Raw genomic sequence first — 72,089 nt, 5'->3', positions numbered from 1 at the left:
ACAGGTACCTCTGTTGCAAAATAATAGGTATGTTGTCATATTGCATGATCATGTGCATATTAACATAACCAGTAACAGAAATAGTCATTTTTGATTAACAAACCACTCCACCTTTAGGTTCCAGCTTCATACAAAGACTAATTTGCTCATTTTATGGTCTATGGTTTCAAAGACAGTTCTATTTGGCTGTAAGATCTTTTCATGACTGCATATGTATTTTCCTCTTTAATAAGGCTCAGACAGATGTTGTTTTCAGTTCAAAAAACAATTAAGCCATAAACCACACAATTCCATTTTGTATTTTACAGCGATCTATTGTGTAATCCATTTCAATATAGCACTTTGTTCGGGGAAAAAAAGGAATGCTGAGAGGAAAAAATTGGAATTTCTTTTTACCTCCTTCCTTGAAGTAACAACAATGGCCCCCTACCTTGTTCTATCTTCTTACAAGTGTCCTGAAATTTGCTGAATATCACCCAGATATTTTCACTTCAACATAGCCAAGCTTCACTGAGTATGAAAAGAAAAACAAGAAAAAAATATCTCTTTTCATCTTGCTGTAAAAATAACATTTGAGGACCTCTATTCTTTTTCAGCTTTCCCCATCATTTCAGGGAGACTGGCTTATCAAGCTGTCTGAATCTATAGGGCCCCTGTGGTGTACTTTCAATTTAAGAACAACATTATATCCATGCCATTTTTATACAAATACGTAGATGAAAAGATGTAATCATCTGCATGGATTTTACTTTTGAAAACAGTTCTTGGCCTTCTCTTATATTTTTACTTTACTTGTAGTGATTAATAGATTTCTCCATTTAAAATTAAGTTTATATAGAAATGAAAACAACTTTTATTGAAATCATAGTCACATGCTTTTAAGATGAAATGCTTGTTTTTTTATGTAAACTGTTACTGTGCTATTTTGTCTAATTGATTAATGTATTTGTGATAACGTGAATTCTGTCTGTGATAAAAGATTTTGTTTTGTTATCTAAAATTTTTTCCACTTCCAGTGTAAAATGTTCTTTAGTGACTACTGATGACGTATGTGATTGTTGAAGGGGTGTCCAAATTAGTGATGTGAAGTTCGACTCTTTTCACTAACCCAGGTCTTTTACTCTCGAAGAGTAAAGTGAACGAATCTTGAAAGAATCATGTCGTTCATTTTTACAGCAGGTGGCGTTGTAAAAAAGTCTGCGATTCTCATGCAGTAAATACTGAAGGCAACAAAACTACTGGTAATGCTACAAGCAATTCAAACCATGTGAAAACGTAGGGAAGCAAATACACACCACAATAAAGTGATTTGTGTCCTACATCCTCCGTGCCATTGTTTAACAGCGCAACAGTGACTCGGTAGCTATCACGTGACAAATGAACAAGAGACCGAGCTGAGAGCGAACGTACTGCTGTGCTTGATACAGCTTGAGCTGTGAACGAACGAAGGAAGACCCGTTCAGAGACCGAGTTGCCTGTCACGTGACAGAGAGAAGAATTAGAGAGACCAATCCGAGAGCGAACGTACTGCTCGCCAAACAGCCTGAATGATGAACGAGACCGTGCAGCCCAAGCTGTCTGTCACAAATGCCTGAGCAGCCTGGCTGTCACGTGACAAAAGAACGAGGACCTGAGGACGGACCTGAGCGAGTCCTGAACGAATCATTTCTGTTTCCTGTCCTGACCTACTGACTGAGTTTATGCAGCTGCCTGCCATGTGGCGAGAGGAGGTACCCCATGAAAATGAACGAATCGCTCACTGAGAGGACCCGTTACTCCCGAGTCATATAAAGGATTAGTTCATACTGAACGAATCGTTCGTGACCGACACATCACTAGTCCCAATTAGTAGGGGTTGACTTTCAGCCCTACCCCTTCTAGCTCTGTTTTTAAGGGACAAGTGGCAAGGGGGGGGGGTAACAAAGAGAAATGGGATTGGGCCTAAGTCATGGATGGCAGGGAACGTCTCACCGCTCAATCAGGACAAAACTGAAATTTTAATTATTGGTCCTGAAGACAAGAGGGAGATCATTTTACCAAAATTACAAAACTTAAAATAGTCTCAGTGTGTGAGAAATAATTCCTGTGGTGGCGCCCTCTGTGGTCATTGGTGGGCTGGCTTCCAATGTGTCTGGATCCCCAAGATATTGTTTCCTCACAGCAGCATCAAGTCAGATGTTTTCATTTTATTATTTTTTTTTTACACTAACATTCAGTTAAAAAAAGTAACTAGGGATGGGAGTTCATGTTCGTACAGAATGGGGTATGGGCCGGTGGGGGGAGTGTACGTGTGCTTTGTTTGTATGTGTGTAAGATTGTGTGCGATTGTGTAAACTACAATGAGGTGTGTTTTAATTTTTTGTTCTATAATTTGGCTTGTAAAGGCCTTTAAATTTTGTTTTACATCCATAATTTGTTTTTATTATGTAAAGCACTTTGTGTTGCTTTGTGCATGAAAAATGATTTATAAATAAATTTGATTTGATGGGAATTTAAAGGGGTAGTGCACCATAAAATGTGTTTTTTGAGCTGTAAACAACATAGCATTACTTTATTTACATGAAAAACCATCTATACTGTTAATAAACTTTGTGATGTTTTTTTTTTTTTTTAAAGCTGGATTTTGTGGGTCAAAAAGGACTCAGAAACACCCCCTACAGGGTAAAACCAGTTTTTTTCTTTTTTTTTTTTTTTTTTGCGACAAAGAGTGCTTAGTGCTTTAGTGCTTCTCTACGCCACAAAATATGTTTAAAAACCTCACATCCCCCTTCTTAGATACAAAAAAAGGCAGGTCTTCACCTTGCAGTCATAGAAACCATGCCCTCCGACACATATGTATGGCTGTGAACTTTTTTTCCAATATAGATTCACTAGTTTCAGACTTCTGGACTTTTACAGAGCTTTTGTGTTGCTGTAATGAGACAGATTTGTACTTTTGAGGGGTGTAAAAGTAACACCAGACTTTATTCTTTACCTGCTGATCCTCATCTGGTGACAGACAACAGCTGTGGCAATGGCATTTTGCAACAGCACTTTCAGCAGCTGGTATAACCTGTCACGAGTCGCCACAGCTTGACAGAGTGTGCTGGAGCTGTTGACAGGCCAGCGCAACAGGGCTAACGCCTCAGACTGATACAGTTCAGGACCACCTCGTTCTTCTACAGCTGTGTTCTGTTGCTGAAAGGATTCTGGAGGGGAAAAGTCTTCCACCTTAGAGACCTCTACAGTAGTAGCGTAGTTGCTTTCTGAATCTGTATCACTTTCCATCTTGTCGCCAGTAGCCGCTGAGCTGTTTTCTTTACTTCGATAGTTTCTGTCTGTGTATGACCCGCTCACTCTCAACCCCCCCCCCCCATTCAAAAATATTCAAAAATATGGTTACTGCCAAGAAACCAGGGACGGGGACGTAGGGTTCTTTAACAACCACGATAAAAAGCATATCTGGTTGACATCTAGCACAAAACACAAAAACATTGCTGCTGTCCATGGTGCTGAAGGAAACATAATGGATCATCTGCATCATTAAATTAAATAAATGATCAAACATCAACAAATCAATGCTATTTAAAAAAAAAAAAAAAAAAAGTATGACAAACAACAACAGCAACAACAAAAAACATCCAGAACCTTATAGAACCTTATTTTTTATGTAATCTGAAAGTGGACAATTCTTATTACTCCGCCTTATAGTATCAGCTATAACTATAACATTTTCTTTTTTCCAAGACTAAGAAAATGTTCTTGATTTCATCATTATGGCTGCAACAGCAGTCACACAGTTTGTGGGGCATCTTTTTTTAAACACATACTTGATAGTTTCAGAGACTCAGAATGAGGAATTAGTTTTTTTGGACTGTAAGAAATTAATACCAACCTAACTTAAAATTAAAATAATGCAGACACATTTATTTATTTTTTTTTCTTTTTTTCTTTTTTTTTAAAAAGCTGCTACCATTAAAAAAAATGCATAGCTGGAGGAAATATTCAAAGCCACCTTCAACGTAGGAAGAGAAAATAGACGTTGTGCAGGGGAAAGACTACAGAGAAGTGTGAGTTAACAGGCTGGAGTGTTTGTGGAATGAACAGGTGCAAACAGGCAGACATACCAAAAGGACTAGCAGTGTGTCTGGGTTGTGAGAGAGCAACAAATGGACAAACTTCAAGTGTGTGAGGGAGGTGTGGGTTGTCACAGATGGATGACTGAAAGGAAGGAACAGAAAAAGGTGGATGAGAGGCGGGTGAGAAGTGGAATGGAAGAACTGGCATGAATGGATGGCTGCAGAAAATAAGGATAAAAGTTAGCAAAAGACAGATGTGCAGCTGGCTCAGACACATTTCAAAGGGGAGGTAATTCTTAGAAGGGAGTTAATGGCAAATATGCAAACAAGACCAACATTCAAACAACTGTCTCTTAAAGTAACAATTTCAAACCCCCGACTGTCTTGCAGCTGCACTAATCAAGATTTTTTTGTGAAAATATTCCTGCAGCGTGAATCACGAAGTGTGCCTGGTGCCGACTTTCCACTGAAATACAAAATGACACTATTGTTTGGCTTGTTTTGTTTAAGTTAATGTCAGGTTTTGCATAAACCAAACTTAAACAATAATAATACACCATGGAATAATCTGATGGAAATGGAAGAAAGGGATTTTACAGTTCAATCAAATTACTTGTCACTTGTGAGATGCTAATGCATATGGTCTCTACTTATGTCACCATGTGAAACATCTGTCAGGTAAATATGATTTTCTAATGATACAGGATCATTAGAAAACATGAAGGACACAGACATGAGGAATGCAGGAGGTTTCTTAAATTTGAGAAAATTACTGTCTAAAAGTACAAATCTTGTGATGTGAGTGGTTAAAAGAAGCAATTTTCTGTAATAACTGTGCATATTCCTTCAATAAATGCAGAAATTATCCTTTATAAATTCCTCAAATTCAAGTCAAAATACCAGTCATTACACAGTGCATTGTCCACATCTAGTCAAATACTGATTGCTCTAACTGCTTGATGGGATCAAGTGTGACAGCTATGAATTTGCAAGACATTTACAATGAGCTTGTCTGCAATAACCATAAAGTGGATTCATGTAAGATTAACTATACGTTAACACTTGCTGTCTGCTTTACTTCCCCTTGCTCTTGTCATGAGTCTTCATGAACAATGTGTTCTGTTCAGCTACTCGGATGAAAACTGACTTTGATGGGGAAGAGCAGTTTGTACGTTTATTTCCAGTGTCTATGAAACCATTTGTACTTGCTACCCTGCCATCGCCCACACTCACCTGTTACACTTGTTAAAAGTGGATTTTCTTTTAGGGTTAGATTCACTTTTTCTCCCTGATCCAGGGTGGTTATGCAGGAATGAAGAAAAGCCATTAAAACCATCAAAATATCAACTTAAAACTGTAATCTTTAATGTCCTTTTCTGAATCTTTAAAGATGTCTGCTGATGTAATATTTGACTAATATATTCATGGCTGCCTGGATATAGACCAAGGCTCTAGTATCCAATGTGGGAGGGTCCTGTATCCACTGAGCAGCCTTCTCATGTGCATTTGTTTTACACTGTCACACATAATTACTTTGTGCACTTTGCAAGGTCTACTGTTGCATTCTACAGAATTTAATTGATTGTGCAGGCTCTGCATTAGAGCCAAAATGATCTTGATCATCAACAGATGAAGTGAGGAATATAGATTTGAAGGATTGTGCTGAGATTCTCTAATTTGGCATTAAGATACAGAAACTGATGCAACCCTTGTAAGAAACTTATGTTAAGATGGTTATGAATCTTTTTTAAAACTTTCTTTTTCAATATTTGATGATTTGATGGTTTGCAAGTAAAATACTGAAAAAAATAGTACTCTTTTGCAGATCAAACACTTCTGGCTTTGGGTACTGCTTGACAGTCGTGACACAGTAAGTTTTGTTAATGTGCATAGCTCTGCATCATCATGTGACACCCATAAGGTGCTCTATATTATTATGAGCCAGCTGTTCTCATACCATAGAAATTATGAATTCTGCGTCACCTGTTCAGCTCTCATCAGCACTCGCAAGTGGCTGTACAATCCAGCCATTTTTGTAACCAGATTTTTCATGACCTTTTGACTGTCCCTGTTTTTTGCCTCAGTCTGTTTCTTGTCAAAGGTAAGGTAGTCTTATTTTTTGTTTTTCCTTTTTACCATCTGTCTCTGTATCAGTCCACTGACTAACTCATGCATAACCCCAAACCAGGAAGTTTCTTTATTTTTTGAGAGGATGGTCTCCTGGTTGTAACACATTGTTATAAGCATCGGTTACAACACAAAACATCCTGCTGGCATTTCTGATTATTTAGATAGGCTGATCAAATAAGTTATTTATCAAATTTTGCTTGGTTGAAAAAAGGTTAATGTCTTATCTTCATGGGAAGGTATTACCAGCTGTTGGTAATAGAACTGCAAATTGTTTTCACTATTAAATTTCTTTACTTTTAATTCTAAATTCTGACAGCAGCTTCTAGTATACAAGCAGTCAATCTAATAATAAATCAGCAAGTTTGCTAGATATCTTGTTTTAATAGCTTCTATCCTGATGTAAATGGATGCTCGCATAGATGTACTGAGTTAAAATATTGCATTTATGTAGTGAAGCTTTTGATTATGCAAATATAGGAAAACAGAGCAGGAATGTCCTTCCATTTTGTGTAAGTGTTAGATAATATCATACAGATACTCAGTCAGTGGGGTGTAAGTAGAGAACAACTTAGCAGTTACGGTCCAAAGGAAGTGAACAGCTTTCTGTGGATGCCCTGTCTTTTGTGATTTCTGTCAGCATGTTGGTAGGCCTGATATAAGGCATCCTCTGGGATCCCTCAGGTATAAAATATTACATTCTCCTTGTCATGTTCATAGACAAATCTCTGTTGTGTTTATTGTGTTCATAATACAAAGGCTAAATAATGTGTTGGACTGTGATTTTGTTTTCCTTTTTTCAATTAAATTTTTTTCGGTTACTCTTTTTGGTTGAGGCAAAGCTGCATAGTTACTCCACTTGTCTGATCTGGTTGTGCAACACTGAAAGATGAATAGTTGGTTTGCATGTAACCTAGATTCTTTTTCTTGTCTTTCTCTATATCAGTGAAAATTGAGTTATTTTGGTACCATGTATGTATGAAAAATAGATTGTGATCATTTTTAAATGATTCATTTATATAATGTTGTGGCACAAATAGCCAGTCATGCCTTTGTTTAATGTACTCATATTTTACTATGGTTCATGACTTCTTCTGACTGTGCATATTATCATGTAGTACAGGAAATGATATGATTAACTGCAAGGGCAAACAAGCATGCTTTGCTGCACACAACATTGGGATGCCTATTTCAGGGTCTGAGTACACATGATATGACTTGGCATTTGGGCCTTGCCAGTGCCCCTTGGCCTGGTTACCTGCACTACCCCCCGGCCACTTCTTGCTAAGAATAATATGGACAGTGGCAAAGGGGGAGGCAGTAACCAAGGGGATTGTGATTGGCTGTCAGGGGTGTTGAAATGGACTGTGAGCAAGGCCTGCAGGCTTGAAGTCAGGAGGTGTTGTGCATCACTGCATTGCCTCATTCTCAAGTTATGCCAGGTGGACAATGACCAAAGCTGGACAGAAAAAGTCTTCTGATTATATTCCTGGTCAGTCAGTAAAACTTGCAGTTTTTGTTGATTGGCCGGGAACTTGAAATAACTACGTTTTCATGTCTCAACTCCAGCATCCATGTATTTTTGCTAGCACAGTATCAAACATGGTCATGTATTCTGTGTCTAGAATCATACTATATTCATCTACATGTTAATATATACAATACCAGTCCAAAGTCTGGACGCACCTACCCATAAAATTTGAACGAGTATCTGTGTCCAAATCTTTAAAATGGTCCTAAACATTAATTATCCACCAGTGTTAATTGTAATTTGTAGGACATGATTTCAAAAGGTGTACACCTGTCTATAAAAGGCCTCACTGCTCACAATGAATATTAGATTAAAAAAATTAAGCTATAGGTTTGACAGATGTGCCCATAGAGTCCAGAGACAGAATTGCCACAAGCCATAGATTTGGGCGAGGCCACAGCAACAACAAAACAAATTTGCTGCACATAATTTTCCCAAGAGAACAGTGGTCTTGTTAAAAATAAGTAGTTTTGGGACAACCAAGGCTCTTTATTTATCTATCTATCTATTACTATGGGTAACGAGACATTTTTCTGGAGTAAAGAATCTCCGATTTTCCTGTGATATCTTGATTTCACGGATCCAGCTATGCGGACTGCACTCGTGGGCACTCTGCATCTTACACGCTCCCGGTGTGAGTGGCCATGCTGCGGGGGTTGGAATGAATCTGCAGCACAGTTGGAATGAACCCCCAGCCCAGCTGCAACGTGGTGCAAAAGGACCTGGTGGAAATTGGCAGTTAGAAAACCTGAAGAAACCAGGCACATTTAATCACCTCCCCAATGCCATCCCGACAGTTAGGCATGGTGGTGACAGTATCATGCTGTAGGCGTGTTTTTTAGCCACAAGAACTGGTCCTAGTTGAACAAAAGAAGAACATGGTGAAGTAAAGAGAAATGCTGGATAAAAACATTGTTCATACTGTTCGAGACCACATACTAAGCAAAACATATTAATGACCATAAACACTCAGCTAAAACAACACAGAAGTTGCTTATTAATAATTCTAAGTGTCCTGTAAGGACTCTGCCAGAGCCCTGACTTATACCCAGCTGAACATCTCTGGACACACCTGGCTGTCTACATTCTCTATCTAACCAGAGGATCTGCAGAGTAGAGTGGCAGAAAAATTTTAAAAACCAGGTGTGAAAAACTTTTTGCATCATTCCCAAAAAAAGTCAAGGCTGTTTAACTTTTAAACTTACTGAGATTTTTCTGATTAAGATTTAAAATAATAATAAAAAAAATAAATTAAAGAACTTATTGGAGCCATAGATGAAGATTATTGGAAGAGTGCACTAACTCAAGTCCATAATAGTATATTTAGTTCCAAATTAAGTTTCATACAATTTAAGATTGTCTGGTTATATTTTACCCACACTAAACTCCCTAAGATATTGCAGTATTTCTGGTGCCTGTAATAGATGTCATGTGTCACCAGGAAACATGACACTATTGTTTTGGTCTTGTTCCTACCTATAAGGCTAATGAACAACTATTTTTAAACATTTTTCTGTGGCATTAAACATAGTATTGACACTGTCTGCAGTCATAGCCATCTGTGGAATATATCCAAGGGGTCAAATAATTAGAACAACAAACGACCGCATTGTCTTTGCATCTTTATTTATTGTGTATGTAAAGGGAGCATAAATGAACCTTTACAAGAGGCTCTATATCACTAACATTGAAAACTAACTAGCTTTTGTCTTTATCTGTTTAAAGCAGGGGTCAGAGTGAGCCATGTATTGGGACGGACTGAAAAAAGGGTGGCACATGTAAATGAGACTTTAAAAAAACCTAAAAAAATAGGTTAAAAACACACTTATACTTGAATGATAACAAGAAACACAACCAACATTTTTCAACATAAGAAATTTTAAGTTATTCCAACATTCACCCCTAAAATATGACTGTCCATAATATTTATATTTCCAGACTGTTCACAATATCTGAAAAGGAAAAAAAATATATATTATTTTTCCCAAAAGTCTAGACCTTCTTTCTTTCTAATTTATTTGTTTATTTTTAAAGTTTCATTTACATGTGCCACCATTTTCCAGTCTGTACCCCATCATGGTCCCAATCAAATTTTTTCTTGACCCACCCCTGCTGTGACAAAAGCTGGTTGTTTTTTTTCAGTGTTAGTGACCCAAAACTACTTGTAATGCTAACTTGACCTGTAATCAGGTCCTGTTGACCTGTAAAATGGTGGTGTTATTGTGGGACAACAATGCTGTCCACCTGAGAGCTCCCCTATCCAGTTTCTAAGTGAAAACTCACTGAATGTCAAAAATAAATTATTAATAAATCTGGTGTAGTTATTCATTTAAGCTTCATTTCTTAATAATGGCACATTCCTGCTGTTATTTTTCTGTCCTCCCTGTAACTGACTCAGATTGATGGACCTGCTCCAATAAAATAAAAAATAATTGAAGGTAAATTGGCACAGTGCTCTTGCAGAGCTCTGATAGACACTACTTCTTGATATTTCACATGTTTGGCTAAAAACATTAGCAGTGGATGAGCTCAAAAAAAGAGTTGAACTTCTTTATAGCTAGACCCAGCATGCCCACATTTTGTGCACTGTACAGCCAAAAGGTAATGTTGGGATACAGGGTAGATCAACTGGTTGCCTCATGTAGAGAAACTGAAGGTCCTTATAACACTTGGCCCAGATTCTTGTTCAAACTTGTGAACAATTGCTGCATGCTATCTTCTATCTCTGAATAGTTTCTTTACCTTTCACTGTAACAAATAAATAAATACATCCATAGGGCACAAAAAAGAAGAAAAAAAACAAATAGAAAAAAGTTTTATAGCATATAAGTATTACAGCACTTGTGTAATCAGATAAAACTGTATTAAAGTACTATGACACTTGAATCACCTAACTTTTACAAACTATTTATACATTCCTACTTTCACCAGAACAGCTATGAAAATGCTGACTCACACCACCATGAATATGATAACCTTCAAGACCATTTTCCTTGGAATAACATTCACCCAACAAATGTCCTGACACTGATGCTAACACTAACAGGAAGTCTGTTTTTAGCAGAAAGTGGACACTTTCTAATAATGACAAAAGAGCTTGGTCCCAGGTGAGCTGAGGACTTGCGTGGGGAGCTTGTAGCTTTAGCTGACATTACAGTCCATCAGCCATTCACCCTTACACTATTAAATGTAGAATGCAATGATTTATGCTTAAAACCTGTTTGGGTGACAGCTTGTCAAGAGGACAAGACATTTTATTTCCAGCTCCTGCATCTGCATTTATAGATCACTACAGTCACCATGTTTGCAAAACGTCATGGTGACTTTATGCTTTTTTTCGTCTTTACTAAACATAAAGCTGCTGGTTTTCCAAAAAAAGAGGTTCATTGAAATTTATTAAAATACTTTTTTATTTTTTAACATCCTGTTTTCATGAAAAACCTGCTGTATGATGATATGATGCATCAAGGATGTCCATAAATATATCAATAATATTTTCTGCATTTATGATTACTTGTAATTCTAATTATCTAAGCCCAAGATCATGTAAGATCATGTATGTTTCATGATATGTATTGTCTTTTACTGTGCAGCTTACAGTGCCGTACTTTTTCCATTTATAAAGGGTGTATTACATGCTACCATACCTCTGAGACACAAACCTCCTCGGCTTGAGGCAAAAAGAAAAAGTCCTGCCTACACTTCCTTTGATATCTGTATGTCAAAATTTAAAATATAGATATACAGGTAGAAAGCATCTTCACTCAGCAAATCGTGAATAATTACAATGCCTCTGAAAATTATTTGGGCAATGAATTAACATGAATTAACAAACATTTGTGAAAAGTCTGTGACATTGTTTTAAATTATTTGATACATATTTATTACAATTGACAAACTGGCACTTGATTAAAAGAAAAAAATATTTACCAAACCTGTCTTTAATAGTCAGATTGCTAAAAGAGTAGGAACATATCTGCCTAATAGGCAAATAAACAATTTTTACATTAATGACAATGACAAGTTAATGTAATAGGTGACACCTGTCATTGCTTTACAAATTAATTACAACATTATTAATTTCAGAAATGATGTATGTTCAGTACTACCTTAAAGCAGAATCTTGTGTGGTCATTTCTTTTTTTTTCTTTTTTTTGTGAGCTTATGTGAAAATAAATACTGTAAATCTGAATTAATAATGGTGCACAATATCATTAAAGACACCTCCGCAGTAAAATGCCTGTGGCAAGACAAGTCAAGGCAGGTCCAGTGCTAAAACAAACTTATACTAAACTTGTTTACAAAAGCCACTAACATTTATGGATCAGTGAGGCTAAAACTTGGATTGAATTTAAAAAAAGCCTGAGCACATGTGAAATTATCATCTCTTATTATCCCACTGTAATGTTTGTCTTATTCATCAGCTAAACCCAAATTTCCCTGAAGACTCTCCAAAGGGATTAATAAAGTATTTCTATCCTATTCTATTCTAAATGACTTTTAGGACAAAACAACTGCTATGATGTCTTTCAGTCAGGTTTTAGACAGTACGAGAGCACTGAGACTGCTTTGACCAAAGTGATTAATGTAATACGTCTGAATACAGATGATGGAAAAATGTAAAACGTATTCAGAGAACAGAAAGTACTTTGTACCAATAGGTAACTTTACATCAATGCAGACAACAATTACATGTGGAGTTCCCCAAGGTTCCATCCTGGGGGCTGTTCTGTTTAATATCTACATATAGATATTAGATCTACAATATAGATATTCTGTTTAATATCTATCTATCTATCTATCTATCTATCTATCTATCTATCTATCTATCTATCTATATATATATATATATATATATATATATTACAACATCGCCAGGAGACCCAGGCCCAAGCTTTTGGTAAATGTGTTAAGGAAATTAATGATTTACCTGAACCTTCTTCAGTTAAACAAAAACAAAACTGAGGTGATTGTCTTTGGAGCCAAAGAAAAATGATTAAAGGTCACCACAGAGCTTCAGTGTATATACATAAAAACCACCAACCAGGCCAGAAATCTGCGTGTATTAATGGACTCAGACTTAAGCTTTGAAAAACATATTAAAGGAATCACAAAGTCAGCCTTCTGTCACCTTAAGACTATGTCAAGGGTAAAATGTCTCAGCAAGACCTGGGAAAACTAGTTCATGCTCTCATCTTTAGTCGGCTTGATTATTGTAACAGTGTTTTCACAAGTCTACTTAAAACATCAATCAGACATTTGCAGCTTATTCAGAACTCAGCTGCTTGAGGTCTCACTAACACCACGAAAGTGGACCACATCAGCCCAGCTCTGAGGTCTTTACACTGGCTGCCTGTTCGTCGGAGGACAGACTTTAAAGGTTTGACCTCTTGACCCAGTATGAACCTACCAGAACCCTCCGGTTATCTGGATCCAGCTTCTTATCAGTTCTGAGATTCAGAACTAGACATGGAGAAGCTGCATTCATGTCTGGAACAAATTCCCAGAAAGCCTCAGATCAGCTGAAACACTCAGTTTATTTAAATCCAGGTTAAAGACCCACCTGTTCTCTGCTGCTTTTGAACAGTTTTTATTTTAAAAAGTCCAAATCTATATCTGTTTCTTTTAAGCTTGAATTTTTAAACTAGATCATGTGTTATTACTGTTTTTAATGTTTTTTTTCCTCTTTCTTTTGTTTTTAAATGTTAAATTATGCTTCTTGTTTTCGGTAAAGCACTTTGAATCACCCTGTCGTTAAATTGTGCAATACAAATAAAGTTGAAGTAGAAATATACTGAGAAACATTTTTATGTTTATTTATATTTGTCCCAAAATTTGCTTGGATGGGATGATATTGTTATAAAAATTTTGGTAATTGAAATTTCAGTGACAATGTGTCTATGTGAACACTTCATACATTACCAATTTAAAAAAAAAGAAGTGCTCAACGTAAACATAACTTGTCTCTGCTGCACGTTCTTCTATTCTGGAGACGTTATCTCAAACAGATTTAACTTAAGAGAGAGATTTTTTTTCCTTTTTTTCTTTTACATAAGTCATGTCCAGAATTATTGGATACTTTTGTAAAAAGACAACAGCTCAGTATTAACATATGTAATGAAGTTAATGCTGAAAAAAGAAACATAAAACAAAACAAACCTTAAAAAGTGTTTCATTTCTTTTGTCCATCAACACCTACACAGAAGCAGCCTTTAAGAAAATCAGAAATCTGTTGTCTTACTGTTAATGTTGATGAATGACGATTAAAAATCCTGTTCTCACTTTCAATAAGATGATGTAGATAAAGAAGGCATAAAGTAACTAAATTTAAGATCTGTTAATTTAACCAGTAAACACAACCAGTTAATTGCTAGAAACACTAACATCATCAACTAATTTCATAAATATAAGGGGACAAATTAATGTGACACAAAACAGCTGTTATATTGCTGTTATCATTGGTTCATCATAACTGTAAACAGCTATCGTGTCCTGATGCAGTCAAACTGTTGATCATTTTTGGAAATTTGATAGTGTCCTTCTTGTTTTTATTTATCTTCTCTTCGCCTCCTCTCTGTTTTCTCTCCTCTGTTCTAACAGGTTGCTGCTTCCACTGACACACGGCCGAAACAAGTTTTCTGATTGATATCTGATTGGTTCAGTCTGGTGTCAGTTAAGTAAAGAGCCAATGGGCTGCAAGTTAATGTGTTTCATGGACAGCTGGCCAGGAAAGAAAGTTCTGTGCTATTTGGGTGAATGAGTTAGTCAAGCACAGGGACCTCAGCTAAAGCAGGTAGTGCTTAAATATTTGAGTGGTCCAGCCCACTGTTAGTTGGGCGGCTGATCTGCGAAGTTCCATGGACCAAAGAAATGGACTAAAGAAAAAACACATTAACTCACTGGGAAAAATTTGTGTTATGCCTGATGGCCAGTTTTCCCCTGCTGTTGTCCCTGTAACTGATTCAGAATGACTGGTGAGTGAGGACATCTTAAACTAGTTAAAAAAAAAAAAAAAAAAAATCAAAAAAAGAATGAAAAAAGTAAATCAGTACAGTAGAATCTTTGATCATTATGTGAACTCTGATAGACACAAGTTCTTGGGATTTGATATTCCACAGATAGTGGAAAGTTTAATTTTCTTAATTGTTAACAAGATTGTTTGAATTATTCTGAGCTGAAAATCATGGCAAAGGTGTATTGCTTAAGATCACATAATATTTAACTCCTGACTGCACTTCCCTGCTACTGCTGCATAATGTGCCATGTGACCTTTACAGTTTAATACAAATCCAACACACCAACATCAATCCAGATGCAATAGTTAGTTAATTGTGAAGGTACGTCTGATGTCCTCCTGAATGAAATCAGGACAGAGACTACATGTAGACACCTTGCTTTACTTGCAGCACCTGAGAATCTTTGTCTTGAAATATACCAACAGATCAATGTATTCTGTAATGGCACACCCAAGATGCTCCAGCTGTGCTGTACCTCGTTTACCTAAATTATGGGGAGATTCCTTGTGAATATTTTATGGAATGTAAATGAAGAGAGCTGCAGCACTACATTAAAATTAATGTCATGTTTGTGGCTGCTGCACATTTTCACCCAAATGATTGTAATGGAAATGATCATGTGCCTGAGCTTGCATATAAAGAATAAAGCTGCTCCTCAGGAAAGTGTCTGGGATGCTAATAGGTAGATGTTTTATGGTGTGACACGCAAGCAAAAACACACAGACATAATATACACAGGAGTGCAGGGTTGTAATTGCACTATATCAGAGATGAGTTTAAACGGAAATAATTTGCAGGGCTGCAAATGTTTTAATCCAGACTTCAATATTAGTCTGGGTTTAGCAAAATCTAACAACTGTTCATGTCCATGAATCTGACTAAACAGGACTTAGGGAGGGTAGCCATATTCCTTTACTAGTCATGGTGAGAAGACAGTCCAGAGACAACAGAGATCGACAACATAGTCATTAGAATGTAATATCATTTTTCATGTTTCTTGATATCACAAAAAGCATATAGATCAGTGTATAAGCTCCAGTATACTCGCTCATTTAAACACTCCACATTTCAAGATTTAAGTTTAAGGTTTAGTGTATTTCTGATAGGAAATTTGTTTTAAACGTCTCATATTATGCAAAATGATCTTTCTAAAGGTTTTCTAACAGTCACATGTTTCCTCATAGCCTGTGTATGAGGCCCAAAACTGAGAAAATTCTGTCTCCTCTCTCACTTGCATGTTCCACTTTTTAGCAAATGTGTGCTCAAATAGGTAAGTCTGAGAGTTTTCTCTTTGAGACATCACAGAGGGAAATAACCAAGGTCCCCAGTAGTGGATACTGCCACTGACCCACCCCCTTGCTAGCTGAGCCAGCTCTCTAAAATTACAAAGCAGGCACCAGTAAAAGCCGGATCTGCTCCCAGAGAGAGAGGCGTAGACAGGCATCACTCATGGACATTTAAAGGTTCAGACAAAGAAACAGGTCATTCTGCTCTCTAAAGCCACTTTTGGAATGGCTGAAATTAAGGTCCAAGGCTGAATTTGTGGTAATACACTTTGAAAACAATGCTGTTGGACCTCTGACACCCATATGAAATTGTTAAAAAACATGTACAATATGGGACCTATATAGCAAAGAGTGATACACAAACATAAAATAATTAACTGTAACGCATTCATAATCTAGTTTACACTTATTATAATATTGTCACAAGGCTCATAACAGGTGGAATAAATGACTTATTGAACTGTTTTTGCTTAGGTTTATTTTTTTATTTTTTGTTTCTGGTGGAAACAACTTATATTTACACCTCAAATGATGATTTAGATCGAAGGTTTTAAGGGTGGTTGTAAAAAAAAAGGAGTGTGACCTTTGCGTTAAAATGCTAATGGGTTAGGTAAAGGTCACTCTTTTGCTTGAAATTCAGCATTCTAACACCTTGTAGTTCTTGACAAAGTAGGAGTGACACTGGAGAGTAAAAGAGTGGAGAGTGAGGGGATTTCTGGTCGGTGCATGATGGAAAGTTCTCCACCAGGCCAGGCCTGTAGCAGCAATGACAAGGGATTGTCACATACTTTAAGCCATTTTCACACATGAACACCAGGGATTTTTCAAGAAAATGTGTGGACAATTTGCTTCAGACTTTTTTCTGCAGTTGCTTTTCACACACATGCTTCACAGTGGGAGACTTTCTGCTGAAGCTGCGCTCTCACAGCTGGAAACACAAAGAAGTGGTTGCACAAGGTGAGCTGTCTATCTGAAGCACACAGGAGGCAGGACATGATGCAGAAATTATGCCGTGGAAATAGCTGTTTTCCATCACTGGCCTCCAAAGCACCAGCATAGTCTCAGTCACATTGAGTCTGCTTGCTGCCTTGGGTTAAGCATCTGCAAGAACTATAAAAACGGACCAAATTACTCACAGAAATCTTGATTTGCTGCTGCATTTACACACTATCTCACCTGGTGATCTTCTGGAGATTTTACGAGTGAGCAACATGGAAAATTTTTATAAGAGGTAAGGAGTGTAAGCATTTAAGGTTCCACATGCTCTCTTTTTATTTTTACATTTTTATTTTTTCTATTTCGTGAATTATGGACGTACCCTGATATGTGCCATAGTCAATTAACATATCATGGACAATGTGGGGTGCTGCGTTAGCCTTCAGGCTGGAGACAACCTGCTAAAAAACAGTCAACTCTTAAAGTTTATGTTGGATCATTCTTTTATTTTCCAGAGTGGAAGTTGCAGAGATGGTTATGGACCAGTCTCACTTATGTCACACTGTTTTACCTTGCCATGTTGGGTGGCAAAAAGCTATCTGGGACCTCGCTCCTGCTATAGTGACTGTTAATGGTTTCTCATCAGGGATGGCGCTAGTGGACTTCACACTTTCCAAACCAATTCAGCACTTATGTAGTCAAGTCAGACAGTGATATTTGGGAAAAAAAAAAGAAAAAAATGTACTTGTTGGCGCTCAAAATGTGTATGAATGTGTATGTGTATAAATGGTTAAAAAAACTGACGGAGATATTGCTACCCAATTTACCTTTCATGACATACTACCTAGGCAATCAACAGTTGCACTTCACAGGGGCAGAATTAAAAGCATACAAGTCAGATTAGAGGCTTTTAAATATTTCATGGCAGGATGGGTATCAGACCTTCAGCTGTGGAAAGTGCCGTAAACAAAGTATTTCCTCTTCTTGTCAAAGCCAAGTCAGAAAAGAGGAGATCCAGATAATGTTAATGCAATGTAAAAATTAGGGATGTCCCAGTGATATATTTAGGAGTTATCTTTACTAACAATTACTGTGAGAAAACATTGCTATTTAAAGACTGTTTATTGAGACCACAAAGGAAAATACATATCCAACTTTTCATTAACACTACAAACTGCTGTCACTGTAATGATCCGCATGAAGGTTAAATTTTTCCAAGATGCAACCAGTTTCACTGCGGACACATTTACACTGTGAGAAACTTGAGAATATTTTGTTCATTTGCTGCTTCACATAAAACATGACTTACATATAAATTTGACTGTCCTATTCCTCATTACACTTTACTGTTTTTTTTTTTTTGTTGAATGAACAAAAATATCTGTTTGAGATGAGATGCTGAAACAAATACTGTTTCATATCCTCTCTGAGGTGGATAACTAAGATTCAAATATTTTTCAGCTATATTTTGAAAATATAACTGTAATTAAGTTACTATTATATTATTACCTCAATTCTACAGTAGAATTTTGAAATCCTTGAAAGGTCTAAATGGGTGGATAAGTAAATATTTCCAACAACACTTTATTAGTAACATGTTTTGACAATCCTTAAACATTCATTCTCTGAACTGCTTAGTCCATTAAGGGTCACGGGTAAGCTGGAGCCTATCCCAACATTAACAGGTGAGAGGCAGGGTGCACCCTGGACAGGTCACCAGTCCATCACAGATCCAACACATAGGGGACAAACAACCATTCACACTCATCCTCACTCCTAGGGAGGATTTAGAGTTATCAATTAATCTAACATGCATGTCTTTGGATGGTGGGAGGAAGCCGGGGTACCTGGAGAGAACCCACGCATACACGGGGAGAACATACAAACTCCACACAGAAAGGCCACCGCCCTCAAGGTTCGAACCTCTCCCCAGCCGAGATTCGAACCGGCAACCTTCTTGCTGTGAGGCTGTGGTGCTAACCACCACACCATAAAAATAAAAAATAAAGAAAATAAAAGCAACCATAGATGACATTCAAAAGTTACTTTAATCAGGCTTTGGAGATAAGCAGCTCCTTCTGTAAGAAACCTTTTCAATGCTTTAATAATGCCAGTTTCCAATTTTAGATCCCATGCCCTTTATACCGCTTACCAAACGGCAAATATAGGAAAGCAGTCCCCACCTACCTTGTTGGACTGCACATCACCAAGCTAATTGTCGTTTCTCTAAGATGCTGACAAACTTTTTAGCAAAGTGGGGAGGCATGTTCAATGATGACAACCATATGGTTGTTATTATTGAATGAATACACAGTAGTGCCTCATTAAACACAAACCCAACAGTCTTTTGTCACTGCGACTAACAGAGGTTGCCTGTCTGCATCGTGGGTCGGGCCAGGAGGGGGTGTGCCGCCTCTCCTGGCAGGACGCTCCATCAAGAAGGCAGTAAGCAGATGGGAAAGCAGTAGAGTGACAACTGAAGTCACACGGGTGAAACTTAGTTACATACATGTAGGCATTTAATAGCATGAAAACTGTCAACATTTGGATGCAAATAACTACAGTAACGAGTTAATATTGGACACAAGATTATTCAGATACATTTCAAAATGTGCCTTTAGGTATATTTTCCCACAGCTCAGATTTGTCTGAATATAAAAGGTTCAAAGTCTCTTTAGGACACTTAAGAAAAAGATATGCTTTATTTAAACATTCTTGATTAAGAAAACATACAAGACTTGTGCATTTAAGTTGACCTTTCATTTGCAACAACATCAGCAGGATTTCACTGATAGAGCAATTTGACCCCAGGAGGTTGCTTTAAAGATTTTTTTCTCAATCATAAACTGACACTATACTGAATATGATTGTTTTTCACCAGCTTCTTAGTTTCTTGTTTCTTCTAACTTCGATGGGACTCGGGTGCTTTGAGGCAACATCTTATGCAACATTCTATGACAAAGAAGGATCTAAACATAGGATGTTTTAGCAGGAGGAGGCAATTGAAAAAAAAAAAAAAAAATGTTTAAGGCATGTAATCCAAAACCAGAATCCAAAACAGGACAAGCTGAAAGCAGGACTTGACTCAATGACAGAAATATGAATATGGCAATGATGGAAAAATAAAAGAAAGATTAACAAAAAAAGAATAGAACATTAAACATGCCTGTGTGGGTTTTCTCTGAGTATAGGGTGCAGATACATTCAGGCTCTAATGGCAAGATTTGAAATTAATATGAAATCCGACAATGCGACACCTTTTTAAAGTGTGTATAAAACAAACACTTATTTGTTTTGATGAAGTAAGTATTGGGATTTTGTGAAAGTAAATTACTTTTATTTCTCTCATTTGATGCTTTGTATCTCAACTGGCTGCAGTTTTTCTTCGTCTTTCTAAATACCTCTGCCAATCTTGCTTGAAGTGCAGAAAAGTAGGGGTCAAGTTTAAAAGCTGCAATTAAAAACAATACTCACTTGTGATGGCTCACCATCTTGTTTTTTTTCTGCCCTTGTGGTGAATGTTCTACACCTGAGAGGTGGGAGTGGCCAAGATGGCAATGTCAGACGAGTGTTTTAAATTGGACAGCTTTTAATGCGCCAGCAGCTTTCTGTCCTGTGTAGTTCAAATCAGCAGTACAACTATTTAAATATCACTGACTGTTAATGTTATATTTAACTTTTCCAAAACGAAATCATAAAAAAAGACAAGATGAGAAAAATGTGCCTGATATTTTACCAGGCATCAGACCAAGTCCTGTTTAATATAACTGAGTAGCTACTTTAGCAACCTACTGACCTTTCTTTGTGTAACCCTTTTCACCACCGGCTCGTATATTAAGAAACCCCCTTCAAAAAGTTCATATGGTGAAAGAGACATTTGACAAGTGAATAACCGTCCAGGGTAATGCTCGACTCTCACTTTCAATTATTTGGAGATGGAAGGGAAATTACTTTGACCTGCGATCCTTTAAATACTGCTGAGATTCCCACTTCAATAACAAACACAACTCAATAACACTGACACAGTATATAAGGTTTTGGGAATGTATTAAATATATATATCCCAACCGAACACATTCAAACCTTTTCTTTTGGAAAAAAAAAAAACAAAACAGAATAACATAAAACAAAATGAAATAAAATAAAATAAACCCAGGCATTGGTGTTTTTATAGTCCAAATGGTTTAACCTGAGTGCACTCTTAGTGTAATCTTTTAGTTTTTGCAAGCTTGCAAAACTTTGAGTTGGAGCCCATGATGTAAACTCTTAACTGTTCCTCAATGTGTCTGTAAAGTCTGCAGAAATTAGCTGTAGCTGATTAATCATTTCCTTCATCACAGTAACACTCATTTCAGCCCGCAGTATCTCACAGTGTGGAACCTCATTCTCCCTGTGCAGCAGCAAAGCCTCCTGAGATGGTGAAACTCCCCAAGCAACAGTCCAACGAAGCTCCTCCCCTCCGGCAGATTAGCCTAACTCCGACTAACTAGCTTAGCTAAACTGCATTGTGTCCATCAAGCATAAATAAAACTGCTTCAACCACGATAGCGATTCCCAACTTTCTTCATAGCACAACTTACAGCCCTTGGTCCGATCACAGTTCACAGTATGTCATGTATTTAACATGAAATTCACGGCTCTATGCCATTACCATGTTTCACTTCCTCTCCATCCTCTTTTTTTTAAACCCAGAAGTGTAACTCTTCAGGTCATGAACTTTCAAATGTAATCAGTATTACTTTTACATTCAACCCCGATAACATATATTTTAACACACACCTTTTAACTAGAAATTATTTACATAGCTAAGTAAGTTATTTATCTCAACAATATAATTATATTAATTCTGTTCTATTCTACAGTCATTTAGCAGACGCTTTTATCCAAAGCAACTTACATTTGAGGGTAAAAACAACACAAGCATGAATTCAAACAAGATGGGACGTCATAATTAAGTGATAGTCAGACCGCTTTGAGTCCAGTTGGACCCAGGTGCTGTCATGTAGTGCTAGAGGCAGTGCATATATATATATATATATTTTTTTTTAAGTCATTTTATTTAAATACAAGATCACGATTTCATCACACAATATCAACTTGGGCATAAGTGCACACAGCTTCTTCAGTACTTGATTGAGCCAAAGAGCTGGACAAATCTTTCTAACTCATTTAGTTAAGCTAAATGTGGAAATGTTCCTTAAACAACTGAGTCTTTAGCTTGGTCTTAAAAGTGGATAAGGACCCTGCGGATCGGACGGAGTTTGGTAGATCGTTCCACCACCGGGGAACAACAGAGGAAAAGAGTCTAGCTACTGATTTTGTGCCACGTTGTGGTGGGAGCACTAGACATCTTTTGCTGGCAGAGCGTAACTGTCGAGAGGGAGTGTAGCTCTGGATTAAGGAGTGAAGGTAGACCGGAGCCGTTTGTGTTATTGTTTTGTAAGCCAGAAGCAGAGCTTTGAATTTGATGTGTGCTGCAACTGGAAGCCAGTGAAGAGCAATTAGCAGCGGAGTGACATGAGCTCTTTTGGGCTGGTTGAAGACCAGACGTGCTGCTGCGTTCTGGATCATCTGCAGAGGTTTAACTGAGCATGCAGGCAGGCCAGCCAGTAAGGAGTTGCAGTAGTCAATGCGTGAAATGACCAGAGCCTGGACCAGGAGCTGGGTTGTGTGTTCAGTCAGGTAGGGTCTGATCCTCCTGATGTTGTAGAGAGCAAATAGGCAAGACCGGGAAACCAAGGCAACATGGTCCTTAATGGTCAACTTCACCTTGGCAACTGAATGCTAATCAAGCAATTTATCCCTAACTTATTCCCATGAGAGAGAAAAAATAGAATAAATACAACTGATATTTATCAGAGTATTACATTTGTATAAGTTTTTAAATAGCTTTGCTAAATCTGTAGTTTGTCTGTTAAGTGCCAATATGGCTTTAAGATGATTTGCCATGAAACACAGTGCCCTGTAATTTCAAAAAGGAAAATTAGTTTGAATGTTATGTTTAATGTTAACATAAAGAAAACTGGGATGAAAAAAGTCCAGGTTTCTCTTTACAAATTGTTTGGCCCAAGTTGCCACCTCCCCAACCCTTGAAAACTTCAGGCTTGGGAATTTTTTATGCTTTAACCCCTGTATATAGCATACCAGTAGGATTAATAAAGAAAACACCAATAATGGTTTTCCTACTCTGACATATACATTTCTAATTATTTGGACACTGCTGAATAGTATATAAAGCTAATGTGTTTTCTGGCGCATATTACTGAAAATGTGTGGTTTAATTATTTTTCATTCAGCATCTCTTTTTTGAAAGAGAGATAAAGAAAAGTGGGATTTTAAATTTGCCTGTGAGACTGAGATTATACTAGCAGTGTCTATTTGATAGTAGAAAAGTTAAGTACATAACTTTTTTTTACTATATAAACCCAAAATGAACCCATAGACGGGGCGTCCAAAAGAATATCCATCCAAAATTCAATGCTCAAGCCATAAGGCCCCCTTGGGTTTCTATATCTCTGATCAGGAATGATATATTTGAAATGATACTTCACCATAATCTTTTCGATGAGTATTTCTATCAAAATCAACAGAATGAGATCTAATTTCACCAATGAAGCATCTTCATGTACTGTACACACTCTGTGCCCAAGGACACTGAACCATGAGATTATTCCATCTGCTGTGGAAATTATTGTAACTTCTCTTTTGTTTTGTTTTATTTTGTATGATATTAGATTCAGGACCCCTTTATCTACTTGTTGATCTAATTGTAGAGAGAAGATGTCTCTATTGGGCGTGCCCAGTTTAATCTTAAATACATCCCACGTGGTCACATGTTGAAAAATAATGTTTTTAAGTTGTTTTTTTTTTTTTGTTTTTTTTTTTTTTTTCAAAGACACTTTCTACCAGCATGTATGAGGTAAGACTGTTTCTGGAATTAATTTATCTTCTTCTCCATGGATACTATCTGTAACCCTGTCACATTTTTAACATTCATCTCACTGTAAATTTATAATTAAAAAACTGTTATAAATAATACTTTATATGTTAATGTTGTTAATGTTGTTTGTTTTTATTTATGCACAAACACAGATGAGTATGCAGGGATGGGTACTTGTACACACGACTTAACAAGACATTAAAATAGACTAATTATTTCTGAATTATTTCCCTCATTGGCAGTTTGGCTGCGGAAATTTTTTATTGATCCACTTTTAAGGCACAGTCTCATTCCAAGTCAAAAGTTGAATTTGTCCAGTTCAATATATAACTGGCACTGTTGCAAAATATTTTCTAACTGTCGTTAAAGTATTGCCCCAAAATATTAAATGTATTTTTCGGGCTTTCATGCTTTGAGGCTTTAGGTTGATAAAATGAAAAGTTCTCTGTGCAGTGGATATGAGGACATTTTACATGCAAAGCTTGCTTCGTGGTTAGCAACAATAACTGAACTGACTGCAAATCTGAATGGGCCCAAAAATTCCCCAAACTCTCACTAACATCCTGCTTTCAGTATTCAGTTGCCTGACTCTGCAGCAGGTGCAAATATTTATTGGACCAATTACAATGTGATTTTAAATGTATCTATAATCCACCAACCTCTTTGTCAGGGAAAAATGAAACTACGTATCTGTGCTGTTTTAGTAACCTTGCCCATAGTTTATTATAAGGTTTTACGTAAAGAGGAAGTGGTGTTAACCGTCCATGGCAGAACTGCAGACCAAGGAAATGTAGGTGTTTTAGAACATAAGCCAACTTAGTACTTTCTCATCAGCTTGGTCTATGTACAGTATACTCTCTAAAATGAAAATAACAGCATACTTCAAAGGTTACTGAGTATAATTTATGTGCAAATTCACCAGTGCATAAAACTGTAGAAACTGAGAAAAGAGCTGGGGCTCTGTCTCAGTGGTATTTTGACCAAAGCATATCACAGAGAATTAATGAAGATCTCAGGAGATCATGTCAACCTGTAAAAAAATGAAGAGCATAATGTCTTGGTATGTCTAAGTGAAACAAGTCTATATTGGTTCAGGTAGAGCAAAAGACTAGAAGGTTATGGAAAATTGCACATACAGCATACAGAGGCTGGCATACATGGCATAATTGGGACTTAATTAAGAAAATGGAAACAGGTTTGTGAATAGGCAAGAAAGATGAGATATTGATAATGTTTCAAGACTGTTCGTCAAATCTTAGCTCCCTCCAGGAAGGACGTGAGAGAAAAGTGCAAGAAAGCACATACCTGTGTCTCCTTTTAAAGTTTTCTTTCTCTTTGCCTCCACAAGGCACTTTTAGTGGATTGGAAGATCCTCCATGATCACAGACAAGGAAAGATTAGCTGGTCATGGAAGTAAAGTTACTAAGATAAAATAGCAAAGGCATGCCCTGGTTACTGCAAAATGGGTTGGAGTGGCTGGATTAGCGGTGGCCTGCTGATTGAAAAAAGAAAAAGAATGGAGGTTGTGACCAGGGGCGTAACCAACTTCCCAGAAGTAAGGGGGACAAGTTTTTTAAGTATACTGAGCAATTTATTATCCCCTCGCATAGTTGCACCTCTCCTTAGTGGCTGAAGAACCACATAATCACGAACAGCCACAAGACAGAACCAGGGGACTGATTTTAGTCCTTTGAACTATATATTAAAATAAAAAGTTTTAGCTGCCAAACTCTGATTAATTCAAGATTCAAGATCTTTATTGTCATCATGCAAGCATAACAAAATTTTGAGGAGTCTCTTGGCTTAAGTTGACAAAATGACCCTTGAGCATGTACAGGGAAAGTACCTAGATCATTAGGTGACAAATTACAACACTGAACATGACATGTTCAGTAAAATGCTATTCTTGTAAGCAAATGATTACTTAGCACACAAAATAGAATGGAAGTGACAAGGTAACAGGGTAATACGCCAACATAATTAGTTTAATAGCATGAAGATAGAAAATGACAACACTAAATATAACATAACGCTAAACATGGTGGTTTGAGGCAAGATCTCCTCAAGCCTTGCCTCCCTCTGGCCATCGTAGCTGTCCATGCAGATTCACGAGACCAGAAGATCCCAAACGACATTGTCCGTATTGCCAATCTTGTCCCCTAGAATGGCGATTTCATCGGAGTGCTGCCCGTGTCTCCTAGTTCAAGGAGGTTGGTCCTCTCCCGTCTCCTGAGGTTCACGTTTCCAAGGAGGTTGCTCCTCCTTCGCCTCTGGTTCCTGCGCCTGAGGGGGACACTCCTTGTCTGCCTTTAACGGCAGTTCATTGTATGTCTTCTTATCAGGTTGCCTTTGTGTTTCCCCGTCATGTCACCTTTGTTTTGGCCTCATAAGTGTTTCTGGATAAAGACCTTATTCCTGCATTCCATCTGCCTCTGGGATGGGTATCCATAAGCCAAAATGAAAACATCTTCTAAAAATGCATAATTTTCACATGCATTTACATTATCCCCTTCTTTTTCATATGCTAATTTAAAAAGTGAGTCATCTAGAGCCCTCCATATAGATGAATTTGTCACTCATTTTAATGAAATGTCACAATACCTACTTCCTCAAACATTTTGATACATTTTTGAGTAAATTTGTTTTGGCTTTGAGTTTATTCAAACATTTTCTTCCCTTCAGTTGTTTTTATAGTGTTACTGGTTTGGAGAGAAAAAAACAACAGCAACAACCCAAAATAAAAAAAAAAAAAAAAAAAAAAAACAACTCTGGTCTTCATGGTTCAGTTAGAATTTACTGATTGTCTTGGTGACTGCATTATAAGAAGTTGGTTGTCAACAAGTTTATACCATGTACATGAACAGTTTTAAGTGTTTTCCAAATAGATGTAATCAGTCAGTCAGCAATAGGGCCACAACGTGTTGGATGATTGCCACAACAGCTTGTTTATTGATATGGAGCATGACAGAAATTAATAAAATAATTTGTGATGACAGACAGATGATCTGACATAACAAAAGCTAGATCAACTTTTGTCTGTGCCTTGAAATGAAGAGTAAATGGTTTATTATTTTGCTCAAATATATCTAAACAGTGACAAATCTTTCTCTTTTCTCAACTACAAACAATGCCACATGCCTAATTCTTTTATTTTTTTAAAAAAAGAAAATACAGGGAAATATAACATGTGAGGCAAAATTAATATTGAGTAGTTTTCTACCTGCCTTTCATATTATAACCTGCCTAGGTTTACTATTGTGTTCCACTGTTCAAAAATACTCAAATAATTGTGCTTTTAATGTTGTGAAAACATGACATTTTCCCTTTCCAAACTGCAACATGCTGCTTTGCATTATATGAAACTGTCACAAATTAATGATTTAGCACAACTATTACATGTTCAAAAACACTTCTAAGGATGTCGGAAGTGGCAAATCAGTTGTACTTAAATAGCACTTTTCTAGACAAGTTGACCACTGAAAGCACTTTACACCACATGTTACATTCACCCATTCATGCACAATCATACAGCACTTCTACTGTTAGATACTAATTGCTTTGCTCTATCACACACAGTTATGCCTCGATAGAATTGCCGGGCAACATGAGGTTCAGTATCTTGCCCAAGGACACTTCAGCATGTATTTAGAGGAATCCTGGAATCAAGCCATCCATGAATAATCTTCCTCCTGAGCTACAGCCACCCTGTGGGGAAAGGTGATGTTACACTTTCCAACTTGACTTTCCGTCATTGTTTGTCAGGAATTTGAATTGAAAAAACATGGTTATAGGCTACCATTCCCTGAAAGATCCCAAACAAAACCAACATAAAAAATAATTACCGGTTTACAGTTTTATTCAATTTTTCAGTGATGTACCAAAACAAAAAATGAAAGTGCTGAAAGACAGGATCTGAGAAGGTTTTAATAGTGAGGATGGCGATAACTAAGAAAACACAGGTGTGTGGTTATCAGGAACTAAACACATTTATGACACATTATCAATATAAAAAAAGAAGTAAAGTTAACTAACAAATAGCATAAAAACTTAAAACTCCCCAAATAAAGTACAAGGACGAACAAAGAAAATAAATTTCCCCACTGTTCTTGTAAAAGTAAGTAAAATCTATTATTTAGCCTGAAAAGCAGTAGCACTGAGGTTGCTACGAGTTAGAGACCACGAGTTTCTAACTGAGTACATGGGGTCTGCAGCAACCTCTGACGTGATGACCTAAGAGCATGGGAAGAAGGATGTGGTTTCAGCAGGTCAGCCATATACTGGGAAGCTTGACCATGTAACAGTGCTCTAAAAGCAGTGTAAAAGAGATATACCCTCATATGTTTAAAGATGCTGGTCAGGCCTGGCAGACCCAAGCTTGTTGTGAAGGTCTGCTAGGAACGTCTGGTAGAGTCCCCTGTCAGACAGCGTTTCAACTTCCATCTCCGGCAGAGTTTCAACCATGTCCCAGGTGTCCCAGGGGACATTGAGTCCGAATGGGCTGTGTTCCATACCTCTATTGTCAAGGCGGCCAGCCGCAGCTGTGGCCGTAAGGTTGTCGGTGCCTGTTGGGGTGGTAACCCCCGAACTTGTTGGTGGACACCGGAAGTAAAGGATGCCGTCAAGCTGAAGGAGTCCTGTCGGGCCTTTATGGTGGAGCAGAGCGCAGCTTCGGTGGTCGCTAAGGCAAAAACTCGGTCATGGGAGGAGTTTCGAGAGGTCATGGAGAATGACTTCTGGACTGCTTCGAGGAGATTCTGGTCCACCATCTGGCGGCTCAGGACGAAGCAGTGCTCCGTCAACACTGTGTACAGTGGGGATGGGGGGCGACTCGGGACGTTGTGAGGCGGTGGAGGGAATACTCCGAAGACCTTCTCAATCCCACCAACACGTCTTCCGATGAGGAAGCAGAGTCTGGGTTGGCTGGTGCTTGCTCTCCCATCTCTGGGGCAGAGGTCGCTGAGGTGGTTTAAAAGCTCCTCGGTGGCAAGGCCCTGGGGGTGGATGAGGTCCGCCCAGAGTTCCTTATGGCTCTAGATGCTGTAGGGCTGTCTTGGTTAACACGCCTCTGCAGCATCGTGTGGACATCGGGGACAGTTCCCTTGGACTGGCAGACTGGTGTGTGGTGGTCACCCTCTTCAAAAAGGGGGACTGGAGGGTGTGCTCCAACTACAGGGGGATCACACTCGTCAGCCTCCCCGGTAAGGTCTATTCAGGGGTGCTGGAGAGGAGGGTCCATCGGATAGTCGAACCTCGAATTGAGGAGGAGCAGTGTGGTTTTTGTCCCGGTTGTGGAACAGTGGACCAGCACTACACCCTCTTCAGGGTCTTTGAGGGGGCATGGGAGTTTGCCCAACAAATCTACATGTGCTTTGTGGACTTAGGGAAGGCATTCGACCGTGTCCCCCAGGGACTCTTGTGGGGGGTACTCCGGGAGTATGGAGTGCCGGACCCGCTTGTACGAACTGTCCAGCCCCTGTACGACCGGAGTCAGAGCTTGGTCCGCATTGCCGGCAGCAAATCAGAATCGTTTCCAGTGCGGGTTGGACTCCGCCAAGGCTGCCCTTTGTCACCGATTCTGTTCATAACTTTTATGGACAGAATTTCTAGGCGCAGCCGAGGTGTTGAAGGGATCCGGTTCGGTGGCCTCTGGATTGGGTCTCTGCTCTTTGCGGATGATGTGGTTCTGTTGGCTTCATGGGCCGTGATCTTCAGCTCTCACTGGAGCAATTCGCAGCCAAGTGTGAAGCGGCTGGGATGAGAATCAGCACCTCCAAATCCGAGACCACTGTCCTCAGCCGGAAAAGGGTGGAGTGCTCTCTCCGGGTCTGCAATAGGGTCCTACCCCAAGTGGAGGAGTTCACATATCTCGGGGTCACGAGTGAGGGAAGGATGGAGTGGGAGATTGACAGGCGGATCGGTGCGGCGTCTGCAGTGATGCAGACTCTGCATCGGTCTGTTGTGGTGAAGAAGGAGCTGAGCCAAAAGGCATTTACCGGTCAATCTACGTTCCTACCCTTACCTATGGTCACAAGTTGTGGGTAGTGACCGAAAGAACAAGATCGCGAATACAAGCGGCCGAAATGAGTTTTCTCTGCAGGCTGGCGGGGCTCTCCCTTAAAGATAGGGTGAGAAGCTCGGTGATCCCACAGGGCCTCAGAGTAGAGCCGCTGCTCCTTCACATCGAGAAGAGCCAGATGAGCGGGCTCGGGCATCTGATTAGGATGCCTCCTGGACGCCTCCCTGGTGAAGTGTTCTGGGCACGTCCCACCAGAAAGAGGCCCCGAGGAAGGTCCAGGATACGTTGGATGGACTACATCTCTCGGCTGGCCTGGGAACTCCTGGATCCTTCCAGATGAGCTGATGAATGTGGCCGGGGAGAGGGAAGTCTGGGTTTCCCTGCTTAGGCAGCTACCCCCGTGACCCTACTCTGGATAAGAAAATGGATGGATGGATGTTTAAAGAAGATCACAGAAAAAAAAAATAAATAAAAAAACAAATAACAAAAATTGCTTGGCTTGTATGTCAGTGCATACAAATATTCTACTATGGTTGTGGTTTGAAAAATGTAAACATACACAATCAGTTGGAAAAGGAATGATAGATGTTTACCTATAAGGTAAATCTGAGTCGAGGAAGTCTTGCACAATGGTGTCCTCTATAATTGCGTAAAAAATTACGGATGAGCCAGCATGCAGAAAGCTAAGGCCAATGATAATTGTTTAAAAGCAAAGTGAGCTTCTGCATAAAGATTCAGAATGCAGAGGTGTGTTTATCCCAAATTTGGTGAAACTCTGGGATACTTTATGTTTATGCATGAGTTGTATGCTGCAGACATGGATGTGTATAAGGATATTCATGCTTTATTGTACACTCACTTAACTATCTGCTATTTAGATCTGTACGAAGAGAAACATTCAGAACTAAGCAAATGGTATGTCACCTTGAAAGGTAGCTGGAAAACTTGATATATGATATTTGCACAAGAGGTCAGATTCCATTTTTGCCATTATTCATACTCTCTGATGCATAACAACTTTTTGTGTTGCACAGTGCATGTGCAGGCAAGCTACAGAGCATAAATATTCATGAAACAGAAGCTACAAAGTGTAAAAGTGTACCTTTAGTCAAACTTGCAAAAGACATCAAAATTTTACTTTTGCATAGTAATTAATTATAAACAGACAACTAAAGAAAAACTGGAACAATAATTCAGGGATATGGATGAACTATTCTGCACCCATACATGCAAACAGCTTTACTGAATAATTACTTTGTGTAGTTGTGTATGTCAGCTTGTTCTGTCAGAAATGAAGGTTAAAAAAGGCAATACAATTCAATAGATCGACAGAAAGACAGAGAAGAAGGGAGTCGAATTAAAAGGAAGTTTGACTTAAGAAATGAATTATTGAACACATGAGCTGATGACACAGTGCTTCCTTTTCTGCATGCTGACCTTGAAAGAATGGTTGTAGACTTGCTCGGATCAAACTGCGCAGCTCAAAACCCCCTCTGGATAGCCTAATGATCTAGCTAATCAGGTTAAGAAATGTGTTTAAATAAGCCCTTTAATTTATTAAAATATTCAATGCACATTCCTCATTTCATTTGAAATAATGAGCGACAAGGAGAGAGGGGCAGAGACAGGAAGAGAGGGCTGGAGACAGTGTGAGCGTACAGCCAAGAATGAATCAAGAAATGATAGAATGTAATTTGTCAGCCCATTCAGACAACCAGCGTCTGAAATGAGAATTAACTGAGAATGTAGAGAACTGCACTTTAATTGGACAAGGCCACTTTTGACATTTTCAAGCCAAACTTCTATGACAATGATAGCACAGGATGTGTCATAACTGCAAATTATTCTTTCTGCCACTGGCGCTGATGAACAGATTCACAAAGGCATTTTAATTCTTTCGCCACATTTAGACTTTATCTTCTGTCTTAACAGTGACGTCCTGTTATATGAAGGAGAATCAAACCATTTCCCCTCATGTTTTAATACAATTATCTTTTAATCTTACAGTCAAAACAAGAAAACAAGAGTCTCTAACATGGCTACTTGCACAATATGTATGTTCCTTTTTCGTTTTGGTGGGGGTGGGTAACATATAACTACTAACTCCAGATCATTCATCACTCCATCAGAATGTGTGACTGTAGGGAGTGATCATGTACATTTCTTTGCATCTTAGAAGACGAGCAAAGTCTTAAAACGGACTTTTATTGAAGTCTGAGTACATTATAATGCAGGTACAGTAAAGTCACACATTTTAATAGTTATCAGAAATGGCTCTGTGATCATGGCTATGTGAGGGTCACATTATGTTAGGAGAGTCCAGGCTAAAGAGGTGACAGGGGTCACCATTTCTGATGACTATCAGAATGTTTGACTTTACTGTACCTGCATTATAATGAAATGAGACTAAAATAAAATTGTTTTCAAGACTTTGCTCATCTTCTAAGATGTACATGCAGAGAAATGTACACAATTGTCCCCCTGTGGTCACAGATTCTGATGGGTCTCAGAGTTTGGTGAAACACCTATCTTTGTAATTGTCTTTCCTGAACTTAGTAAAAGTGCTCTGGCATTGTACTTTTGTTTTGTAAATGTAAAGATGGTTTCTCTTTTCTAAACATGCATCACGACAATGTAAAAAAGTTGCAGTGGATGACGTGGACAGATGTGGACAGTAGCCGGTGTGTACAGACTAGTTTAGCTAAGCAGCTTTAAAATTGAAATATCCACCTGTCACTTTAACGTAGCACATAAAATGAAATAATAATTTTTGTATGATACTAAGAAATCCCATACAGGACCTTTCTGTATATCCAAGGTTGGAATAACCAGTGGCTTTTATGTTTAGGCTGATGAGAGATATACAGCAACAAACCACAGAAACATTAACAGTAGAATGACATTTTGGCAACAAGCAGTACAAAGATAAAACAGTGAGTAGTACCAGTGTCATTATTACAGCTAAATAAAAAGTGTCATGAATTTCAACTAGTGCTCATCATATTATGTTCAGATAAAAGTTTGCAGCTTGTGACACATCAGCCGTCTCCTCTATCACTCGTTTATTAAACAGTGAACTCCCGTGACACTTGCCTGCCTCCTCCTCACCGGTCTTCCTCCCTTTCATCTTTTTATTCCGAGTCCATTTTGCCACCACGTTTCTCTGCACCTCAGCTGTTCCACCTCAGCGCGCTTTGCTCGTGTTGATCAGTTAAAAAAATATTACCATAATTTTAACTAGTTGCCATTATAAGTGACAATTGACGAGCACAAATGATTTTGTCTGTACACAGGTGTCAATGCCAGGCAGACCAATCACAGAAACCGATTTAATGCAATTTTTATTTTTTGACAAGCAGGCCAGTCAAGCCACTTTCAGATCCAAGCCACCAGGAATTATCCTGCTTCTCCCATTGACCAGTCCAGGCCTGCTTTAAACTCAAGTCCAAGTCAAGTCACAAATCAAATTTAGTTGCATGAGTAATCACCCATGCAGTGCCTGCCATCTAGTCTGCTTGGTACACTGCACTGTAATATCCAAGTAATTTAAAATCAATACACACACTTTATCTGGCAGGATTTTGTAACAGCACTGATCATTAGCCTAAACTGACAAATGCTCTGTCCCTGTCCTTCTTTGCTTCACAGAATTTGGAAAAACTGTAGATGAACACAGAAATTTATTCAGATTAGTAAAAACACTGAGTTTTTAATCTGTACTTAAAATAATTCTGGACCAACAAAGCTGCAAGACAACCTTTTTAAGCTAACAGTGTTTTGTTTTTTTTTTCTCAATGTAGAGAGGATGACCAAAACATTATGTATGCATTATAATTATGTGATATATAACTCATAGGTTCAAATAACTTAATGTGAGATGTATACAAAAACATTTTAGAAAGGGAAAAAAACAACTTTTTAAATATTTTAATCCATTTAGATCCAGAATTTACAGGCTCAATAAATAATGTTGCCATTACAAAGTGGCCACAGCTATAATCTGTTTTTCTAATTAACAGACCCAGTGAAACCAGTTGTTTTCAATTAATCTGATGGGTCCTCATACTCAGTGAATCCCAGTCTAATTACGCTTTTTTCTTTCACAGTCAGGTGTGACTATATATATATATATATATATATATATATATATATATATAGTCACGAGCGAGCGAGCACTCTAGGCTTGGTATTTGTTGCTCCTGTAACACAGAAAAACACTGAAAAAAATTAACTAAAACATTAACTTAATGGCGACTGAGAAAGTGGTTCTGCCCCCAAAAGGAATACCCTATTCTGCAGATTACAAACTTATTGGCCGAGTCGTTCAGAAATGACACAGAGCTGAAGAATTCAATGGTTTCAGTGATGTGGTATGACATCAGGAGCCTGGTTAACTTGCTTACAGGTAACTTTCTTGGAGTTGGTGCTTATGAAGCTGAATGTGTTCAGGATTTCCACTACAAAAATGATCATGGCTCACAATTGTGGCAAAATAAAAGCCGCCATGCCTTCAGAATTGTGATTTGTTTCCAGATGTTACAAATGTAAATTATATTATATGAATGGATTTATCTGAAAAAAAAGTCTCTATTTGTGCACATTTACAGACCATAATAAGAATGCAAACTCGTACTCAGAAAATATTGATATTGCTCTACAAATAATGTAATTTTGAAAAATGAACACTACGGCTCGCTTGAGAGTGATAGCTCTGACAAAGGGATGACAGAGTGAATAAAGTTCGTCATATCCAATAGTGTTAATTTCGTCAGACGAGACGAGACGAAATATATTAGTCTACTAAGCATTTTTCAATGATTAAGACGAGACGATGACGAGACCAAGTCATGGTTCTGGAACTCTGACAAAAAAATATAGAGCCACAAAATATCGTCAACGAAAAAAGACGAGACTAAACTTTGGGTAATTGGACGAAAACGAAAATAGAAAAATATTTTTTGTAATCGTCCGTGAAACAGACATCGGGAAGACTTTGAGTCTGTGTCTGTCTCCCTTTGTCACACAGATACTTTTTCTCACAATGTAAACAAGCCGGAAAGCCAACTACACTGCGAGATGTCACATGTCCTTTCATGTCCTATTGCAACCCTGTGTGCATAGCTAACTTCCTGTCTAGTCAGTGCGACCCTGCCACAGCTAAGCACCCGTTTCGCTCCGCTGTCTCTGTGTGTTTTCAGCCTACTAATACAGCGACCGCGAACATGCTTGGGAGAAAGAGGAGACTGGATGTATGGACACATTTCAAGTACAATTCAGTTGAAAGAAAAAGTGAGTGTATAATTCTGCGAGATGGAAAGACGTGTGGTGCGAGGATTGCAGGGAAAAACACCACAAATCTGAAGAGGCATATCAAGATTAATCACCCCGATATCAAGGTATGTCTTCAGTTCTAATCATGATATGAAAATAAAGATGGCTTACAGTACACAGTAGGCTACACAACTAACAATTGTTGTGTTTCATTTGCGTTAAAATGCTGTTAATCTTTGAAATGTTTGGACGCTATTAGCTAGCCCATTGATTTGAACGAACAGTCATATAGAGCAGACGTTAGCAGAAAAAAAAATTAGGCGCTCCAAAAGTACCGCCAATTCAAGTCTCTTTCCACGGAGAAAGACAATGATCATAGATGGACAATTATCTTGAAACCTTTTGCAATCTGAGTTACAACGCATTGGATATATAAATCTGAAGCATGTTAAAAGCAATCTGAGGTAGTGCTAGCAGGTGCACCAGCATGGGCGGGCTAAACAGTAAATGAAACCGTTCGCATGTTATTGCCTGTGTTGATTAAAGCATCTCTTTTCCCAAAACTCATTATTGTTTAAGAAAATGCCAACAATTTAAAATACTAAATCCCGAGGGAGAACGAAAATGTTCATGGCACACATCGGTTTGCAGCTATGGCAAGTTCAACGTTTCATGTATTGTTGAAAACATTAAATAATACACGTGTAAAAACAACGACTGTTGGGGAAGATGAGTGATGAGTGATTTTTGTAATTTACACTCATGCAATCTGTGAATACCATACAATACCTCGGGCATTTTTGGGAAGTTTAGTCTAACAACAACCACTTAGTTTTATTAGTTCGCAAATCCACATTATTAAAGAGTAAATATAAACATTTTTGTGTGCAATCTGCATGCGTGTGAATGGGTTTATATGCCAGAGTGGGAGGGATGGTGGATTTACATTCATCTTGTTTTTATTTTTTGAAGCACATACGTTTTATGAGAAGCAATATATATGCATAGGTATGATTACATCCAGTAAAATTAGGTATTTGTCTCTTGTCAGAAATGCTGTTTTACAGTAACATTAACATTATTAACACCACAGCAAAATATGATTAGTTGGTTTAGTAGGCTTGTGTTATTGATTCTAGATCAAAATTGATTTTTTTAAAAACTGTTCTTTCAGATATATGGCCAGACATTGTTTAATAATAAACATTTCCGTTTCCACATATTTGAATTGTAGATTCCTGATGTGGCTCAGACAGAGATACCAGTACCACAGAAGGAGGAAACAACATCCATCTCTGGAGCATTCCTTTGCCACACCAAATACAGACCAGACTCTCAGGAACAGCGCAGTAAAGAAGGGGCAATTGCACAGTGGTTGGCTAGGACAGCCATTCCTGTGCGAACAGTAGAGCATGAGGAGTTCATCGTAATGATGGAGAAAATTGACAAACGACTCACTGTTCCAAAGAAAACCAAAATGACAAACCTCATTGATGACATGTACCTTTCTGGGAAGGTGAAATTCAAACAGAGACTGGCAATGGCCCGAAAGGTCACCATTGGCTTGGACATATGGACAAAGAAAGGCCTTACTGCGTCTTTTCTTGCCATCAGCGCTTGTTATTTCAACACTGATGACAACAAGCCAGAACACATACTGTTGAACTTAAAGCAACTGACACACCCACACACTGCCCAAGTGATCTCAGGCCTGGTTGATGAGTCTCTCCAAGAGTGGGGGATTCACAAAGACAAAATTCTCACAATTATCACTGACAACGGGAGTAACATGGTGGCTGCTTTCCCTTATGAACACGAAGAGGAAGCTAGTAGTACTGAGGATGATGACTGTGGTGAAACTGATGACGAGGAGGCAGGGTCCGGAGAAAGGTAAATCTATAATGACTCAACATTTTTATATAATGGAGATTCTTGCATTATTTCATGACCTCATTAAATTCTACAGTGGAGTTATTTATTTTTTGTTATATATTAGGTATGAGCCCTTGGGGAGGACTCCATGTGTGGTACATACCCTTCAGCTTGTGGTGAATTTGATTCAAAAGGACAACTCCATCAAACGGCTGCTGGACAAAATCAGACATCTGGTAAGACAGTTCCGTAAGTCATCTGTTGCCACAGAACAGTTACTGCAGCAGTGTGGGCTCAGTCTGATCAAAGACTGTCCAACCAGATGGTCAAGCTCTTATTTGATGTTGTCTCGTCTACTTGAAGTGAAAGAAAGTCTCACATTGGTGGCCAACACTATGGGCTGGGACTGCCTACTGCCCAGTGAGTGGCAGAAGGTGGTCATCCTCAGAGACTTGCTATTGCCATTTGCAGAACATACGAAGGTGCTTGAAAGTGACACTAGTTGCCTGTCCCTTGTTGTACCTGCTTTGATGGACTTAAAGAGTCACCTCTCTGAGTTCTCTCAAACTCATGCCAGGAGCTACAGAGACCTGGCCTCACTGGCACAGAAAATGAGTGACAACCTGCTTGAACGTTTCACGCATTTCCTTGATGTTGATGCAGAAAGATTTTCTCCTCTAGCTGCTGCTGCATGCTTTCTTGATTCCAATGTAGCAGAAGTCCTCATTGAAAATGAAGAAGAAAGCATTCAGAATCTTCTGAAAGAAGGTGAACAGTACATAGTCCGCAGTGTGCCACAGCAAGAAGAGTTAGCCGATGAAGAGGATAACAGAAATGCAGAAGCTGAGGGAACACCTGCAAAGCAACCACGATTCAAGTTTTTCAGCAGCAATCATTCATCAAGACCAAAGATCTTCAAACCCACAGTGAAGCAAGAGCTGAAGAAATACAAAGAGTTGTTGTCAGATTTTAATTCTGAGGTGTCTGGGATTCAGTTCTGGCTTTCTCAGAGTGACACAATATTCCCAAACATGAAACCTCTGGCATTAGATATTCTGTCAATGCCAGCTTCCCAAGCCTTTGCTGAAAGAGTATTCAGTCTGACCGGAGACCTCTCAAGTGGGCGGCGTAACAGAGCAAGGGTTACCCTCGAAAGAAGTGCTTTTCTTAAGCTCAACAAAGCATAATGACCAGTAGATATCACATTCATTGTGAGCCTTTTATTGTTTTTCTTATAAACTGCAACAGACAGAAATATTATGTTATTGTCTTCATCAGTTTTATTAATGCTTTAAAAAAGCCATGTTTTCTGGCATAATAAAAAGGGAATTGTTTATCCTTGCTTTTGAACAATTAAGTTTTTTTCCTGCTTCTTAGCATTTTCAGTTATGTGTGCATACTGAAAAATTTCTACCTCATACGTATTGTTTTATTGTTTAGGTAATAACTATTATTTGATTAATCGGATCTGATAAAAAATCTGTATGCAATGTGATTCTGTTGTTTTGAAAAAGAACAAACAGCTAACTGGTAATTTATTTTGTCCAGATCTCATTTGTTTAGTCCAGAGCTCATTTAAGTCATCTAAAGATGTCATGTGTTAAGTCCAGAGCTCATTTAAGTCATCTAAAGATGTCATGTGTTCAGTCCAGAGCTCATTTAAGTCATCTAAAGATGTCATGTGTTAGGTCAAGATCTCATTGGTCTGCATAGGTTTGAGAAAATGTTTCAAGCGCCAGATTTCTGTAAGGTGTTAAAAATAAAATGGTAACCTTTCAGTATATTGGTGTATTTCTTAAACCATCATCAGAGTTGTGTGTGTGGTGGATTGGCAGAGCTTAATCCCCCCCTTCAACCCCAGAGGAAAAAAATGATGACTAAGAATAAAAGACTAAAACTACACTAAGACTAAAACTAGACTAAGACTAGACTAAAATACAAGTGGTTGTTGTTAGACTAAAATAAGACTAAAATGCCAGCACTTTTCGTCAACAAAAACATGACTAAAAAGAATGGTGTATGGCTGACTAAATTTGACAAAAATATTTTTTTTGTTTTTGTGACAAGACTAAGACTAAGACTAAATTAGAAAATGGCTGACAAAATTAACACTAATATCCAAGAGAAGCATGTTCTCAAGGCTGTTTAAAAAAGTTTGTTTTGATCCGATCAATAATTCATACTCTGCGAGAAACTTCGTCTGCGCCAGGGGAAGAATAAATGTGTTGGGATGGGGTGTCTGTGTCTTTCTGTGGTGTTACTTTAACATCCTGGACACATATGCAGCCTCTTGTTCTGTGTGCTATTATGTTGTTGAATGACTTGCCTTTCCAGAATAAATGTTCGCTCTTGGTCTTAGACTTTTGTGAAATACATTTCTAAAAAAATGTAACTTATAGTCCAGTGCCACTTATAGTCTAGAAAATATTGTAACATGCTTAAACGTTTACACTGCTGTGGCTCTAAGCTTGTTGCTAACATAGATGCTAACATTAAGCTGTAATATGACTAACCTCTCCAGGTGTGTTTTAAGGATGCAGATAAAGTTGAATGTGGTGGATCCAGCATTCTATATTTTTATCCCACAAATGTTACAATTTGCTCTGCCTTTGTTGGTCCAGTTATGACGTTTTTATACCCAAAAGTCAAAAGAAATGTGGGGTGGCAACAAATGCACTTGCTGGGACCTCCATTTTTTTTTTTTTTGTTTGTTTTTTTCTTTATTTTTGAACATTTGCGCATCTGTTGTTGTGTGAAGTTATATTAGTGTTATTCCTGGGGAAATGAATCACACCCAGCAGACAGGAAATCAGACAATAAGGAAGCAATGAAGGATAGATTACAAATGAAAGAGTCTCAAATCACAAATCTATGTCAAGACCAAGTAATTGTTTGTGCAACTTAACTGGTATATAAAGCCTGGAACACACATAATGATTTTTTTAATCTTGTGAGATTTATTATCTGGTCGAGACCTCACACGTGAAGATAAAAAAAAATCAGTTATGATGGTACTGTGTGTGGTGTGCTCTGAAAATGTAATCACGGAACAACACACACGATGATGCTGTCCAGCAACTCAATTACAATCTACTCCTCCGAGCCGGACAAATGTTGAAACGTAGAAGAACCATAGCAACAACTGGCAAAAAGCGAAGAAGAAACATAGTAACAATCAAAAAAAAAAAAACACAACACACAGCATGGAAGGGGAAATAGAGGACGAGGAAATGATTGTGGTTTTGGGACTATTGTTAACAGAAAAAGCCAGAACTTAAAAAAATAACAGACTGGAGACAGCGTGAACACAGACTTTGTTTACTTCCTTGCTCCCCAGCCAGCTCGCTCTCTGATTGGTTACATTCCGTGCCACGTCACCACCCACGCAATCACAATGTGTCACAGAGTTGAAGTGAACATTCTGTTTTTTATATGTTTAGAGGTTTTTCTTTTTATTTGGTGTTTTTATACCGTTTTTATTTGTATTTATTGCATGGTTTTATCTAGTGTGGTTTTACTTGGTTTTTTTACTTGGTTTTGATCTGGTTTTAATCGGATGCAAGTTCACTCACCTTGGGCATACAGACTGATTGGGGAGAAATGACTCCCACCTGTGACAAATTGATGGCCCTATCAGCAGCCAGTGTGAGCCAGCCAGAGGGCAGCGCCTGGAAATAAAGGGGATCTGGTGACAGCAGAAGAGGGAAGTAACTGACAACAGTGGGTAAAGGAGGCTGGAAGCAGTGCGCAGGAGACCAAGAAGTGGATGAGGGCTGGGGTACAATGGAGAAGCTGCCACACAACAAAAGGAAGGGGTTGCTACGTGAAAGACATGCAGAGGCAGAGCACGAGGCTCTCCCTGGCGCGTAAGTATCGACTGCACCTTTAACAACCCTTGTCAAGGGAAGCCTGTTGTGGTAGAGGTTACGGACACAGAGTACTGGCAGAAATCTCCCTTCTTTTTCCAGAAGTCCATGGCGAGAGTGACGGTTGTAATAACTACCCGGACTGCGCTGCTTCACCTGGACCTCCGACCCTTGTTTATTATTTTCCCAGGACTTTAGCCTCCCTGATTTTAATTTGTTTCCTGTTGTTACAATTACAATTCTATTTGGTTGGAAGAATAAAAGTTCTTTCCACCACCATTTGGCGTTGTTTCTCTCCGTTCACCCTGCTCGCTCTCCGCCCGTGTCACAAATGCACGAGTCGTTGGCGTTCTTCAGAAATCGGCACTGAAATATTAGACACGTTCAATGTTCCAAATTGTCGGCTACGACTCATTTTGGAGTGGATTATCGGGACAAAACGGCTCGTAAGACACCACAGACCAAATGATAATTGGACAGGGAAATCTCACGATGATCGGGTGTTTGCTGTCCGAGGTCGGGAAGAGGCAAAATCGGGACAAAAACAGCCCAAATATTATTATGTGTGTACCAGGCTATCTATCTGTCTGTCTGTCTATCTGTTTGTTTATGCATTTTTGATAAATTACATCATGTGCTTCTTACACAGACTGGTCTGATCATTATTAGGACAACAGTTACTCTAAATGTACTTTGTTTTTACTTATTGTTTTATTTTACTACAGTTCTAATAAAGACAGAGCTGCAGATTGCTGTCAGTTATTTTTCTTGTCTGCCACATGAGCCTCCTTTTATACCTCGCTTTTCTATTCTGCTTATGAAAGGACAATTACATTTACATTCCAGCACTTTTAATTTTATGTTTGTATAAGGAGATGGCTTTATTGTTATGACCCATTGTTAATATATTTCTCAAAACTTGATTAGGTCTTCTGTATCTATTTTCTTCTTATAGCTGCTCTTTATTGCAACAACACGATGATATTTGTGATACTGCAGATATTGCAGATGAATTCCAGGTTTAGTCTCATTTGTCATTTTTTCTTATTTAAGCTCAACCTTTTATCGTTCTGTTTGCTCAGAAATGTCAGTATATTTTCCTCATTTACCGCTGACATTTTTCCACAGGACATATAATGCAGATACTTGTTAAATTCATACATATTCATATTTGCAAATGGCCATATGCAGTGAGACATATTTAACAAGTAACTGATTTTATAACCGGTGGCTTCTCACTGTCATGCTGTAAAATGCGTGTGCAGACGTTTCACCTCCACAATGTCATATTATAAAAGGTATAACAAACATTATCATACAACACTAAAACTGGTATTTTAGAATTTCCAATATACCCCATAAATCATGAAGTAATTCTTGAAAAGGAAAAAAAAAAAAAAAAAGAAATTTTTCTATTGTTGTTGTTTAGTTTTCTTCTGCAGGTTAATACTTGTTTTGAATTGTTTTTTATTGATTTTTACCTCCATACATCTCTCCTCCTCCATATACCAAAACATATCTACATTTTTCTACCTCACTCTGCAGGCTTCGTATCCAAGGTCTAGCAAACACAGGCTCAACAGGAGTTGAAAAACAGTGCAACACCAGAAATGTCACAAATCATGGTGTTGGGGGATGATGAGGAATCAAGATTCTGTTTTAAAGATACAGAGAAACATTACATACTTGTACTGTGACAAGTAAAAGGGTTTCACACATCATGGTTTTTGGTTTGAACCCCAGTTTCAAGTCAGCCTTATCTGCAGTTTATAATTGGATAGTGGCAAAAAATTGCATTATCAAAAAGCATTAAAGTCAAAGTCCTAGTACATGTCACAGGTTTGACAGTGGGAGTAAAACAAATGCATTTCAGTCTGAGATCATCTGCTGTTATACATGCTCAACCGGCCAAACTCTGATTGGACTGAATGCCAGTGGATCTAGGTGCTAGTCAGCTGTATAAAATCGCAGGGATTCAATTGGTTATCCAGGGACATTCCCTTTTGTGGGTAAATGGTTAGTGAGAATGATACTATGCCAACAATTAGCTAAACTTTCTTTAGTCTTTTAATGTTAAAGATAATATTATTTTCTGAAAACATCAGGCAACTGTTCACGCTCCACAGCTTTTAATTACTTGGGACTAATAAATATGGTTAAAATAATGCAGTAATGACTATGTTTCTCATTAAGGAAACAATCAGACTAGGTAATACATTTTTAAATGGGTAATAATTGATCAAGTCATGATAATCTTGATATGAATTTATATCTGGAGCATTCAGCATAACCCAAAGACTGATCATCTACATCCAATAATAATACAAGCATGATGTAGACAAGTTTTGAGTCTGTGGATGGTTTACTGAACAGCAACACCATGCTATTGCACCAGGTTTCAGATTTCTTTGTATGGGTCACATGCCAGTATCAATTAGCACTGTCAGACATTCTAAGTCCGGAAGGTAAACGTATACAGTCACTACAGCTACCACCCACATTGTTTAATGTAAGCTAAACAATGTCACAACACTGTACAATAGATTTAGGCTGTAATTGCGTCCATTCTGATTACAGCTGTGTGTGGTTTTCTAGGCAATTGAAAGAAACTGTGTGGGCAGAAGAAGCCAACTAGCAACTGTAGGAGTTAGTAGGATGCTGATTTATTTAGAACGCACTTCTGACTTGGTGTGTAGCATTTGCACTGACTTGTAACAATATCTAAACAACTGCATGTGCAATTTACTTGAAAATGGTAATAACCTACTTATCAAAGTACTTTAAAGGCAATTACGCTACTTAAATAATTAATCAGTAAAAGCAATATTGATGTTTGATTACTGTTATGTAATCACATAATATAAATTATGTAATGGGGAAAATAACTCTTTCAGGCATCATTAAGTAATGAATTACAGTGTAATGGTTGCATGATTTGCTGTTTGAATATTATTGTTAAAATGGTACCAAATGCATTCATAGATTGCTTTATACATTAGATTTTAGTGTGTGATGTTCCAACAAAACAAAGTCTTAGCTAAAAAATTTATATCTAATGCATACATATGTTGTTAGCCCTTTCAAGAAAAAAAATGACAGTGCTTCACAATAAAATATAACAAAAATGGAGAAAAGCATAACAACAAAAGTTTACAAAATCAGTTTTAAAAGATAAATTTTTAACTGCTTTTTTGAAAGATATCATTGAGTCCACAGATGTCAGGTCTAGTGGAAAGGAATTCTAGAGAGTAGGAGGCACTGCCTCAAAAGCTCCTTAACCTTTGGTTTTAACTGTGCATGCTGCACAGCTAGTAGACCCTGATCACATGATCTCTGGGATCTGATAGGGACATATAGCTGCAGAAATTCCACTTGATCATGCATAGTTCTGTATGTATAATTATTGATAATTTATGTATGTATGTATAATTTTGTAATGTATTGAATTTTAATGTTAAGATTTTTCTGATGCACTGGTGCAGGGATCGCCAACTGTGGACCTGTTTACCTGCTGCAATACACCTGAGTCAAAATATTAATGGGTCATTGAGAGGATTTTGCAGAAACTGACAACAAGCTGTCATTTGGATCAGATGTTGCAGAAGGGAAACATCTAAAACCTGCAGGACAGTTAGTGATCCTGATCTAAAGTGCATTATATTGGCCCCCCTCTCTACATTCAGGAAAAAATGTGATGAACTGCAGTATTAGTATTTTAAATTTCTCAGTGGGTCCAGATGGATTGTGGTCAACATTAACAAACTCATGGATAAGTAATGCTAAGAACATATTTACTAATCTGAATAAATTTCCACGTTCATCTGCAGGTTTTCTAAATTCAGTAAAGCAAAGCTTTTGTCAGTTTGAACTACAGATCAGTGATGTTACTAAATGCTGGTAGATAAAGGGTGAGTACGGGTTTTATATTCCTTGGATTATAATGCAGTTATCTAAGCAGACCAGACAACAAACGTCACATAGCAGATTACAGTACAACCAAAAATTACTTGAGACTTGACTTGGACTTGCAAAAAACAGACTAATACATTTCTGTATTAACTTTATTTTTTTTTAGCTATGCTGCAGTATCTGCCTGTCATTCAGTAGTATTATTTGATTTCAGTATTAATATTTGTTAATGCAGTGACCCTTACTTAGCCCCTTTGATCCAAGTTGCCCCACTACTGATGTATATGCAATTAGCTTAAAAGGCCTGCTGAAGTGAATGCCCACCTTTTCTCTCATTTCAGCCTGGTAATTCATTTCCGGTTGCTCAGATCCCCTGTGGTCACTGGCTGATTCAGCCAAGGTTTTTTGCAGCTCCAAAGAAGAGTGGCTTGGTGCATTTGCTCTCATTAAACCATCAGCTGCGCTCACAGCTGGAACACGAGGCTAGAGTTTTACAACATTCATCTCTCTGGGTTCTTTTGTTGTTTTAAGCCAAAGCGTCAAAATTGCAAGCTACTGTTAATGAGGTGATGAAGCACAGATTTTTATTTATTTATTTTCTTGTGGCAAATATAATGAGGAAGTGATTCCAACAAAGGGTTGGAGCTTATAAATCAGGTGAGGAGCAGTAATTTTTCTCTTCGCTTGACAAATTGAATTCTCCCTGGGAATAATGGGTTCATTGTTTTTACTCTTAGTTTGCATCACTTTTTTGATTTCAGCCAACAGTGGAGTCACTACAATAATGTTGCTGAGGGAGATCCAATTATATGAGGCTAATGGCAGGCGTTAAAACAATGAACTTCTTATAAGACCTTTGTAAACACTGAGTTCATCATGAATTAATGAGTTCATATGGTTGTAATGAAAAGTTTATTATCTGTCATATCTGTTATGTATCTCTTACTAGATTAAAAACTCATTAACATTCCAGGACATGTTTACATGATATGTCATTTATATTAAGGTCCCACACTGATATCTGAGATGTAGTTTCATTTAATCCGAAGGAAAACTGTAGAATTTTAGATAACTGAAGGTTAACTGAGCATAGTGTGAGTGTTTATATTGTTTTTCTTTTCAGTTTAACACACTTTCTTTAAGGTTATTAGACTTTTCCTGCAACCTATAGAAACATGGGTGAGCAATTTTATGACAAACTACCTTTTAATGTCCAAAAAAAGGGTATCTTTCATATTTTTAATCATGCCGTCCACCAAGAGCTTTACTTTGTAATTTGGTCAGCATATTTAATTAAAAGATAAAGAAATAATTTGTTTTAATTTTTATAGAATGCAATAAAGTTCTTTACATTTCCAAGAAACTATTTCACAAACTTTAATAAAATGAAAGTGACTTCTTTAGTGAAATTATTAATTTGCCTTATTTTCTGTTTCTACAGCATACCGTAAATACCAGAGGCTCAGGTTTAACTCAAAATCTTTATGAAAAACATCATATGTTGACTTTCAGAATTCACAGTCAAGATTTTTAATTGAGATCCTTTGAATAAATTTGTTATTCGCCGGGGTATTTTGGCCCATTGCCTCACTCGCAGGGTGACTGAGGCTGTATTGTGGGCTGAACAATGTGATGACAAGGCTGTCCTTTGGGAACATCTAATTAGTTCCACTAGGGGAGCAAAGCAGTACCACAACGTGCCCTGATATTTGGCTTGTGCACTCAGTGGAAAGATAGCCAGAGGGTCCACTTTAATTGCAAAAATGCCACCAGAATGTGAGCTTGCGACTTCACCTGTCCCTGATCATAAGACCACAAGGGAATGCTCATCTCTGCACATGAACACATGCAGTGTTAGCGAGCATTTATGTGTGCCAGTGTGTGAACCACACTCTGTATAGTGTCAACACATGCATCTAAGTGTGTGAATATCCTGTGACGGTCTCTGTCCCATCCATTCATACAAATCTGAGAGTTATTTATTGTCTTAATGGACTTGAACACAGCCAGGGCAAATTTTACCTCCAGTTAATTCATGATTTGAATTACAGGGGGAGCTAAAGAGAGCTTAGCTCACATATAAAGCAGATGAGCTAATCTGAAAATACTTACCTGAGATGCTAAGGGGCAGCTCTAAAAACAATGGACCACTTTCAGGCTATTTTTTTATTTAATTTCCCATTAGGTCCATCAAAGTTCCTGATGTTTGAAAAGAGCATTAATTTTGCTGTGTGGTGTATTCATTTATTACATTAAATTTACCAATTTAATGGGGGAGAAGGGTGGTATTACACATATATGCATACAGCATTTCTTCATTGCATGAGTTAAAGGGTTTTTGAAGACATGACATCACTTTACAGTAATAAAGAGGACACAGGGCATATGTCTATAACTATTTGCTTCACCCTCTACCCCCCCCCCCCACCACCCAAAAAAAAAAAAAAAAAAAAAATCTACGGGCAAACATGAAGTCCATATCTAACTTAGGTTACATATGAGAATTTCTGACCACTATGACAAACAGCTGACTTACTGTCCACCAGCTTTCTTTTCTTGGTGTTAGCCGAGTGGCTGAATAAACTTGGGTACACAATGACAAGCCAATAAACAAATAAGAACGTGTTGAAGAGGCATGCTGCTGACAATATGACTTAAGGTATTCTTCTGAGATGTTTTTGTCGTGCTTGGTCTCTGTCACTTCCACTTTCAATTCTGCTTTGCTGCATTTTGTTAAGATATAACAGTGGTAGGCCACCCTGGAACTGAAACACAATTTGGTACTGATTCATTTTTAGAAAGCCTTGGCAAGGTTACACGCTGCTCTCTGCGTGGTGTTCTCCCACACAAACAGACCTTACTTGTTACAGAGCAAAATGAAAAACCAAAGGGTGCTGATGCTGAGCAACAGTCAACACAGACTGTAGATGCCATGACAAACTAATGAAATAATGCCACCACTGTAAAAAGTGATGATTGAATTGAGATTATTTTGTGTATTTAGTGTATGAGCCACATTGACTGGTACCTCTGTGGGCTGTTTGGGTGAAGTAAAAGGCCAGAGTCAGCAGGAAGAAAGGTTGCTTTCCCACCAGGCAACATGAAACGACTCAGAATATTTAATGGGGCCCACAGGGGAACAATCTGGCAAAGTCAAACAGCTCACCTGAAGGAGTCAGGTCAGTACAAGTTCAGCTTTTCTGACACAACCCTTCCTTTCTCAAGACAGGATTAGCTCTTGAAGAAGGAATAACTTGGGGATCATCTAGCAATTGTTAACATGGAAGGATTTACATTTTTATGGGTATTTACACACTGAATTGTTTCTCTCTCTAATGGTTATCAATGGTAATGCAAATTGCAATTGAGCTAAAAAAAAAAAAGCTCTTTCGTATTTTTCTTAGATTACTCTGAAAACAATAGTTAAAATGAGAGCCCACAAACATGATTATTTAAGGGCACATTTGCATTTCCCCATAATTATTACCCCCATAAATTGTCTTTTTAATGTGTAACATTTTTTTTTTTTACTGTTTGTACCATATTCTTTAAAAGGACTTCATAGAAGAAGAGATCTCACTTCTTAGTGGGAAACAGGACAAACAAATCTGGAAGCCATAATCTACTTTTGTTAAAACTAAATTAAATAAATGAATAAATCAAATTATTTGCTTAGCATATTTTATTTTATAACATGCAGCTTAATTGTTGCAAACAAACCTTATTTCACTAAAAAGATAACATCCTTTAAGTGATGATCACGTCTCAAAGATTAAAGATGGCATCCTGCTTTTGAGATGCACATGGAAGGTTTAGCAAACATTTTTATCAAAACCATATTTAAGCATGAATTATAAAGGTTGAAAGATGTGGAAAAAATGCAATGTGTGTACTATTTGCTGTGTTATTACTTTTACATCATGAGTTATCTATCTTATTTACTCACCAGTATCATCAATCACCTAATCCAATTTTAGCAATGATGCTCATCCTCAGTATCCTGCAGACACTTGGTGAGCTGGTCCAGAGGCAAATTAAATAAATCACCAGATCACCCCCCCCCCCCCCCCCCCCCCCCACTTTGATTTAATTAATCTTGAGTCTTAATTGATTCTTTGAAAACTCCTAGCAATGCTTTTGTTCATAAAACTGTGTCATGGCGTTTCTAAAGTAACATTTGATAAAGTTTTCTGTTTTCATTTTCTCTGTAAAAACACGAGCAAACACAAACTGATAAAGCTGACTTGCATTCAAAATTGCATTGGGACTTCCTCGCGGCTGCTGAAACATAACCACAGCCTTCAAGGCACAAGGAATCAAAGCCTTCCACCAACTATTTTAACACAAGCTTGAGATGGAGAGTAGAGGTGGCATATAACTTGCAGAAGCTGTAGGGAACATTTAATCTGAGAAATGACAGGAACAATATGTTAGAGAGCCCAACCTAAACTGCATAATGTTCATTACTATACACAGCAATAAATGTTTTCAGACAATGTAAAACCCAGGAAGAGTAGCTCATGTTCTACATGCTTCTAGAAAATATGCAGACATGTCCCCTGATAGAATTATCATCCACCTGTGCCTCCAAAATATTTACAATACACAGACTGGCCACATCATGGAAAGAACTCAGAGCTGAAGTAATTTTTTTTATCCCATACAATATATTGAGAGAGAGAGAGAGAGAGCAAACCAAATTCTTGCAACATTGCCCATTATGCGGTGCTCAGGCAGAGGACCCAAATGCAGGACTCCAAACAGCAGGTGAAGATTTAACAGATTTTATTATCACTCACAGGTTACTCTTGCTCATGAACTGGACATGAATCAGGGAAAGACGATCTGGCATGAGACAATGTAAAACGCAGACAATATATACACAGAAGGCAATGGGTGACAGGTGGAATCAATCAGGGCGGGACAGACAATTACTGACAGGAGACACGATGGCAGGAAGTAAAAGTACCTGAAATGACAACAAAATTAGGACTTACAAAACAAAACAATAAATAAACGTGACAAGCAGTCTAACAAACCTGACGTGACACAATGACAGTTAGTCTCAAAAAATAAATACCTACAAAATTTTAACCAGGTATTACATATGCAATTTCTATGATAGGCTGAGAAAAACAATAGAAGTATATTTGTGTCTCGTAAGGTACAATCTACCTTTTTTTCTACTACACCTCATAACAGGATAACAATGTCCACCTTTCTAAAGGCCTGAAAGCTGCTTTCATGTTCCCATGGAAATAGTACATATACACTACCAGTCAAACGTTTGGACACACTTTCCCATTAAATCTAATGGGATAAAATGTTGCAGTGCAATACTAGGTGATACTGACAACCCTCAAAGCTTTTCATAGAAACTCTATTATTCATTCACAGCACATTCATACTGTAGCCGCAGCTGCCTGCCCACAGCAGAAACGTGGTGGCCAATCTGCACCAATGGCCTCTCCGACCCCCACCGAACATTCATACACCAGTCTGTTGGCACTGGAGGCAAGGGGGGTGAAGAGTCTTGCTCAAGGACATGACAAATTGACTGAGTATTGAACCGCTAATCTTTCAGTTATCAGATGACCTGCTCTACAGTCTGATCCACTCAGAAAGAAAGAAAGAAAGAAAGAAAGAAAGAAAGAAAGAAAGAAAGAAAGAAAGAAAGAAAGAAAGAAAGAAAGAAAGAAAGAAAGAAAGAAAGAAATGGTCAAACGAGCAGCACACATGCACACTCATTGCCAATAGTAGTAATAATAGTATTGCAAATGAAAATAGTAGTTTATATATTTTGTTAAAAAGCTTACATGAGTGTGTGAGTAAAAAGAGCAACCAAGACAAAATATGTTCCCACACACGGGACTCATACATTACAGAAGTGGCAAATCCATGCTCAGCACTAAACTAACATTTGGCACTTTACAGTGCCCCCAGCATTGTTACAAGGCCATCTCTGCCTTTTACTCTCTTACTCTCAACCCTGCCCACTGCAGTGTAACTTTTTGCCAACTCGGCACTTTTGAAAGATATTATTTATTCCCTTTTGATTCTCTCCATTAAAATAATTCTAATTTGATTAGTAAACCACTATATTTATATATATATATATATATATATATATATATATATATATATATATATATATATATGCATTGTACTGATGCAGCAGCTTCAAACTTTGAGTAAACAGTGTGCTTGTTGTGGCCAAATAGTGTCACATTGTAAAGCTGATAAAGAAGGTTAAGATTTATAGTTTTCTGAGGCTCTGTGGACTGGTGAGCTGCTAAACTGCCTTGGTGCTTCCCACCATAAATTCTGCAAACCACCTAAACTCCACTGGAGGGATAAATGCCATCCTTCAAAATAAAGTGACACTTATTGTTTTATGTTGTGATGATGCTAGTGGAACTTGTCTTACATGTCAGTTCTAAATTGCTTATAGGTATTTGAGTGGATGATCCTGCAATCTGTCTGTTAGTCTGAATTCATCATACCTATCAAGGAATAGATCCTAATTATATATGTGCTAACTACAGTACTATATAAAGAAACATACGTATAGTTAAGGTAATAGAGTGAAACTATTAAAATCTGTGTTGAAAAGACTGTATTGAAATAAAACTTGAACCAAAACTTCCTGCTTTGGATGCTGCCTCAGTTAGCTCATAGTCAAGCAAATATGTCTTAACTTCAGCAGCACCATCCATCCTCTGATGCAATATCCAACATGTAACATCAGATATCTAGACTGTGCGGCATCATCCCAAGGCCAAGAATAAGAGTAAAAGTTTGATGTGTTAATGTGTTCAACTGGCAACATGAAAAGAGAACTGCAAGGCAAGATCAGAGGATGACAGACATCAAGAGAATGAGAGGGAAATGTTGGCAGAGATTGACAAAATCCAGGAACCTGTGGCAGGGATGCATTTCAGAAGAATCCACAGAATCAAAGTCTTGGTGGACAGGGTTTGAAAAATTCTGTTAAATTATGTACATTGCATTGAAAAACACAGAATATTTATGTCACAAAAGAAATAACATACTGTGACTGTAAAGGCCAAGCGACTTGCTTCTCTTGAGAAAGTCTATTGTGGATTATTAATTGAGTTAAGGGTAACTATTCTGTTATGGAAGGTATTTTTCCTTCAGCTGTAGCCTTTTTTTTTCTTTTTTTTTTACAGAAGTGGTTGCATGTGAATGAGTTTGAACTTATTTGAATCCAGTTATTCTCCTCTTTGTGAAATGTTCCATGTACCACTAAAAATACAAGCTTTTAGTATGACTAAAGAAGTCACATACTTAAAGGGTTGAAAAACATTTTTTTTTCAACAAAGTCTATTTTCTCCTCAAATATGCTTTTTACATCTGAGGCAAAAAGTCACAATTTCATGTGGAAAAGACTGCTTAATCCTAAACTTTGTGCTCTTTGGAGATTAATTCTTCTTCTAGTCACTTATGTATATATATATATATATATATATAAATATATATATATATTTTTTTTTCCTTTAGGGGTGCCCAAGTTTCTTTTACTGTGAACAAGACAACTTCTACTTTTAGGTATGCAAATGATTCCCTACTTTTTTCTATATATAGCAGAATAAAGATCATCCCAAGGCAAAGTTATTATTTCACAAAATCTGATGGAACCCAGAATATGTTACAACCCCAGCAGATGGCTGATGGATGGGGAAACTTTAACCCTTTAAAGTTTTTTCTAAGAAAAACAAAACATTCAGCATTTTTTCTTTTTTCTTTTACTTTGGGGAAGAATAATAAGAATCTTTGTTTTTAATGGCTGTTAACAACAGTTAATAATATAGTGACAATAATAAAATGGTAAAACTTTGAAACAGTAGTGAGATAACGAAGGCTTACTTTTGGCAGTACAAACCCAAACCTTATACGACTCAGGCGGGTTTATTTCTCCAAATTGTCAATTAAATTCATTGTAGTCACTGAAAAACTTCCTCTACCAAATAGTAGAGCAGGTTATTAAAGAACTTTAAAAAAGGCTTTTTTCCCCTCTTTCACTCTGACTCAAAATTTTTGGCAAATAATCATATTACCAAAAGTCTGTACTATATAGGTTCAGTCATCATTAAAATTTCAATGGGAGCAGAACTTGGAGTATCCAGATATCTACTAATTTAAAACCAAATCCAACATGTAACTACTGATTTAAATCCACTGCTAGTGCAAAGAAGTCAGAGAGATGGTTAAATAAATAAGAAATAAGATGAATAGAAACAGAAAGGCCCATCTAAATAAAGAATTTTTAGAATAAACCTGGGTGAGTGCACACTTAATAGAAGACAGAGGAGAAAATATGTATAATGAAGGAAGCAATCTATTCTATTGTGTTCTGAGATAGATTTTTTTTTTCTTTGAAACATTGATGAGGATAGTGATTGGGGACATTCACAAGTCGTTTAACAGATGTTAACACTTTGCCATAGTAAGCATATACAGGAACTTCTCCTTCAGGTCCTATTCTTGCCACAACTCATCAGCAGTACTATACAAAATACATGTTAAGACTTTGCTGGAGAAGAAGCACTGAGCTCAGAATCTAAGCACCCCTCTCCTTTAAATAAAGTGATGATGAGACCTGATAAGCCCATGAGAAAAAATGTGCAGTTATTCATCATTTTAAAGTGAATAAATCAGGTGGATTGTCCATTTGAGAATCTGTCTGGAAAATATGCACTTTTTGTTGTTGTTGTAGAAACTGTGTAAAACTTTTGCTGTCTTATTTTCCTGTGCAGGGATATTGGAAAACATTTCTTTTGTCAGGTCTAATTTCCAACAGAAGAAAAAAAAATAATAAAAAATAAAAAGAACAAGAAGAAAGCAAAGCAGCTCCCATATGAATAAATGCTGCAACTCATCTTAATCTTCAGTGCGCAGCTCACATGGGTTACTCTCAAGCAATGGGACTTCTGAAGCCAGACCTTCAACTTGACACTGCAGTGCTGATTAATTCTAATTTTAAGACAATGATGCGCCTGCCACCAAATCAATGTGTCATTCTTAATTGGAGTTTCTCTGCTTTTGTGTTAATTTGCCCCCTCCGGCTCTAATTGGATGTTGACAAGCGTTGTGTCTTTGTGGCTCAGAACCCAGGCTGATGTTGCTTTGTTATTGGTTGGATGTTGTTAATGAAGGGAGAGGATGTCAGGTTCCTGAAAACAAGTTTAAACATGTAACTTGTGTATTTTCATGCTGTGGTATAATTAACTGACAAAATGAACTGGCTAAACTTCTTGTTAGTAAGACATGTAGAATGTGAGGTAAGGAAGAGATGTTCTAATCCACTGTGTTAATCCTGTGTGTCAGATAATGCCTTTAAACGTGATGCAGAGCTCTGTGTCATGGTCTGTGGGTTTGGTTCGATCACTTGTTTCTCTCTTTTTCATTCTGGTGTTGGATCTTTCTAACCTGGATCTTAGCTAGATTTCCTTTCTGTTTTAAACATTGGCTTGTTTTGCTTTTGTCCTTTATTGTTAACTGTTTCTCACCAATTCCAGCTGAATGTCTCGCTCTAGACATTTTATTTTACTTTGAACAGTGAGAGGTGAGGACAAGCATAGGTAGAGTGGGTATTTGTGTGGTTGACCATTCAAAAATACACAAGGCTTTTTTTTCTTTTTACAGTTTGTCTTTTTGTTGGCACTTCTGATGGTTGTTGGTTTTGTTTTCTTGAAGACGTTGCAGGTGTTTTTTTGTTTCCATACAGGTGTAGCAGCTGTATTTTTTCTATTAAGATTTAACATTTTACTTTGTCTCTGGTGTGCACTTTTTTCCTTCTCCTCACTCTCATTTTCTCTTTTGTATTTCTTTTGATTATTCTTTTGATATTTGCAATTTAAAGCCTACACATTAAACAAATGGACTTGCATACAGCATTCTGTCAGCTTGGACAGTGTCCATTACATTATGTAATCATCACTTAAGCTCCCCAGTGTACTTTTTTGACCTCTGAAAGAACAGATTTTTTTTTTCTATATGAAAAAACTGCATTTATTTCCTGACTTTCCTGCCATGTCATCTTGAGCTGACAGTGACAATGTCCTCTCAAGACTTGAATCCTTTAAAGATTCAGAAAGAGATTAAGAAATTTATATTTTGTATTTACTGTGTGTGTGTGTGAGTGTGTCATTGTTTTCACATGTCTGGGTTTGCAATGGCAAAACAGCTGCAAAAAAGACTGTGCGCTGTTTTTCTTACAGTGTACAGCTTTGACACAAGCAGCAGGGTTCGTTGCAGCAGCAAAGAAAGCTAAGGTGTGTGAGTTACCTTGCCTCTCTTGATGTGTGGTGACAGTCAATCAGGATGGAGTGGGATTTACTGCACTTTCAACATTGTTCTGAGCAGTGGATTGCTTTTTTGCTTTGTTTGGGCCCTGGGGACAGTTGTTAAACTTGCCTTTGTAGAACCAGCAAGACAGAAAACTTCCTTTTTCAATGTGATGCAACTATTATATGCTGCTAAACCATGTGTTGCCCATGGCCAAGCACGTACAATAATCACCTTCAGCAGTACATCAAAACATCTCTTATTTGTACAGAAATAAAGTCTATTCATGCTTTTATGACAGCCATTTAATGTTTTCAGTTAGTTTTCCTTAATGGCATGAGATACATTCAAAATAAATCTAGACATGACTATACTACATATGAGCATATATTGCTATCTTAACATAACACCATATAACTACAGTTGTTTTCCACAGTGATGTGGCATTAACTCCTCCCATATCAAGACAAGCAGGTGCAGTTTTGAAACAGATCCTATTCAACCTTTAGAAGTGCTGATAACTGAATTATGAGACTAATCAAATGGATCATACTTCATTCCCATCTGAACTGTGTTGCAACAAATAAAATCCTATCAGCCTGACCTTTGTAACAGCTGGCTCAGTTGAAAGAAAAAAAAAAAAACTAATCTTCTGAGTGGATGATTACAGAGCTAGTAAAGCAGCTTGTTCACCAAATACAAGCTTACATATTAGAATTTGACATTTGAATTGAATGTTTTACATTGGCAGATGAGTGTCCAGCTCCTTCGATGTGGTTTTAATTCATAGACTCCCAGTGATGGGAATAACGGAGTTAAAATAAACGCCGTTACTAACGCCGTTGCCTTTTTTAGTAACGAGTAATCTAATTAATTACTTTTTCTATCGTTACAACGCCGTTACCATTACCAAAATGCCGTTACTACAAGTTACTGAGTGAAGCTACGAAGTGGTTGTCCCACTTGGTTTAACGCTAGCTTGGCTCACAGACACAGGAGCTCCAAATGTGTGTGTGTTTTCCCCTGTAGTGAAAACAGGGGTAAGCGATTAAGTAATGATGATTGGAGGAAAATTTTATAAGCCAATCAGAGACACCAGGTGGGCGGATGTTTACACACAAACCCAGCACATAGAAGCACACACACAAAAAAATCAGAGATGGCGAGTCCGGAGTCTCAGGGAAAGACGGCGTTTTCGAGGTGGAAATACAGGCACTACTTTAACTTTATCGAGGTAAAAGGTAAAAATGTACATGTTGAGTGTACATTGTGTCCCAGAGCAAAGGATTTGTCCACGTCCTGTGTAAGCAACTCCAATTTAATGAAGCACCTCTCGACTGTTCACGCTGCTACTAAACTTTTGCCCAAAAACACTGTAGACACCGGTAATGATAGCAAGCTAGGTGTTGTTAACGTGGGCTCCGAAGAACACGGCGCCACGCCGTCCAAGCAGCAAAAGCTGGATTTCTCTGCTACAGCTCCACAAAAACTTGTGACACAGACGGAACTTAATAAATTGATAGGCAGATATGTTGTGGAAAACATGCTGCCGTTGACAACAGTTGATTCAGACTCATTCAGAGCGCTCATAGGCAAAATACCGTTAAGAGGAGGGTCCGGTCCGCCGTGTAGAAAGACATTTTCTAAATATGTTGATGCAGAGTACGCTAAAATGAACATCGAGCTTAAAAAGGGATTTGAACAATTAGAATATATCTCTACAACTGCAGATATCTGGACTGCACATAACAAAAGCTATCTGGGCGTTACTGCGCATTGGATAGATCCAGAAAGCATGGAACGACGTAAAGCCGCCCTGGCATGCAGACGATTCAAGGGTCATCATACTCACGACAGTATTGCAACTGAGCTCGATAATATTCACTCATCCTATGGCATTTCCCACAAAATAACATCAACTGTCACAGATAATGGCTCAAATTTTGTCAAGGCCTTTAAAAAGTATCAGCCAGTCGAGGAAGATGACTCTGAGGATGAGGAGGATGAAGTGACTTTTATAAACATTAATGATGTCTTACAAAACAGTGTTGGTGATGACAATGATGATGATGTGATTACTCTGCCACCACATCAGAGATGTGCATCACACACATTAAACCTTGTTTCATGTACTGATGTTGATAAGTGGATTCTGTCAAGACCAGAAATTAAAGCAGTATACAGAAGTGCTACCACAAAATGTGCAGGTTTATGGAACAAGGCTAGCCGTTCAACTGTGGCAGCAGAGACTGTGGATGAATTAATTGCAAGAAAGCTGATAGTCCCTTGCACTACGAGATGGAACTCTTTTTATGATGCGCTTGCTCGAATCTGTGAGATCCCTATAGTCGAGCTGAACACCATATCATCCAAGTTTGGGCTAAAAGCCATTACAGAAAGAGAGCATCATTTCCTCAGGGAGTACTGTATGACAATGAAGCCACTAACAGTAGCCCTAGACATTCTTCAGGGAGAGGACAACTGTTTCCATGGTACTCTCTTACCCACGCTGGAGACATTGGTGTTCAAGACCCTGAGCTGAAGAGTGGCCTGCAAATTCTGGTTGACCTTCCAGAGGCAATTGTTGTGGTAAGAACTAGTATTTATTTTTAAATATGTTAAATACATCCATACATTATGTAAAAAATATAAATGTAAAATGTTTTCTTAAAAAATCTGCTCATAATGTGTGTGTGTGCGTACGTAGATAGTTTAATATGTTCTTTGCCTTATATGTCATTTCAGGCAATTAAAACAAGATTTGCAGAGGTGCTGGAAAGCGAGAATGCTATCTTGGCTGCGGTGAGTCTGCCTAGGTTTAAATTACGCTGGCTGCGGACACAGGACAAGAAGGATAAGGCCAAGGCAAGACTTCTGGCAGAATGCCGCAAAGGTGCTCAAGATGAAGACCAACAAACGGGTACCACCAGCACATCAACACACACCAGCTCAACAACAGAGGATGACTTCTTTGCCTTTGATGACGAGGATGACACTTCTGCTACTGCTGAAAGTCAAGTCGCGGATTACTTTAAATCAGGAACACAAGGGATGGACTCTCTTCATACGTTTCCACTGATAAAGAAAATTTCACTCAAATACAATGCAGCCACTCCATCCAGTGCTCCTGTAGAGAGACTGTTTAGCCTAGGGAAGCTCATCTTTACTCCAAAGAGGAACAGACTCTCTGACCTTAAGTTTGAAAAGCTTCTACTTTTAAGATACAATCAGTGGTTTAATGGCTGAGATGGTGAGATGACTGGGTAGGCTGGGTGGATGAATGAATGCATGGATGAGTGTTTGGAAGCAGGATGGATAGATGAATGAACGATTGCTAAGGAATTAAAGTTGCATTTGTTAAAAAAAATTCCGTACTATTGCAGTACAGTACTATTGCCATTACTTTCAGTACTATTGCTAGACAGTAGTATTTTCAGTTGGCTACTGTTTTAAAAGCAGTTCTGTTAAACTGTTTACTTTTTTTTAAGAACATACTTGGAGCACTGTATGTCCACCAGTTGTCATTTATTTATTTTATTTTGCTAGTTTTATTTTGATGTTTACTTTTGTGAAAAAGAAAATAATTTAAGTATAGCATGTCAGTTTTCTGAAGTTAAAAGAAATTAATATTTAAACTGTTTACTTTTCTGATGAAGAAAATTCTTGAAGTACAGTTGTACCAGTTGTGGTCTTTTGAGGTGCAATAAATATTAAAACCTCTGTTCAGGTACCAGTCTTTGCTGTTCTACTCTATGCACCTGGCCTGTGAAACCTGTTCTGAAAAAAATCAAACTTCTTTGACATTTTTAAACTTTAAAAAAGTAATGAAATAGTTACTTTCCCTGGTAACTAGTTATTTTTATAGTGGAGTAACTCAGTTACTAACTCAGTTACTTTTTGGGAGAAGTAACTAGTAACTGTAACTAATTACTTTTTCAAAGTAACGTGCCCAACACTGTAGACTCCTACATGACCAACCAGCTGAGTTAAAGAAGGCCAACATGTCAGCTAATTTCTTTCATTGAAACACGCATCAATAAACAGCCTGATAAGATCCTGTTTTCAATGCTTGTTTAAAACAATATACAACGCAAAGATGATAAAACTGGATTACCCCATGTTGTGGACAAAGTATCTGCAAATAGCTGCTTGCCATACATAGCTGACGTCCAATTTGCTCTAAACATCTTAATTAAAAAAAGAGTATTGCTTCTCTGCAGTTTAAATTAAATGTGTGCATTGTTCTTCTCTAAGACAAGAGAGCTTTTCTCTTTTCACTTCTGTCTCCTGTTTTGGAGACTCATTATACTATATTTCACCAAACAAATATTTACTTGTTTTCTGTGTCTTTTTTGTCCTCCAGCCATGGCACCTTTAGAACATGGGACAAAGCTAGACAATTTCTCAAGTCCAGGTATGTCCATTGAAGAGAAAGAGATGCACCATGGGTAGTCCTATAAACATCTCTAAATATCTGATCTGGATCTGGTGCAGCCAGCACATTTCAGATGTATGGCAAAGCTGTAACAACATCACAAGTAATTACCGACTCTGAGAAAATTATACCCCTGCAAGTATAACAATGTAATTATGGGAAGGTAGCGTGGGCTTTTGTTAACTTAAGTCTGGAGCATGAAAAATAGAAGGTTAATGAGTGTTTATGTGTCTCCTGTCTGATTCCAGTGGCTGACCTGAGCTAAAAAACATGGCTCCCACAAAGCAATCAGGAGAATGTCTAACAGTAATCACTGCTGCCTCATACATTATGATACATGCATAATTACCTTGACAAGCAACATACAATTTCCACCTCCACATGAAAAATTACTATCTGGCCCTATCATTCATTAAGACTAGCCTAGAGGCACTCTGAGCTACATGGAGTGAACTGATGGTTGAAATACTGCTTTGACAATAATACAATAATGGTCAAGCGCAAGTAAAACCAGAACTTAGAAATGTGCATGCTTTATATCTATATAAATAGCTACTACATAGATGGAGTAATTTATTTTATTAGAAACTATTACATAGGAAAAAAGCCCTCAGTGGATCTGCTACATGTTCGATCAAGTCCCTTTACATCCCATCCAAGCCGGATCCTCCAGCGATGAAATGTGAGGCAAATGCGGAAGTGCAAAAAATTTCAGTTCACCCCTCATCTGCTAGGGGCTGGCTCCAAAACAGAGCAAATCCCCATAAACTCCCATGTTAAAAACACCAATTTCACAGCAGAAATAAACATGTTTAAAGCCTGGTACAAAAATCCATTTTAGGATTAAAAGGTCAAGTTTACCTTCATGACAACTGTGAGGGAGGTTAATTTTTTTCTAACTCATCCGTTTGGATGAATTTTAATCTTAAAATCTGGCATAATTAAGGGTCTATCCTTTTGATTGACAGAAGGGAGAGTGTAGCACAACCACGGTTTTTAGCCCACCTACCTTCATTAGCCAGTTAGCTCATGTTAGATCCGAGTTGGCTGAGTTAGCTCTTAGCTACAGGCATCTCGGAGATTGATACACATCAATCATCCACTCCCACGCTCACAGCCCCCCTCTCAGCTCCACCATTTCGCCCATTTTTGTGTTTTCTCGGAGCGACGGCAGGCATGACGCTGCCAAGATGGCGATTGTAGGAACCACCCAACGAGCTTCACTTTTGATCTTCAGAAACCTACGGGTGACGTCACGGAGGCTCCGTCCATCTTTTATATACAGTCTATTGTCCCAACACATTTTTCAATGATAGGGGCCAGTGTGCTTTAAGAGTTTTCTTGTGTCTAAGAGTTTAAGAGTTTTCTTTTCCCCAGATCTGTGCCTTGACACACAGCCCTGTTTCATAGGGCTACCTTTAATTCTCCAAACATCATGACTTTTCTTTTTCCTTATTTAAAATTGTGAAGACAGGTGTGTTTCTTTCATTAAATGAAGCTTTGGCAAAAGTTCAAAAAGGGAGTTCTGACCCATTTTGTTCTATCTCTTTCTTGCCACTTGGGCTTTACCCTGCCACTCCTTTGTTTGTTTTTTACCACACTGTCAAACCTCCCAGCTGATCCCAAACTCCTTCTCCAGTTGCCCGAGATAGAGCTTCAAAAAAGTTTACTTTCTGCAATCTCACCACCTGCTACGAGACTATTAAGCTGTCTGCCTTGATGAAATGTCAGAAACTAGTTGTCAAGCTTTAATTTAATTCTTTGTGCACTAAACTTTATTATAATTATTATATATCAATAAATTTGCATCAACATTTCATTTGAGGATGACACACAAAAATATCCCTGGAGACCCAGTGCAAATGTCAAAACACTCCCATATCTGTTTTTACAGTCGTTGTAAGAGGCTGCATCTAAAACGACTTACAATGTGGAAAAAATACTTAAAGGGCATTTATTTGACCAACTTTGTATCACCTAAGTGAAAATAATTTGTTTTCAAATACAAAAAAAAGTTAATAGAACTCATCTTGTGACATGAACATGAAGCAGGACACAGCAGAGCCCTCAGAAAGGCTCGGTTCAGCTCTGACATGTATGAAGACAGGCTGGTGCTTAAGGCCAAAAAGCATCTATAAACAGCTTTTCCCCCTCACCTGATACACAGCATTAGTTCTTCCACTGCAGGCGGTAGAATGCCCACTGGTTGCTATAATATCAGTGAGGCCTCTATGTATGTGTGCAGCAGATATACACACAACATTGGGTTAGGTGTCTATATGTTGTTATGAAGTGCAGTGAAGCAAAGAGGACTTATCTAACCCTGAGGTTTGAGTTAAGTCCTAGCAGATACAGAGGGGAAAATGACTTGAAGCACCTGGACACAATGTCAATATTGGCAAAAGGAAACACTGTCCAAGGGTAATACACTTTTAACCATGGGATGGTTTAAAACGACTGTTGCACTATTTGCAGAGGTAGCTTCAAGGTCTTTCTTATTACCTTTAACAGATCATTTTTGATAAGGAAGTTAATACTTAATATCAGACTAAGTATGTGTGATATTATGAAAATATTGTGCATGATATGAATCTATATTTAATGAGTTTTACAAAGCCAGCTCATTTGTAATGCCATGTAATAAAATCTAAAAGGTTGATAGCAATCAGAAGTCAGTCAGAATGTCTAGCAGTATGCCAGCATAGCAATAATTAAATTGAATATTGTTTGGAGAAATATGGAAAAATGAAAGTCATGGTCCTCTTTAACATGCATGTACATGAACTTAATAAAAAGTTACTTAAAAAAATAATTACATTTTGTCATTTATAAATGATTGTAGCTTCAAGGCCGATGATGCTGATAATATGTGTGCTGAAAGGTATTTTAGAGTACCTGAAGTTTCACTGAAAATTGATCTGAAACATTGATAATTAAACAACAAGACATAAGAATACAAATTAAATTACTTCAATGTCACTGCTATCATGCAAAACTTAGATTTTAGCCACAAGAAATAACCATGAGTGTGGGTTAGGGTTATGATAATGACCTTCTGCCATTCGATAAAGATAGATGGAGTGAAGAAATGGCAAGAGAAATTTAGGAAGCAGCTGTAACTGAGTCTGTCAAGTACAAATCAGAGAAGTTGAAGTGAAAGAAGATGGGGGGGGGGCAGGTTAATCAATAATTACATAAACATGTCTTTAAGCAGTTCTGTGCTGAAATCCTGACCAATACATAGAAATGTCAGGCTAACTTGTGTGCCATAGAATGAGCATCAGTAAGTGTGATAGGGGGCCAGACACAGAATAATGGTATAAAAGTTAGAATAAGAATCTAAGAACATTTGGTTGATAGCAGGTAGTAAAATATTAAAAACATCTCAGACTGCTGCAATCATGCAATGTCTTGCAAGATTGCTTAATTAGGTCAAATAAAGCTCCAGAATCTTTTTCTATTATCTGTGCATTAAATGCCTCCAGTTATCCATCCGGAAAGGATTAGAGGAGACCAAACTAAAGGATGACATGACACATAATTCAGGGATGGAATAAGACAAAACTCTTATGAATTTGTTGTAACACAAATATGGAGTTCTTACTAATTGTTTTAGTGTTTACTGTGTACACAAAGAAAAAAGACACAAAACTGAATACTGAGAGTGCTGGAGCAGCTGTTGCGCCTCAGAACATTGTGAGATTTTGGCCAGGGTTATAAGTGTTGCTGTTTTGATCCAAAAAATGAAAATGATATCAGCCTTGTTGGTGATTCTGATCCTCTGGGGTTAAAGAGATCATCATCTGAGAAATTATAGAAATTAAGCCATATTTAGTGGCTGAAAGTATTTAAAAACATAAGGGAAATGCAGCACTTTATTTATGCAGAGGGGAAAATTATAATTCCCACTAAAGTTACTCTTATTTAAGTGGGTTTCTTTTCTTCTCTCAGACAGCTAAACACATCAGAAACACATTATTTTTAGGCCGATTGTGAGTAGCTGTTTCCTTCTGTTGAGATGGATTCTCTGTGGCCTTCATTTCAATTACTCACTCATTTCCCAAAGTAAACTCTGCTTCCAGGTTATTCACAATAAAGTCTTGTAAATGGTAAAGCTCGGTCTCCGTTATAGTGCCATTTTATAGTGCATATTTGCATCTAATATCTTTCATTTGGGTAAAATATCAACAAAGTATCTATCTATCTATCTGTCTGTCTGTCTGTCTGTCTGTCTGTCTATCTATCTATCTATCTATCTATCTATCTATGTTTTGTAGTATATGAGATTACATACTGAGATTTAAAAATACTTTATTTCAACAAATTTCTTCTTTTCATATGATGATATCTGTTTTGAGAAACTTCCACTTTATGGACCATTAACTGATTTACACACCCTGACAACCCAATCTGCAAAAGCCAAAGTTTTTATCAGTCATCAGTTTTATTTCCCATGAACTAATTTTAAACACAGACTTTGCTCAACCTCATCTGAATCATAAAAATCCAAACATCCCAACGGCTCCAATAATGTCTGAGTGCTTCACTCTGACCTGCATGACAGAAGATCTGGGTCCACCTATTTGATGTTGTGTGTACAACTTCAAATGACAGGTTAAGTGGCTTAAACCCCCCTAGGGCCTTTCAATACAAGCGAGGAAAAGAGAGTTATTTTAGATGTTGGAAGGCTAGCAAGTGTATTTCTAGCGGCAGCGAGTCAACATGGTGACCAGAGGAAGTGAAGAAATGTAAGTGAAATAGAGAAAATGTCAAGTTTTTTTCCTCACATGCTCCTACACTACAATAAAGATATTGGTAGAATAAAACTATTTTATATCATTAATAGGGTATAGTAATAGGCCAACCATCATATCCTCAGGGATTAACAGACTCATGAGTATCAGCACAGTGAGTGCAGTAAAACAAAACCAGATAACTTGATGCCATCTTGGTTTTCATCACCGTTTATGGTTCACAGTCTATGTCTCCTGAGTACGATAATGTTATTTGTGTTTTGGCTCTTTGGCATTTGCAGTATGTATTAATTGTTGGTGTATGATTATCTGACATTATTAAAATCCGGGATTCGCTGTACAACATTGAGGAGTTTGTTAACATTCAACATTCAGACACACTGACAACTTTCTTAGCGTCTGTTCCAGACTATCTATGGCATTTCATGCCGTGCAACCAGAAAGAGAGGAAGAGTTTTCGTCAAACTCAAAGCTCATCTGTCCTCTCACAATGTGGATTATAATATGAATTACCCCTGCAATTTGGCTTCAACATCCGTCGCTCCCTGGATCGTCATTATCAGTGGCTCCTACTGGTCAGTCCTGGCGCTGGCTGTTTGCGCCTGTTTGCCAACGAGCTGTGAACTGGTGCTTGCAACACTGTTTAACATCAGATCGCTTACAAATAAAACCTTTATGTTGAGTAATCTAACTTCCACCAGGATTGTCTCCTGTTGACTTAGGCCTGGCTGAAATCAGGCGACAACACTTTCTCCAAGCTCTTCTCTTACTTGAATACACCGGGAGTGTCTGATCATGGTGGTGGTCTGAGTCCATCAGCTTTGAGCTTCAGCTGTTTGTGGTGGAATTTGCATGCCCTTGCTGTGTGGTGTTGTATATCGGCCAATGAAATATAATAAGAATTTTATTGTTTTCTGAGCTACTAGATAAACTGTTGCCAAAGTATGACAATATGCTGTTGTGTGAGAACTTTAATGTTCATGTTTGCTGTCCTTTTAACCAACTGGCAAATGAGTTCCAAAGCCTTTTGGACTTTTTTTTAGCCTGCCTCAATCAGTAATTGGGCCCACACACAAACATGGTCATGCACTGGACTTAATTACCTGTCATGGATTTCCTCTATACATTACAGAGATTTGGGATAAATGCATTTCAGACCATTTCCCCATCATGTTTGAATTTTTTGCTCCTCCTCTGGCTTAAACCTACACTACCGTTAAAAAGTTTGGGGTCACTTCCCTATTGAATCCCATGGCAAAGTTGTTGAAAACGGTAGTGTATGCTTCCAGCACGTCTCCACTGCCCCATCACCCCCTCCACAGCAGCCTTTAGAAGCATTGAATTTTATTCCAATAAAAGACTGGACTTTCTTTTTTATCCAGAAGAATTTATTACTTCTTTTTAAATTACACCTGCAGAGATTTTTGACTCTATTGCACCTCTAAAGCGGACAACTACAAAAATTAAGCCTGACCCCTGCCTTAATGATACCACCCGGGCCATTAGACAGCACTGCAGACAGGTAAAACGCAGATGGAAGGAGGACAGACTTCATGTGTCTCTGGGCATACTGAGAGACTGCCTCTGTGACTGTCAAAATGCTGCTAAGCTGGCCAAGTTTTAGTATCTTTCTAATATAATTTCCACCAGTTGTAACCGATTGAGGTTCATATTTAACACCATTTACTCTGTCATTAATCCTTCTGTCGATGTTCTGAAAACTGCAACACAGTCTACCTGTGATGATTTCCTTAACTACTCTGTTAACAATATATACTATTAGGCAGAACATTGTCTGTACATATAGTTATGTCCACTACTGCATTCCTTCAAGGACCTACTGTCTTAGATTAGCTTGAACTGTCGCTAACACAACACGCTAATGTTGTTAACCGGATGAGACCCACCAACTGCCCTCTGGACATTATTCCCTCCAAGATGCTCAAATGGACCTTTGACACCATCAGTCCATGTCTCCTGACCTTCATCAGTAGTTGCCTAAGTTCAGATTTCCATCTGTTTTCTTGCATGCTGTGGTCAGGCCCCTTCCTAAAAACCCAGTTTAGCTCCTGCACCTGTCCCTTGATGTCAAGAAACCTGTTCTGCTGGTGATGCCGGACTTAATGGCAGCTTTTGACACTGTGGACCATCCAGTCCTCATCACTTGCCTGGCTCAGCAGGTTGACCTTCAGGGAGCAGTGCTTGAGTGGTTTAAGTCCTATTTAACAGACATAACATACTCTGTCATGATAGGTTTAGGATTAACATGGTAATAAATGCATTGGATTTCATTTGTTTAAATGTACTAAATATTTTTTTAGCTTTGACTATATATATGTTTCTTTTTGCAAAATTAGTCTTTACAGGTTTAGCAAATCTATATTTGCATTTTAAAACAAAGTGACAGTCTGTTGAATCTGTCCCCGTTTCTCCTGCATTTACCTTAGTATACCCCTCCTAGCTTCCGATTGGCCAGGACTGTCACATGGAAGAAGAACAAGGAAGTGCTCAGATGTGGAGTTGTTGACGTGTGCAGAAGAATAAAGTTCTGCTCAACAAGTAATCTGTCCACATCCTGTTGTTTTTTCTTCTGAAGAGTGAACTTACCACTATATATTAGGGGTGCACAATCCACTTTTTACACTTTCGATACCGATATCTGAGATTTAGTATCAGCTGATACCGGTCCAATACAGATAAAGATAAACAGTCCTGAATTACCTAACAAATTGTGTCTCATTGTGTGGAAAAGACTGAGATCTTTCTTTTGTGCAAAGCAACACCAAACTTGACCTAAAACTTTTCCTAATTTTTAAAAGCGAACACAAATAAATGTACTGAATTACTTGCACTGTGCACCAGTAAAACATTAACAATCTTAAATAAGCTTCACAAGCTTGGTCAGACATGTAAAAATATAACAAAAATTCTTCTGATTCAGTCAGTGCAAGGAGGAGTACAACACCCAATGTAAAATAATTAAGTGCTGAAATTGAACCAAAGAAACAAACTAAGAAAAAGAAAAGCTTGACTACCTTTATCAAAACACATGTAAAAATAATCAAACACAAAACCTCTGAAGTGTTTCTGTCAGTGCAATTAGGAATTCAAAATCCAATGTAAAAGAGCTCAAATTGAGGAAAAAAAAAAAAAACAATAGCTCCACTAGCTTAGTTGGTCGATATTCAAAATAACCAGAAATCAGCTTTTTACAATGGTTTAGTGCAATTATGCAAAGGCAACTACTTATTCACTCTATGTTTATTATTTTTATATACCCTCTTTAAATGATAGCATGTCCATTCTGACTCTACAATGTTTGCACGTTCTCCTCCGCCCAGGTGTGCTCAGACACATGCACGTGCACACACAGGTGAGCACAGTCCCACCAGCTGACAGACAGAGAGTGTCGGAAAAAAAGTGGTGTAAAGAACAGATAATAATAAGGCTTCACTAATTTACTCTCCATCCCGCCAATAAAACTGACATACCATAGTTTGATCATAGTTTTATTTAATGTTTGCAACTATTCATCAACATCTTTGCTCTATCGTATCAATCTGTGGTCTACTGTAGATTCAAACTGCAGCTGGGTCTCTCAGCCACACGTTTTCCAAGACCCAGTTCTGCTTCGGATTGGTTATTAATGTGTTTAATTGAGAGCAAAGTTGCGTTCATCTCTCACCGTTGGTAGATTGACTCAACACGACAATAGTCAACATTAGCACACATTAACTTATTAAATAGTTGCTCTATAGTCACTAGCTTGGTTAAAAAAAAAAAAAAAAAATCAGATAGTCCCAACTTGTTTTTCACACACATACCACTCAGTGTCAGTGACCTTCTCAAGCAGATTTCTCAAGCTTCTCAGAACATTCACTGTGCAGGTTTTGCACGTAGCTATTAAATGTGTTGGCTGAGGTAGTGTGAAAAAGTTCCAGATGGTTGATCTTTTTGCTCACTCCACTTTGAAAACAAATAGCCTCTTCTTGGCGTGTCATTAGCCCGTGACGTCACTCAAAGCTCACTGCATATGTGGCAAGGGCAATGGAATTCAGTTTGTTTTTACAAAGTAAGTTGGCAACGCCAACTAGAGGAGGGCCTACCCTATAGTAATCCAAGAAAGAAAATCATAGGTTTGAATTATGCACCCAAACAGCCAGGTTCACAAATAAAACAATATTTTATTCACAGTCACAACCAGAAAACAAATAAACTGACAAATCACTTCCATACCAAGATGCAGTGGCTGGGTTTTCACTAAGACTTACTATTCTAGGGATAAGAAAGGGTTAATACATGCAACAAAAGCAAACTAAGAAGAACCAAATACACACATATACACACAATAATGCCCTCTAAATAAAACAAAAACAACCCAGGCTGCATTCAAATGTGATAGTTTGATCCCAGCTCACCGAATCAGATCCTACTGGGGCGAACAGTGGGAGCCAATGGCCCATCGGCCGCCACATTGATAGGCAAGGCCCACGATGTAAGGGCAAAACAGCACTGACCTTCAGTGCTGGATGCACTGCAATTTGCACTCTTTCACCGGCCTACAGGACCACACACACACACACAAATTCATATCACAACTGATTTGATTGTCTTACAATCACATTAGCAGGACAACAGTTTTCCCAATGCGTGCAGTTTCCACAGAGGAGAAAATGAGCAGCAGACACAGGATGCTGGAGGAAGATATGTAAAACTCATGCAGTGTTCAGCTAGATCAGCCACCAGATAGATCAAGTGGCCAACCCGCAAAGGTGAAGCCACTCACCTCAAGTGACTCCAACCCGGCTGCATTAATCTGCAGGCCACCACACTGCAAGAGCCAGTGTGAGAATTTGAAGACCGCCAGCAACTGGCAGGGGGAAGAAAGGGGTGCGGTACTTACGATATATTCAGCTGAATTGCTCAACCCCCTCCACCACGGCAGCTAACAATCTGCCACAGAGCCACCCAGGAAGTGAGAGTGCATGGGCGAGCAACACAGGCATTTAACGTAACCCCTTCAGTCAGCGCTGATGGAGTGCACCTGGTATGTGCAAGTAAGAAGGAGGAAGGGACAAGATAAAAACCTTTTCCCACCACACATAGAATTACACTAAATAAATTTGTGCCCATGGATTGAACCCACTGCTGCAATACCCAATCCAGAATTTGACACAGTAGAACGTAATACTGATCCTAATCAGCCAATGTTGGCAACTTTACATTATCCTTTTGAACCGTTATCTTTATGTATTCCCAGTTTTCTGTTCTGGGCCCACTGGTATTTGCCTTATACATGCTTCCACTGGGTCATTTGATAAGAATTTTCTAAGCTGTATCCTGCCATCAACTCAGCATGCCCTACATTTGAAGAGTGGCAAAACACAATACTGGAAATGCAAAAAAAATGGAAAAGATTACTCTCGCTTTGAGATTCCAAAGGGATATTCAGGCAGGCATGGGAAAACTGTATTGAATACATAACCCCACTGCGGGCATACTTTGTATACACTCTACAAGTGTTAAGTACTCTATATTTTCTCACGCTGGATGGGGAAAATGTAAGCTACCTTTGTTTTACTCTAAATAGTTAACTCTTTATGAAAATGTAAACTTGTTGGGAAAATGCTATATAATGCTATATAAAATGATTTGCTCCTAACTTGAAGTAACTGATGGTGAGACCGTGTGTATGTATACATGTATTTAAAAAGAGCATGTTGGTGATGATGTAGACAATTGCAAGGACAGGTGTTGAACTGGCCTGAGGTTTACCCAGGATATTTGAGGAACATGGACCTGGCTAGTTCTCTGCAGATGTTTCCACATATATGTGTAGCTGTACCTTTGTAAAAATGACAGAGTAAAATTTTGCCCACTTAAATGCTGTTTCCAAATAAAAATAAAATTACAAAAAAAAGGGGGAAATGATTATCCATGCTTTAATTTTCTCCCATCTAGATTACTGTAATTATCTTTTTATATGTCTGAGCAGTCCATCTCTGAACTGACTGGTACGCATATCCCAGGCTGCTGACTAAGACACACAGAAGATCCAATATAACTCCGGTCTTGTTTTCTTTACATGGCTCCATATCAGGTTCAGAATTCAGTCTAAAATTTTATTTCTTATTTCAGAGACTTACATGGCCAAGCTCCTGTTGATATCAAAGCTCTGCTGCAGCCTTGGCACAGCAGCAGGTTTGTTGCTTGTCTCTTGTTCAAGAGAACACTAAAAAGGTGACTGTGCATATCAGGTTGTTATCATATCAGGAACTCCTGCTGGATTTAAGATTGGTGCGCTCTCTGGACATTTTTATAGAGCATTTATTTAAACTGACTTCTTATTTATTTTAACTGCATATTTATTTGCTCTGTCCTTAATTTTATTTCTTTTTCATGTTATTTCTATTGTATATTTATTATGTCTTTTTAAATTTTGATTATTATGAAGTAATTTGTGACATCTGCTCTTGAAAAGTAAATAAAGAAATAATAAAAAGAAATTGGGCTGGTGATCAAAACAGTTAATTTAGAACCTTAATAATGATATTATACTTCAAAGACATACTTTCCAACCTTACAACTCTGTATTCCTGACTCATTTGATGGTACAATGACATTTATTATATACATTTCTGGAGCTGTCACTGCCTGAACTTTTTCTTCCGGGACGCTGGGAGACTTTGCAACTAAGTTTGTCTGTACACACAGTGTCACATGCTAGCATGCAGATATCAACACACTGACCATTTAGAATGTGCATAATGGCTGATTTAGCAAAGAAACACAAGAAAACATTATGGGAAGAAAAGAGGAAAAGAAAGAGAGAACGTGACAGAGCAAGAGATAAAAAAGAAATTTTAGGCCTCTTTTATACCCAAAGGTGGAAAAAGCTTCACTTTACAAGCATATCCAACTAGTTATTTTAAAGTTGTAAGAAACAAATGTGAATCAGATGCATTTCTTTTATCTGGACTGAAGCAAATCAACTAGCTTCATAGATGGTGGTCTAAGTCAGCATTGTTATTTTTCTACTTTTTTTTTAATGTTATTACCAGGAACGCTCAGCTTTTTGAATTTCTGAGATATACTGTATTACATTATATCCAGGAAGATAGCAGTCAGTATTATGAGTATACTGTTTGCCAACTCAAATTGGAAACAGCTGGGAATTCATGTCATTTTAATTTTTGAGAGGTCAGAAGCAATTTGCAATCAAGTTTTTCAGAAACAGTAAAAATACTAAAGTGAGCAAATACATGTTTTTTTTTTTCCTTTTTTTTCTTCTTTTTTTTCATTCTTCTTTTTGGCTCTTGCCTGATGGCATCTGGGATAGGCTCCAGCCCCCCATACGTGTGCCAGAGTTGCATAAAATGAGAATAGAAAATGTAATGGAACAGATTTTCTGTACTGTCACATAAGCTCTATTCTGCAAGATACTTTGTAAAAATATTTTAAAGCAATAAAGCAATTTCTACCACTGCAATCACACTGCAATCTAACAGACCAGCTACACTGTAAGGGCTGAGATATACTTGCTGTTAGCAACGTGTCTGCGTATATATCATGGCTGCCACACATTCCTGGCGTTAGTTTGGCACATAGGCCGCTCACGTTGATGCGAAGTAATGTGCTGCATGTGCGAGTTGCAATATTTACTTGAAAGACAGAGGTTCTCATGTGAACAAGAGCAGGAACATGACAGGTCTGAGGTTAAAACAATGGCGGACAGTTTTAAAGGACGTGTCTCGAACATTGTCC

At 38.0% G+C, this 72,089-nt stretch overlaps 1 protein-coding gene across 1 annotated transcript; it reads left to right on the top strand.

Annotated features, from left to right (window-relative positions):
- The first annotated feature begins 36,212 nt into the window (after positions 1–36,212).
- Positions 36,213–38,240, top strand: LOC121653047 (zinc finger BED domain-containing protein 4-like). The gene is made up of 2 exons (XM_042006255.1): positions 36,213–37,071; positions 37,178–38,240. Exons 1-2 carry the CDS (start codon positions 36,611–36,613, stop codon positions 38,238–38,240), a joined length of 1,524 nt encoding a protein of 507 aa, XP_041862189.1. The 5' UTR covers positions 36,213–36,610.
- Positions 38,241–72,089: the final 33,849 nt, after the last annotated feature.

The sequence above is a fragment of the Melanotaenia boesemani genome, chromosome 14 (genome assembly GCF_017639745.1).
Source record: "Melanotaenia boesemani isolate fMelBoe1 chromosome 14, fMelBoe1.pri, whole genome shotgun sequence".
NCBI lineage: Eukaryota > Metazoa > Chordata > Actinopteri > Atheriniformes > Melanotaeniidae > Melanotaenia > Melanotaenia boesemani.
This window is presented reverse-complemented; position numbering and strand designations above follow the sequence as displayed.

Coding starts and splice junctions, on each gene's coding strand:
- LOC121653047 (XM_042006255.1), top strand. CDS start 36,611: ATGATGGAGAAAATTGACAAACGACTCACTGTTCCAAAGAAAACCAAA. Junction 37,072..37,177: donor GAGGCAGGGTCCGGAGAAAG/GTAAATCTATAA, acceptor GTTATATATTAG/GTATGAGCCCTTGGGGAGGA.